Source organism: Cynocephalus volans, chromosome 3 (genome assembly GCF_027409185.1).
Source record: "Cynocephalus volans isolate mCynVol1 chromosome 3, mCynVol1.pri, whole genome shotgun sequence".
NCBI lineage: Eukaryota > Metazoa > Chordata > Mammalia > Dermoptera > Cynocephalidae > Cynocephalus > Cynocephalus volans.
The window spans coordinates 157,451,390-157,512,390 of record NC_084462.1 but is presented as its reverse complement, the minus strand read 5'-3'; the positions used below and the strand labels follow the sequence as shown (position 1 = coordinate 157,512,390).

At 47.6% G+C, this 61,001-nt stretch overlaps 2 protein-coding genes across 3 annotated transcripts; one reads left to right on the top strand and one right to left on the bottom strand.

The window, feature by feature from the left end:
* The first annotated feature begins 9,290 nt into the window (after positions 1 to 9,290).
* Positions 9,291 to 31,055, top strand: ANGEL1 (angel homolog 1). 2 transcript variants are annotated; one of them, XM_063091554.1, is made up of 10 exons: positions 9,291 to 9,383; positions 12,529 to 13,104; positions 14,003 to 14,229; positions 14,677 to 14,746; positions 15,343 to 15,776; positions 18,003 to 18,129; positions 18,432 to 18,542; positions 27,395 to 27,464; positions 27,992 to 28,155; positions 28,921 to 31,055. In XM_063091554.1, exons 1-10 carry the CDS (start codon positions 9,320 to 9,322, stop codon positions 29,079 to 29,081), a joined length of 2,004 nt encoding a protein of 667 aa, XP_062947624.1. In that variant the 5' UTR covers positions 9,291 to 9,319; the 3' UTR covers positions 29,082 to 31,055. The 2 variants fall into 2 exon arrangements, with proteins under 2 accessions (XP_062947624.1, XP_062947625.1); XM_063091555.1 differs by lacking the exon at positions 12,529 to 13,104.
* A 7,561-nt stretch (positions 31,056 to 38,616) lies between these two features.
* VASH1 (vasohibin 1) lies at positions 38,617 to 52,908 on the bottom strand. Its single transcript, XM_063091793.1, has 7 exons — positions 52,606 to 52,908; positions 47,377 to 47,465; positions 46,138 to 46,194; positions 44,471 to 44,545; positions 41,480 to 41,861; positions 39,648 to 39,760; positions 38,617 to 38,689 (listed from the first exon to the last, which is right to left on the bottom strand). The coding sequence occupies exons 1-7, from the start codon at positions 52,906 to 52,908 to the stop codon at positions 38,617 to 38,619; spliced, it is 1,092 nt and encodes a 363-aa protein (XP_062947863.1).
* Positions 52,909 to 61,001: the final 8,093 nt, after the last annotated feature.

The window sequence follows — 61,001 nt, the reverse complement described above, 5'->3', positions numbered from 1 at the left end:
ACTGATACCTCTGTCTCCAGTCCAGCACCTCAGGCCACCTCCTTTTCACGTGCATTTCTTTCTCCTGGCAAGAAACCCAGTGTCTCTCATTTTCTACAGTATATCTGTTCATCTCTAGTATATATATATATATATGTAAAGTAGGTTCAGAATTACAAAATCATATTCCTGGAAACAAATTTACCAACTAGAGTACAGTGTTTATTAGTACATAGGTCTTTTGGTTTTGTTGCTGTTGTTTGTCATAGCATCCAGTCAAAATGTTTTTTTCCCCCAAAGTTAGTTAGGTTAGCTCTTTTTTCCCATCCCCTTCCATGTGGTTATTTGATTCATTTGTAATACAGTTAGATTTATTTGTCACAGTCTGCTTTTCCTCTTTCCCTCTACATCCTGGTTGATCTTATTTTAATTTACATACAGTAAAATTCACTCTTTTTGGTGTATGGTTCTATAGGTTTGACAAATGCACAAAGTCATTTGTTCATCACCACAGTTCCATTCAAAAGACTTCCATCACCCTGAAAAGTCCCTCAGGCCACCTCTTAATGGTTAATCCCTGCCCCCACCTTAGCCCTTGACAACCGCCGTTCTGTTTTCCATCCTTATGGTTTCACCTTTTCCAATCATATAAATGAAATCAGGGAAGGTGTCATTTTGTGGGAGTCTGGGTTCTTTCACTTTGCAAGATGCATTTAAGATTCATCCGTGTTGTCCATGAATTAAGTAACCCATGCATGAAGCAATAGTTTGTTCCTTTCTATGGCAGAGTCATGTTCTATTAAAAAGGGAAAATATAAAGATGTCTTTCAGCAGGCAAATGGACACTTGTTTATCCATTTGCCTACTGAAAGACATCTTTATATTTTCCCTTTTTCTGGTGTTTATGAATAAAGTGGCTATAAACACTCATATAGGGCCGGCCCAAGGCTCACTTGGTGCTGACAACACCAAGTCAAGGGTTAAGATCCCCTTACTGGTCATCTTTTTAAAAAGATAAAAATTAGGAAAAAAAAAAAAACACTCATATAGAGGTTTTTGTGTAAAAATAAGCTTTCATCTCTCTTCAGTAAATACCTAGCAGTGGGATTGCTGGGTCATATGCTAGATGAATATTTAACCTTATAAGAAACTGCCAAGTGGTTTTTCAAAGTTTCTGTACCATTTTGTATTCCCACCACGAATGTATGAGAGCATCAGTTGCTCCACATTCTCACCAACACTTGGTATTGCCAGTTTTTGCTTTCGTTTTGCATACTAATAAGTGTGTAGTAATATTTCTCTAATAACTAATTATGTTGCACATCCTTTCATATGTTTATTTGCTATTCATATATCTTCTTTGTTGTTTGTTCAGATCTTTTGTTCTTTTTACATTGGGTTGTTCATTGTCTTCTTGCTGAGTTTTGGGAGTTCTTGATATATTCTGGATATGTCTTGTCAGAAATGTGATTTGCAAGTATTTTCTCTCAGCCCTGTGGTTTGTCTTCTCATTCTCTTAACAGTGTCTTTCACAGAGTAAAAGTTTGATTTTGGTAGAGTCAAATTGTGTCAAAATTATCAAAATATTATCAGTTTTTTTAATGGATTATGTTTTTGGTGTCATATCAAAAAACTCATTGCCTAATCCAAGGTCATGCAGATTTTCTCACATGTTTTATTCTAGAAGTCTTATAGGTTTAGCTTTGTCATTTAGGTCTATGATCCATTAGATTTTTTTTTTATTGTGGTGAAATATATATAAGATAAAATTTACCATTTTAACCCCTTTAAGTTTACAATTTAGTCCCATTTAATGTATTCACAATGTTGTGCAACCATCACCACTATCTGTTTTCAGAACTTTTTCCACGACTCATTTTGAGTTAATTTTTGCATAAGCTGTGAGGTACAGGTTGAGATTCATTTGTTTTGCATGTGGATGTTCAATTGTTCCAGCACCATTTATTGGAAAGACTGTTCTTGCTCCATTTAATCGTCTTTTCACTATTATCAAAAATCAGTTGAAGCTGTGTCCTTTTGTTTTTTTTGTGGGCTAGCATTTCAGAAACCACATAACCAGCATGCCATCACCATCTGATTAAACTGTTGTGATTTTAAGCCACTAGTTTGTGAGATGAGCCCCCATGGTGCTGGGGAAGTGGGCCTGAGACACTTAGGGGGTAGATGGTGAACTGACTCTACAGTTAATGCACAGAGCAAGGGCAAATGAGACAGTCCCAGGGAGTAGGGGAGCTGTGATTTTTGATTTGAAATGAGTCAAAGAGAATGTCACCTGAGGCAAGGAATAGATGTCAAATACTAATAGATTGATAATTCCCTTTTTTGTCACCAGTATTCCCACTATAACTCTCACTAGTGGAGATCAAGGTTGAGGGACCCTTTAATGTCCTATAAGCTACCATTTATATAGCACTTATAAGTGCCAGGCACTGTTTTATGGACTGTATATGTATGAATATTGGTGCATTTAAGTTGCCCAACAACAATTATAGATATTATTATTCCCACTTTATACAGATGAGGAAATTGAGCACAGAAAGGTTAAGTAACTGGCCCAACGTCACATAGCTACTAAGTGGAGGAGCTGGGATATAAGTGAAATCAGTCTGGCTGCAGAGCCTATGCTGCCTCTCTACATTGACCCCCTTGCTGTTCCTTGAACGTGGCAAGGTTGTTTCTCCTTCAGGGCAACTGCTGCCCATGTCTCAGAAGGGTTTGGGCTCAGCAGTATATTTCACAGGTTGGCTGCCTAACATCCAGTAGTCAAATCTGGTCCATCGCTTGTTTCTGTATATGAAGTTTTGTTGGAACACAGTCATGATCATTAATTTAGGTATTGCCTGTGGCTGTTTTCATGCTACAATGGCAGAGTTGAACAGTTGCTACAGAGACCTATGGCCTACGAAGCCAAAAATATTTCCCATCTGGTCCTTTAAGAAAATGTATTGGGGCCGCGCCCGTGGCGCACTCAGGAGAGTGCGGCACTGGGAGTGCAGCGACGCTCCCGCCGCGGGTTCGGATCCTGTATAGGAATGGCCGGTGCACTCACTGGCTGAGTGCCGGTCACGAAAAAGACAAAAAAAAAAAAAAAAATAGAAAATGTATTGATTGGCCATTAGCATAAGATGATTACTAAAGGTCCAAGTTAGCCAAGGGAGAGAATGGAGAGAAAAAGGTCAAAGAGAAGAAGTTGACAGAAACTGTATTAGGAGGCAAGATGAAGAAACACAACTGAAAGAAGAAACAGATGCTGTTTTTGTACTTTATTTTTATTTGTTTTATATATATGTTAGTTGTAATAATACCTAATTTTGTGCAAGGGATTTTTTTTTTTTAATGGTAGTTTTAAATCAAGACAGACTTCAAATACGGCGGGCAGTCTTGGAAAGAAAGGCACTTTCAGGAGAATTATTTTGTAAAGCAAAAAAAACTTTGGAAAATGGAAGAAATTCTCCATTATGTGTCCACTTTTGCAAGTTTGGATTTTGTTATGTTTGGTTTTCTTATGAAACTGAAGCTCTTCAGAAAGAAGGATTTTTCATTCATTCATTCACTTAATGTGTTGGGTGCCCTGGCACTGAGCTAGGTGATGAGGACAGAGTGGTGAACCTCATGGAACATATAGTCTACTGAGGGGTACAGGTGAGTAAACACAGTGACAGTATTACACCCAGAGTAAGCAAGGGCACCACAGAAGCAGATAGGAGGGGGCTTCTGCTCCAGACTGGGGGCAGTGGTTTGTCTATGCGTGTCTGTGTGAGTGTTGAAGATCTGGGAAATTTCCTTGAGAAAGGGATATCTAGGCCTAAGACTTGAAGGTCCATTAGGCAGCAATTAGGTGAAGGCAGAGTATAGACGTGGGGAGACATATTCGGGGCTGAGAAAAAAACATACAATGTCCCCATGGCATGTTCAGGGAGTTCCAAGTAGTTTAGCGAGGCTGGAGTGCGATTCTCCTGGGGGAGAGTGGTAGTGGGAAGGAAGTAGAGAATGAGATGGGGAGGTGAGCAGAGGCCCATCGTGAAGGGCCTTCAATGCTGTGCTTAGGAGTTTGGCTTGCATTTTGAACAAATGGTGGAGGGTTGCAGAAAGGTTTAAACAGCAGCATGACCTGATACGATCTGCACAATAGAAAGAGTGCACTGGCTGCAGTGTGGAAAGTGCACTGAGGGTAGGAGGGGGATGAACACTAGTTAGGAGTGGCGGAGGGGTTGAAGTGGACTGACTGGATAAATATAAAGAAGGCCAAACCACTTGGGCTTGGAGATAGACCAGATATGAAAGAGAAAGGGGAGAAGAAAAAGTAGGAGGCCAGATTAGCTCAGCAGATGATCGTGCCATTCATAAAGAAGAGGGCAAGGGGGCTGGGACAGTGGTTTTTTGGAGGATGTCGGGGAGGTGATGAGTGCACCTTTGGGTGTGTTGAGTCTTTGAGTTGCCTCTGGGGTATCTATTGGAGAGGTCTGTAGGCAAAGGGATTTATTGGTCTGTGGCCCAGGGACAGGATTTGGGTTAAAAATGTAGATGTGTGAGTTGTATGAATGGTGTTTGAAACCATTAGAGTGGTGAAAATTTCTCAAGGAGGGGCTGTAGAGTAAGAGGAGGAGAGAGGCCAAAGGTGAAATCCTAGGAACACCCTCAGTGAGAGGAGGGTGGTCAGAGGAACGTAAGTGAAGGACCTGAGGGCAGAATGTCCACAGAGATAGAAGGAAAACAAGAACGTCACAGAAACCAAGGGAAGAGAGTCTTATGAGAACAGTTATGCAAGATTATGGAATAGTGAAGAAATAATAGGGCCTGGAGTGTGTCCTTTCTGCAGACCCCTGCTGTCCTCAATGAGGAAGGCATCGGGAAATTTGGTGAGGGAGTCTCGGTGGAGTGATAGTGGTGGAAGCTCTATTGCAGTGGAATGAGCATGAATGAGAGGTGAGGAAGTATAGACAGCGGGTATAGACAGTTCTTTCAAGAAGGCTGGTTGTGAAGGAGAGGTGGGGAGAGAGGGATAGCTGGAGAGAGACATTGGGCTGAGCGAAGGTTTTTAATATAGGAGTGATTTGAGCATGTTTAAATGTTGACGGGAAGGAGTCAGTGAAGGAAAGGAGAGGGGCAAGTAGAAGGAGCGTGATCTCTGAGGGGTCAGGAAGGAGGGAGGGGATCCTGGGCATGGAGGGAGGGTCAGCCACTGTGCTGGGAAGAGAGGAGGAAAAGGTGGTTATGGATGCCGGTCAGTGCATTGCTGGGGCAATAGGGAGTAGAGAGTTTATACTTGGTGATTCTATTTTTTCTCTAAATTTGATGGGGAGATGATCTCCTGAGAGCAAGAAGGGAGGCAATAGGGCAGCAAGATTGAGAAGGATGGTCACAGTGGGGATGGGAGAGGAAGCTAACCAAAAAGCACGGGATTGCTAGGGAGGGTTGAGGGCTGAAGTGAGGTTGGAGACCAGCACACTAATGGCCCCAGTCCATGTGGTTGGTAATTTTATTCATCGGTGCTCAGCAGCCCAGATATAAGAACCAAGAAGAATGGTTTTACTGACCGAGGCAGGTGTATAATCAAAGAACAATGGGCAGGAGCGTTGATGACATTGACAAGAGAGCGATTTAAAACATGGGTCATAAGGATTCCATGTTGGATGGAGAAAGAAAAGATGACTGAGGGGAAGCTCAGAATAGAGAAATCAAGGGTTCGATAGAGTTAAAGAAGAGATGAAGCAGAAATAAAAGTGGAAGAGGCAGAAAGCCACGAGGTGATCCGTCAAAGAGGGTGTGTGAATTTATAATTCCAGAGGTGGAGCGGTACCCAGCTATGACACATTAAAGATGTGGCCAGGGCGGGGAATTTCTGGAGTACAGTGTGGGAATGAAGGTCATTGAGAAGGTCATGATAGTGAGCTTCCAGGATTTAGGATGGCTTATTCACATTGGTGATGGGAAGACGTGGGGTAGTGAAGAAGACTGTGAGTCCAGGGCCAAAATCTTCAAGGCAGAAGGTCAGTGGTGAGGTTGGAGTAAACACTGATGTGTGCTTGATAAATCTCTAATGAATATATGAATGCACAAATCAGTGAATGAGTAAATGAATGCATCAACTCAGGCTAATCTGGCACATTCTGGGAATATTTGCCATAAATCCTGAGATCTCGAAGGAAACACTAGGCTTAGAGAAGCCAACTTACTAGGGGTGTAGGGGCCTCAGATCACCAAAAATGTTGAAGATGAGCAATTCTTTTCAGCCTGTTCTGAGTCTGTTTGTGGTCTCTAGACCTGCATGGGTTCAATATGGTTGTCACTAGCTCCTTGTAGCAATTCAGCACTTGAAATATGGCTAGTCTGAATTGAGATGTTATATCCAAGTAAAACACACACTGAATTTCAAAGACTCAGTACAAAAAAGAAAAAAGAACATAAAATATCTCATTTAAAAAATATTGATTACATGTTAAGATGCTAAATTTTTGGATCTATGGGGTTAAATAAAACATTATTAACATTAATTTCACCCACTTTATTTATTTATTTAGACTTTTTTTTTTTTTTCCTGACCAGTAAGGGGATCACAACCCTGGGCACGGTGTTGTCTGCGCCACGCTCAGCCAGTGAGCGCACTGGCCATCCCTATATAGGATCCGAACCTGCAGCCTCGGAGCTACCAGCGCTGCACTCTCCCAAGTGAGCCATGGGGCTGGCCCTATTTTGTCTTTTTATATGAGTCTACAAGAAAATTTTAAATTAGCTATGTAGTTCACGTGATATTTCTTTTGGACAGCCTTGCTCCAGTCCTTGGTCTGTAGTCTCTGCAATGGTGAAGGAAGCGTTATGCTGCCCCCTGTATATTGCACAGGTTCTACCAACAGTTCTCTAAATAAAGGCGGCCACCCTGTTGAACTTCCATATATGCCTGTTATAAGTAAAATTTAAGCCCTCAAAGGCTTAAATTTCCTGTATACAGGAAATACCCCTTTAAAACAGCATTTTAAATCCTTCAAAGTATTGCAAAACCTCCCATTTGGCCTTTTAGGTATGTTCTGCACCCTCAAAATCACGCTAATGATGAATGCAGGTGCTCTTGATTGCCTTCATTGTTATCACAGTTGAGATGAATTGAGGGGCTCATCCCATCTCTCTCCTTAGAATATTTCCAGCATGATGAGATCAGAGACAGTGCAGAATGTACTTGTCATTTTCCTTTGACTGGGGAAGGCTGAGGCTGCACTTCACCAGGACAAGTCTCCTTGGGATCTGCAGTTATTGGCTTGCTCAGCAATGCCACATTACAGTTTGGAGGGCAGGAGCCTTATTTCGGCCAGGGATTAACAGTAGCCAGAGCTGCTTTTTGCCCAAGTTCAAAAAATGTAATAGTACACACTGAGAGCTTACCTTGCATTAGGCACGGTAAGGAAACTGAGGCCCCAAGAGGATAGGTAACCTGAATGGTTCCACAGGTGGCAGAGTTATGATCTGAACTCTGGTGGTCTAACTCCAAAGCTTGTGATTCTCATATGGCCCTATACCTTCCAACATAGCTGATTATGGATCAAGAAAGACAAAGAGGAAAGCCTCGCTTAAGTGGGGTCAGGAAAAGCCTCTGAAAGAATATGGCATCAGTTGGCCTGACACATAGTGCCCACGTGAGCATTGAGCAGTCTGGTTGAGGCTAGATCCTCTAGCAGGGGTTCCCAAACTATACATTAGAATAACTTGGTGAGTGTTTAAAGGCCTCATCCAGCCCTGTTGAATCATTGGGAGTAGGGCCTAGAAATTTATATTTTAAAAACATTTTCCAAGTAGATAAGGGAACCATTATTTCACAAAATGGTAAACATAATCTCTAGAAAAGAACCTTGATTTAGGATCTGACTTGGACTTCTGGGAACTATTGGTACAAAATGGAAGAAGGGTACAAGGAGGGTTTACTTAAGCCACCAGCAAAGGATTGGGCCCGACCTTGGGACTCCGTACGTAGATCTGACATTTATGCTCTATTTCTAAGCCTCTACTTTGTCTCAGGCATGGGGATGAGTGCTGCTGCTTGAAGGCAGACACTGACACCTCTAGAGCTAAGGTAAATACTGCGGTGGGAAGGTCATGATACTGATTCTCTCCTTCCTCCTTTTAGACTTTCAATGTTATGATGTACCCAGCTGGTCCAGGATCTGGTGACTCCCCAGAGGGCTTCCCTGAACAACCAAGGCTCCAGCCACAAATTGGAAATTGCACAGCTCAGACACTGGGTACTGAAATTGGGTGTATTATATGGTCTATCCTTCTTCGGAGTATGGTTGGGGCAGGAGATTGAGGGTGGGGGACTGGGGAAGAGACTCAAAGAGGTCTGTTTAGGTAGCACCAAATTGATGGAAGAACTGGCCTTCATTTAGTGACATATGCTTTGTTCAATTAGTCAACAAACGTTTGTTTTGTCCCTACTATGTGCCTGGCACTGTATTAGACACTAGAGGGATACTCCAGGGAGCCAGACTTGGTCCTTGGTCTTGTGGAGTTTCCTTCCTTCCTTCGCTCCCTCCCTCACCAATGGGACACCCGCTTCTTTCCAGGTAAGGGAAAAGAGGGTCCATTTGAAACAGGTGGGGAAGGAGACAAAATCTTATATGTTGAAGGGAGGACTCAGTTCATGACCCAGAATCTGAACTGGGGAAGACAGTAGAGGCAGGGAAAGGGGGGAAAGGGGAAATGAGAAAGAACTCGTTCCCTCTACTCTCTGGGCTGAGAAGGCAGGGCTAAGTGAAGCCTTAGAGAAACACCAGACCTCTACTTTACAGATGGGGAGATTGAAGGGCGGAGAGGTTATATGGTGATCCAAAGGTGGACACCTAGTTAGCGGCAATAGTGGGAATAAGGATGTGGCCTTTGAATAATACCTACGGAGCCTCCAGCGAGGCACTTAATTTTATTTATTTATTTATTTTTAATTTTAATTTATCAATTTACAATGTAATTAATTTTCGTGTCCCTTTACCAATTCCTCCTTTCCCCCCTTCCCCCCATCAACATCATATCTGTTCACTTGTCTTAACAAGCTCAAGGAGTTGTTGTGATTGCTGAGAGGCACTTAATTTTAAGCCCAGGCGCTTCGATGTCCGTCGGAGCCAGGCGGGCCCGTTGCCATGGGAACCGGCTCCTCCCGCCCCCTGAAGGCTCACAGAGATTCTAGGCTCGCAATAAAGTTGTTGTTGAAGCGCAGGCGGTGGGAGCCGCAGCGGCACCACGTGGGCCGGCCCGGGGGCGGGGCGGAGGCGGGGCCGAGCCGAGAGACACCCGGCAGGCGGCGGTGAGGAGGGGAGGCGGGCGCTCGCGGCCGGCCATGATCGCTTCGTGCCTGTCTTACCTGCTGCTGCCGGCCGCGCGCCTCTTCCGCGCCCTCTCAGGTACCGGCCCCGCGTCCTGACAGGCAGGAGCCGTACCCGGTCCCGCCTTTGCGGGGCTCCCCGAGGCCTGGGGCGGTGTGCGGTGCGCCGGGCCTCACGACCACCGTCTCCCGGGCAGTGCCAAGGTGTGGGGAGGCGGTCCTTGGCCCCCGGCCCCGCGGGGCCCGTCCCGACCCCACTGGGCCTGAGCTTGGCTGATGACCCTCGTGGGCGGCCCCCGCCTCACGCCTGTGGTCTGGTGACGTCGGGCCACGGTTAACGTGGAGGGGGACTGGGGAAGGGGCCCTCCTCCCCAGCCCTGGGAGTGCAGAGGGGCTCTGGGGCCGGCCGAGTCACTTCTCTGGGGGAGGTCGGGGAGGGTCGGCAACTCCGGGCTGAGGCGAGTGCTGGAATTCTCTGCGGGAGGAGGCGTGTCGGCCCGGGGGCGTCTGCTGCCGGCTGGAGTCCTGGAAGCACCTGTCTCCCCCTGGTTAACTTCACTCACCTTTCACAGCCGCCTCTCAGCTCTCTCCTCTCTCAGCCCTGTCTTTGGTTGACAAAGGGATGCTCAGAAGTCAGGGACACATTTGAATCTCAGCTTTGAAGCTTTCTCCACGTGCGTTTACAAAGATGTTGGTGGTTTGGGGGGCAATGCCCAGTTGAGGGAGGGTTATTCCTTTCCTTTTTCATAATCTGCCTGCACTCCCTAATTCCTCCTCTTTGAAATTCCGGAGGCTTTTTTTGCGACCATCAATTCCTCTCTAAGATCCCACAAAACTCCCAGACTTTCCTACAATTTAGGGGACAGGACCAAGAAGTACTTTCTTAGAAATAAGGGGTCCAAACGGTGCGTTTTGTGTTTTTCCTTTCTGGAAATTTACACAATGTGTATATGTAATTGATGTATATATTTCATGTAAAAAATATTTTAAATTTTTACTGGGTGACTGCCACTAGAATGCAAGTTTCTGGGGGGGGCAGGGCCATGTCTGTATTGTTCACTGTATCTGTAGTGCTAACACACTGCCTGGTATATAGTAAGTACTCAATGAATTCAGGAATGTCTTGTGTGTTCATACTTCTGAGGAATGGGAAACTCCACAGAAGTAGTTGTTTTCGGATAACTAAGTATATTCCTTTAACTATGTTGCTGTCTTTTCTGGCGCTCTTGCAGTGTCTCTGATGGCAGCTGTAGTGACATACACTAGTCCAGAGGTTTTCAGACCAGTAGAGTTCTAGGGATATCAGAAATATCCCCTTCTCACCCACACATTAAAGTGGTTGTGTGTTTGGTTTCTAGATAAGATTTTTTTTTTTAAATCCTGCTGCTGAAAAACCATCACCAATAAAAAGCTGCTAAATTTGAAAGCTAATAACCTCATGCCAAAAACCAAAGAACCTCTGCCATCTGCTACACACAGATGTTTCAAGGGGCAGATCATTAGCAAGTCCATGAGACTAAAACCCAGCAACCTAGCCCATGGGTTTAAAGCAGGGTTTCTCTGTCTCAGCACTGTTGATATTTCGGGCTAGATCATTTGTTGTGAGTTTGTCCTGTGTATTGTAGGATGTTCAGCAGCATCCCAGTCTTCTAACCACTAGAAGTCAGTAGCACTGCCACGGCTGTGACAATCACAGTGTGGATGTTGCTAAATGTCCCCTGTATTAGTCCATTTCTGTTGCTTATAATAAAATACCTGAAACTGGGTGATTTACAAAGAAAACAAAATTTATTGCTTACAGTTTCAGAGGTTGGGAAGTCCAAAGTCCAGGAAACACATCTGGGGAGGGTCTTAGTGATGGTGACGGTGACCCAGGGGTCTCACATGGCAGAAAATGGAAGAGCAGAGAGAGACTAACCTCTCATGCTCTTCTTTTGAAGCCCTCTGAACCACAACCCTGACCACCATTATTAATCCATTCATTACGGCATGGTCCTACAATCTAATCACCGCTTAAGTCCCTACCTTTAAATTATTTCCCACTCTCAACAGTTACAGTGGGAATTAAGCTTCTGATATATGAATTCTGGGGGACATGATTCCATCAGTTCACAACATCCCCTGAGGGCAAAATCAACCCAGTTAAAAACCACTGGTTTATAGGAACATAAATTCACATAGGCCATAAACATGATATTTGAGCCATCCTTCAATATTTGAATCATGTTAAAGTTTTTCTTGCCTTAAAAAAAAATTGCTTCTAGTGATTGAGGGTCAACATCGCCCATATCACTTGTCCTGTGCTGTAAATAAGTGATTTAGTGTATGGGGGTTGTTTGCTGTCACCAAAATACTTGGAGTTTGGGGGCTCTAATTTTAGAGTCTTTCCCGCCTGTTTCTTGCCTTTTGGCTTTCATTTGTGGCTTCTGTAGCAGAGAGATGACAGCCATCTCTTATGTCAATTGTTGGCACCTTCTAACTTACTGGTTCTGATGTATTGTGGAATGGGAAAGCAGACAATGAAGTTTATTGAAGATTTTGTGAGTAGAATAAATAGCTTTGAGAAGAGTCTCAAGGGACTTTGCCGAGAAGTAATTCGTATAATTTTGAGACTGTCTACTTTAGGACATTTTCTTTTGAAATGCATTCATACATTAGGGGATTTATAGAACTAGAAAAGCTCTTGGAGACTGTCTAGTTCAGACTTCTCTTGTCTGCATTTTCCAGTGAAGAGTGAGTCCATCTGACTAGGGACATTGTTCAAGGTCAGTTAGTTTTGTTAATTTCAGTCCTAGACCATAACAGACAGTTCTGATTCATAGTTAAGTGCTGGTTCCAATGTAATGTGGTTCTTAGAACCAGAGAGTTGATGTTAATAGTAGTCTTAACCTGCAGATAAAAAGGTTATGGTTTATATGTGCCTGTCTATGTCCTAGATTGAATGAAAGCCATTCTTTCATTCATGCACTGAATATTTATCAGGTCCCTACCATGTAAATTAACTACTATTTGTAAAGCACTTAGCATAGTGCCTGACACATAGTAAGTACTCTGATGGTGATGATGTTCCAGGCATTAAGGTGGGCAGACTCACTGATGGTACAGTGATGAGCAAGGTGGATATGGTTCTTGCTCATATGGGGCTTACATTCTAGCTGGGAGAAGAACCTGGGTTGGGTGATGCTGTCTTCTTATATAATATGATATTTTGGCTTTTCTCTTAGATGCTTTCTTCACATGTCGAAAAAATGCTGTCTTGGCGAAGAGCTCATCCCCCCAGGTAGAGGGCAACTTTGCCATGGCCCCTCGGGGCCCTGACCAGGAGGAGTGTGAGGGCCTGCTGCAGCAGTGGCGAGAAGAAGGGTCAAGCCAGGTGCTCTCAACTGCAAGTGAGGGTCCCCTTGCAGATAAGGGACTAGCCCAGAGCAGCCTGGCACTCCTGATGGATAATCCCAGAGAACAGGATGCTGCTTCCGAGGACAAGTGGTCCAGCAGGCAGCTGAGTGACATGCGGGCAGCAGAGAACCTGGACGAGCCTTTCCCTGAGGTGCTAGGGGAGGAGCCACTGCCAGAGGTCGAGGGCCCTGTGTGGGCAGCTGTCCCTATACAGACAGGTCCCCAGTATGCAGACTGTGCTGTCCTCCCAATGGGCGCCCTGGCCGCAGAGCAGTGGGGAGAAGACCCTGCGGTGATGGCCTGGAGCATGGCACCTGAGCCTGTGCCCTGGGGAGAGGCTCCTGTCTGGCCATTTGAGGGCCTGGGGCAGTTGCAGCCTCCCCCAATGGAAATACCATATCATGGTGAGTCTGACAACTGGCTGAATGAACCAGGGCAGCAGGTTGTCTTGGGTGGGCACAGCCATTGCCAAAGGGAAGATTCTCTGGTGAGAAGCTCTGCCACTGGATTCTATTTTTCTGAGAATCTCATATTGTCAGATCAAGAGGGGTCTTTCGTATCATCTCATCCGGCCCAATGTCTTAACAGATGAAATAACCACAGTGCAGAGGTAGGAGGACATGCCTAAGGTCCATACAGCTAGGTAGTGAAAGAACTGAAACCAGACCCTAGTTCTGATTCTCCAATGCTGTTTCTCTGAAGGGGATAGGGGTGGAGAAGTCTCAGGGCCTCCACTCTCTACCTCAACCAGAATAACTCCAGTTTTATTTGTGTTACATATTGGGAGTCCATTAAAATTTGAAGAAAGTGTTCTGTGGCTCATGTAGGTTTGTAATCCACTATGCTGCCCTGTGCCATAGGGAAGATGAAGGACACTTTGTCATCTCTAGCCACATAGACTTTTCCAGGTTTAGAGGTCAGAAAACACCCAAAGCTGAAATTAACTCTAGAAATGTCTTTAGCCTCAGGTGACTGTTAAGCACACCCATCTGAGTGATTCTTCAGAGACTCATGGATTTATCAAAAGTGAGAAATTGTCATCCTATAAATATTTACTGAGTATCTGCTAGGTGCTGGTGATGCAGTGGTGAGCAGGCCAAAATCGTCTCAGGCTTTATGGAGCTTACTGTCTAGTCTGACGAATGTCCTTAGAGTGCTGCTCAAATCCCCAGAGAGGGATGGATGAGAGGGAAAATGGAAAAAGCAACCTCAGGCATAATATTACTGAGTCAGGAGTGGAGATGGTGGGGCTTTTGGATAACATGTATTTGTCATGAAACTCTTCCTCTAATGCCTTTGCAGAAATTTTGTGGCGAGAATGGGAAGATTTCTCCAGCCAGCCAGATGCTCAGGGCCTGGAGGCAGGGGACAGCCTTCAGTTCCAGTTCACCCTGATGTCTTATAACATCCTGGCTCAGGACCTGATGCAGCAGAGCTCAGAGCTCTATCTGCATTGCCATCCGGACATCCTAAACTGGAACTATCGCTTTGCCAACCTCATGCAGGAGTTCCAGCACTGGGACCCGGATGTGAGTGAAGGGGGGAAGTGCCATCTTGCTTTGGCACGGAGCTGGGCTGTTTCCCAGTGCTCTTAGAAGATGAGTTCAACCCCATAGTTGTTCAGATGATTGGAGTCCTGCCTAGGGCTGGAGCTTGCCTGCCTGGAGCCACTGAATTTTGGGCAGATGCTGAAAAGAATCTCCCTCGGTGTGCACTTTCCAGCACCTTTATGCAGGGAGGGAGACTTAAGGGATTCAAGGAGCAGGAAAATCCAGTGCATGCATATATCTGTTCTCCTCAGCCTAAGTCTGGGCTTGTTCTTGCTGTTGGTGACTGGGAAGAGTCAGCCCTGTGGGACTTTTCAGGGTGACCCTATCTGAGATCCACAGTAGCTTCCCACCTGGCGTCAGTGCCTGCCGAAGTGGGAGTCATATTCCAGCACTCTGGAGTGATTGGTTTTCTTGTCAATTTCCCAGATCCTGTGTCTCCAGGAAGTCCAGGAAGATCATTACTGGGAGCAACTAGAGCCTTCTCTGCGAATGATGGGTAATGTGGCTCTCTGGCATGTTTCCAGCCTTTCTTCCTACCACTCTGACTACTCTCTTCTGAAGACACCTTTTCTTTTGTCTTTGTCAACCCTCAGCCTCACCTGTGAGCTAGCTCCTTCCATGTTTGGGTGAGAAAAAGTAGAGTTCTGCAGTTTTTAAAGCAATTCTGATATACAGTGCCATTTAATCCTTAAAGTAACCAGCCCAATGAAGCTAAGTGTTATTATCCCCATCTTACAGATGAAGATACTGAGGTTCTGAAAATTTGTGTTACTTGCTCAAAATCACAAAGCTACAAAGCTATTAGGTGTAGAACTAGGACTCTAACGTCTGACTCTAGATCACATGCTCTTCCTATCATGTTATATTGCTTCATACCCTTCCCTCCCTTCTTCCCCCTCCAGCCCCTCTGTCATCTGGTTATAACTATAAGGGAATCTCTGCAGAACCAGGGAAGTGGCAAGGGGAAGGGCTCCCCTTACTGAGCAGCAGAACAGTGCCTTAGGTGCACACACCTGGGCTGCTGCCACTGGTTAGAAGTGATTCAGGCTTTAAGGACTCTAACCTATGCCCTTGGTGGGGTTTTGCTTGCAGGCTTTACCTGTTTCTACAAGCGGAGGACGGGGTGTAAAACAGATGGCTGTGCTGTCTGCTACAAGCCCACTAGATTCCGTCTGCTCTGCGCCAGCCCCGTGGAGTACTTCCGGCCTGGCTTGGAGCTTCTCAATCGGGACAACGTGGGCTTAGTGTTGTTGCTGCAGCCACTAGTCCCAGAAGGCCTGGGGCAAGTCTCAGTGGCCCCTCTGTGTGTAGCAAATACCCATATCCTGTATAACCCACGCCGGGGTGATGTCAAGCTGGCCCAGATGGCCATTCTCCTGGCAGAAGTGGACAAGGTGGCCAGGTTGTCAGATGGCAACCACTGCCCCATCATCTTGTGCGGGGACCTGAACTCTGTTCCTGATTCACCTCTCTACAACTTCATCCGGGACGGAGAGCTCCAGTACCATGGGATGCCAGCCTGGAAGGTGAAATAGGAGTGGCCCCTTTGGGGGTAGGAATACAGCTAGGGAGAGATTCGGGTGTTGGTATCCAGTGCTGCTTTTGTGGCAGGGACCTCGGTTACCTCTGTTCTGGTTCCCTCCTGCTTTTTATTGTTATGTTGAATATCTGCTGCCCAACCCTGTAAGTTAGAAAGTTGTGAGTACCTTTGGTATATTGGAATCCTTTTCAGTTTTTATTATTAATTTTTAATTTACACGTAACATAAGTACATTTTTGCAAGGATGCGAACATCATAAAATAAGGCAAAAGCTGCCTTTGTTGCCTACATTCCTTACCCTCTCCTTATAGAGTCAAGTAATGACTGTTCTAAGTTTGGTGGTATTTTTCCAGATTATTTTCTATGCATTTATGGTGGCATCTATATCCTATAATGTTATAATCAAAATTACATTTGTTAAGCACTTACTATGTACCAGGACTATTTTAAGTACTTTTCATGTATTAAATAATTAATTTTCACAATTTCTATCAGTGCTTCCATTTTATATATGAGGAAACTAAGGCACAGAGAAGTTAAGTAATTTGCTCTAGGTAATTTGTGGTGGAACCAGATAGGATTTGTAACCAGATAGTCTGACCAGAGCTCTTGCCCTCAAATACTATGCTGTGATTGCTTATAATAGCCAATATGTACTCTATCATGTGTGTTTTATAAACATGATATACTACTGTGTGTGTCATTTGTAGCTTTTTTTTTTTTACTCAACAATTTGCATATAGATCTATCTCAGTCCTTTTAAATGTTGAATATTGATAGCATAGATATCTTATGCTTTATGAATTTGGGCTGATTTCTTTATATGTTCCTTAATCTTTTTGTTCCTCTGTTTTGCTCCTGCTGATCCAACTTATGGCTTAACTTTTGGCAAGTCACAATGGAGAAAAGACACAAAATGATTGATTTATTGTCAAGCCCTTTGGGCTTTTATTTTAATCAGGTTAGTGGAGTGCCAATGATGTCCTAGTTGCCGTGTGCGCAGAGAAAGGCATCATCGTACAGTAAAGGAGCTATACTCAAGGAGCTCAGAGAGTGGGAAAAAGAACTTATTGAGTGCCTACCATGTGACAGACACTATTAGACATAGTGCATAACAGAACTTGGCTTAGAAACCAGACAGTCCTGAGTTCAAATCCCTGCTCTGACACCTTGGGCAAGTTATTTAACTTTCGTAAGCCCCAATAGCCTCATCTGTACATTGGGGATATAATGGGATCTGCTTCAGAGGGGTTTTGGGGGATTTGGGGGTGGACTATATAAAATAATGCGTGAAAAGTGTTTTCCTGTACCTGGTTCAAAGGAAGCAGTCCATAATTGGTAGTGAGTATTATTAAGATTCTTAATTGTACATGTATTATTGTCCTATTTTTCAGTATATTTCAGGATATTGAACCCAAGAGAGTTAACTAATTTGCCCAGAGTCACACACCTATTAAATGCCATTAAATTCCAGGTCTGTCTGTCTTCAGATGATATATTGAAAATTGATGCCCTCTAAGGGCAGAAGGATTGTGTCCATCATTCCTCTATTCCCAACACTTAGCCAGTGTCTTGCACACAGTTGGCATTCAAATATTTGTTGTTGTTAAATGAAATAAAGAGAATTTTGCTACACATGTTGGAGATATGCAGATGACTGATGTTGCCGAATGTTTCCCCTACTACGTTCTGTCCATTCCCAGGCTGCTCATTGGCTTTGACCGAGGATGGTGACATAGATACGGTAAAGTGCTTTGGTGCATTTCCCATTTGGTTTGACCCTGTGGTTTCCCAATAATAGGCTCAAGATATTAGACCTTGATCCAGAAGATCCAAAAATCAGGATAAACCTTTTCCCATCGTAAGCGAAAGCCCCTGAGAGCTGATATTCCCTGTGGAGAATTGTGTAGATTTTTCTGAAGTGAAATTTAGGGGACCACATGTTCATACAGTTCTGTTCTCCCTGACTCACATACCTCACTCTGACCTCTCATTCCTGTCTCATGGACATTTCACTGTTTGTAGTGAAAAAGTAATGGTTTTAATTAGGTCCTTATTTTTAACCTTCCCTTGAGACTTACATGGCTTGCTATACCATGTATGTAGTGTGTGATGTGTGTGTTTGCATTTGTCCACATGTCCCAAAACGTGGGCTGTTATTTCCTTTTTCCTGTCTTGGTTTCCGCATTCCCACTCTGCTCTTTCCTTGTAGGTATCTGGACAGGAAGACTTCTCCCATCAGCTTTATCAGAGGAAGCTGCAAGCCCCACTGTGGCCCAGCACCCTGGGCATCACTGATTGCTGTCAATATGTCACCTCCTGTCACCCCAAGAGATCAGGTGAGCATATGTCACATTTTTGGTTGGCTGTGTCTTCATGCCCATTTTGGGAGAAAGATGGTGCCTCAATCACAAGAAAAAGTATAATCCCCTCAATTCTTAGCGAGTCCCTCTGTTTTTCTCACTGACTTCCCTGTGGTCACCCAGTGAGATGGACAACTTTAAACCATAGCCATTGAAAAATCTCGTCTTCAGAGCCAGACTTCTTCAGTGTTCCTTTGCTGGAAGCTTCTTGGTACTAAGGAGGTCTCAGCACGTGGCTTCTTTTCCTTTCTTTCACTGTTGCCTTTCCTGGTTTACAGAAAGACGTAAGTATGGCCGAAACTTCCTGTTACGTTTCCGCTTCTGCAACATTGCTTGTCAGCGACCTGTAGGATTGGTTCTCATGGAAGGAGTGACAGACACTAAGCCAGGTAATGAGAACTAAACCTATTTTCTTGATCTTCTTTCTTCCTCACCCCTGATATCTGTCAGTTATATGTTTTCCTATTCTTTTCTAAATATGATTCTTAGAGATCAGCTTCTGGCAATAAATATACTTAGAAGGAAGATCAGTGTAGTTCAGTGGTCATATGCATGCATGAATGTGCAATGTGGTAAGAGCACTGGCCCAGGAATCAAGAGACTTGGGTTCTAACTAGCTCTGAGACCTCAAATAAGCCACTAACCTTTTAAGACTCAAGTTGCTAATAACTAGCATGTGTACAGCATATATAAGGGAGAAGATACATATGATGGGGCTTCAAAAATCATAAGGTGACAGAGATCCTGGTTGTAATAAAAACTTGCTCCTACTGAGAACTTCCATATTGAATGTATACTTGACATTCTCCCCTTCTTGTCTCTGAAACCACTCCAAAGCAACAAGGATAATAGACGAAAGAAATGCGAACTCCATCTTTGACAAAACTAGGAGATCTGAAGTTCTGAAACCATGAGCCACAAGACAGATGGAGTGGCTGCAAGAAGCACTGGACATCGTTTAGGAGTACCCAAGGAAATATGGAGAGACTTATCTTTGGGCTGTATGGGTCTCAGAAAGAATCAGCAGAGTATATTTCTCCAAGGTGAGGAGTGTACCTTGAGGCACAAAACCAAAATCTCTTTTTTTTCAAACAAGAGTAGAATGCACAGGTGGTGATGGGAGAACCTCTGGATCTGCTTTGATCCTAAGAGGCAATGGAAGAAAGATTAATCAGGGAATCAAGCCATATTTGCATTAATCAGCCTGTTCAAGGGGTAAAGGAGAGGTAAAGTATTTATAGAGGTGCATATCTCTTTTGGCTGGGGAGAATTAAAGGTTGAAAAGACTTATACATAACCCTGTGTCATAAGGAAAATTCCTGTTACTTGGAATATGCACCTAGTCCTTCCCTTATATAAACTTTGTACAAATAGCTGGTGCAGAAAAATCTCAACTGAGCTGGGCTTGCCCAAAAGGAACAGCATGGGATCTGTACTAAAATAACGCAAGGAAAAAAGGAAGAAGGAATGGAAAAGCAAAAGGGAGATAAAGAATACTTAACCTCAAAGATAAACATTGTTGCCATGAAGCATGTGGAAATTGTGATTGTTTCCCTCTGAATAAAAAAAAAAAAAAATGAAGCAATTGCCTTTATAAAAGAAAACCACAAAAATAAAATAACTGCCTGTATGAAATAAGTTCAGGTACATGGCAAGACATCAGAAGATGAAATATAAGCTACAGAGTTCAAAAGAAGTAGAATAGGAAATAAAAACATTATAAGAAATGAAGACAAAATTGGATGCAGCACGAGAGAGAATAGATTGCTGAAAATAAGGCAAGCGACAGAGGCCAGGAAACCAAACCAAGACAAAACAAAAAACCAAGCAAAATGAAAGGAAATAAAAAGATAAAAAGGATTAGAGAGAAGTTACAGTAGTGAGAGATAAAGGAGATCCAGCATACACATACTAGGAGTTCACAAAGAAGAAAACCAATTTAATGGCACAAAGGAAATATTTAAAGATATGATTCAAGGAAGATTTTCCCAAAAGGAAAAGATCTGAATCTTCCGATCAAGAGGACATATCATGTCTCAGTAAAAAATGTGTAGGAGATCCAACACAAAGACATCTTAGTGAAGTTACTTGAAGACAAAGATAAAGAAAATCCTTTGGGCAGTTGAGCTAAACGATTGAGCTACTTTTAAGTTTAACAGTAATCAGGTTGGCATAAGACTTCTTAACATTGACATGCAACTCTAGAAGACAGTGGATCAAGACTTCAAGGAAAGAATTTTATACCCAACCAGCAGCCCTTCTTGAAGAAACTACTAGAAGGCAACCAAGCAATGGATAGGGAAACTATACATAGTAAAAGGACTGGTGGTGAGCACTGAATTTTTTTTAGTTGTAGGAATTTAATTTGAATTGGCATTTTACATAAAGCAGCAAACATTTCAGTGGCTCATTTTTTTTTTTTTTAATTGCAAAGCTGAAGTATTATTACAGCTGTGGCAATAGCAATAATAGTAACAGTGGCCACCATGTATTGAGTGAGTAGCATGTGCCAGGAACTGGGGATAAGTGCTGGTATCTGTTGGGCTCAGGCAGGGCAGCGGTGGCTCAATGTTTTAAGATTACAAAATCCTCAAGTTAAACAGTAACAGGATGCCACATAGGTAATTTCATATTAAGAATAGATTGTTTTTAAAAATCAGTGCTGTAAAATAACATTTCAATTTGATAACAAAATTAAACCAAAAATCTTTAAAATATATACCGGCAATCATTTTGTTAGTAGAAAAGAATTGTTCCATTGGGAGGACATCCAGTTCACTAACAACGCAAAACAACAATATTTTCAAAATTGAGATCAAATTTGGGTGAACATCCATCTATTACATACTGTGAATGTGTCCTTCCATTTGTTCAGTGCCAGTACCCAGGGCTGAACATGCTCCTGAAGAATCTCTTTTAAAGATTCCAAATCTAAAAAACTATGACTATTTAGAGGCTATTAGTCGAAAGAATTAAGTGTGTACAAGGAGATCATAGTGAGTGCATTCCTTTTTCTAGAGGATCTGTTCAGGTATGCTAACAAATAATATTTCCAGGTCAATGCCAGAGTCATCCAACCCAACTGTGCATATCAAACATGCCAACTTGACACTAGCTTTAATGCGGGGCCTCTAGATCCAAAGGGAGATGCAGTGCTAGGTAGTGATTGTCTCATTTTCCCATAAGCTGACATTGCTCTTGGTGGAGAATTCCACATCATCCAAGTTGTGTAATAAAAAACATTGTGATTCTCATTCTTTCCAACTCCGTTTGTGACAGAATAGTTTGTAAGTAGAGCATTGAAATATCAAGTCCCTCGCTTGTTAATATTTTCAGTCATTAATGATTTATTTTTTGTCATATGATTTTTAAGGACACTACACTGTTTTAGTCTGTTTAGGCTGCTATGACAAAATACCATAAGCTGGGTAGCTTTTAGATAACAGAAATTTATTTCTCATTCTGGAGGTTAGGATATCCAAGATCAAGGCTCCGGATATTTGGTGTCTGGAAGACACCACTTCCCAGTTCATAGACAGTTTCTTCTCACTGTGTCCTCACATGGTGGAAAGGGCAAGGGGTCTCTCTTGGGCCTCTTTCACAGGGCACTAATCCCAGTTCACACTCAGGACCTAATCACTTCCCAAAGATACCACCTCCTAATACCATCACCTTGGGGGTTAGGATTTCAACATATGAACTGGGAGGGTGGGGCGGGGAGTGGTGGCATAAACATTCAGACCATAGCAATAGACACTAAAAGGAGTTATTGTGTTTGCTTTCTCATGGGCACTTGCATGTTTACACTGAATCTTGGGGCTTCAGGTCTTTTAACAAATAAGAGCAAACCATATGCCCAATTTAGTGCATTACAGGAAGAAACAACTGCTAGTGGGTGAGGTTTATAAACCACTAGTTAAGAAACTTATCAGAAGGTCACACAGCAAAGGCCGTGTGGTCAGTTTTAAAGCAGGAAAGTTCTGAATGCACCCTCTCCACTGGCCCATGTGTGTGACACAACTCTGGATCCTCTTCCCAAGTACTTGCAGAAGAACTTCCTTGTTTGGCTACTACCAATGCTGAATGGGCCCAGGAAGATGTTGTAGTTCATGTAGAGGTAGCTGTGTCCCAGGTGACCTGGAGAACAGGTGGAGCCCTTGAGTCCTGTGTAACTGCCAGAGCAGTGCTGTTTGTACACAGTGCTACATTGGCAGAACCTAGTGTTGAGGGAAACCATTTTTAAGATCTGCTGGCCACTGTGATTTTTCTGGCATATTCTAATGGTAAAGGATGTAACTCAAAATAAAAATATTAGTGTTATGGATGTTTATGCTCCAAATAACATCACATCAACAATAACAAAGTACAACCATAAGCTGTAACAAGGAGTAATAGTCAGAAAATAACTAACGGTAGAAAGTCTTAATTCGTCTTTCTCAGTCCACAACAGATCAAGTGGATAAAAGATAACTAAAAAAGATCTAAGTAACATGTTGTGTGGTAAATCTGATGATATATTCAAACTCTGAACATTGAAAGCAAAGAATTTTTTAAAGAATTTTTAAGAATACACAGGACATTCTTAAGAATTGACCATGTGTTATACCATGAAGCACATGCAATAAAAATAGAAATTAAAACTTCTATTTTAATTTCTGGACACTTAAACTTTTGGGTAAAAGAGGGAATTTAAGCTGAAACTGTAGAATATCTAGAAAATAACAATAGTGAAAATGCCATATATTTGTGGGATATAGCAAAAACAGTGTAAAGTGAAAAATTCATAGGATTATAGAATATTTAGAATTATGGAATTATATTAATATATATGAAAGGATGAAAATAAGCAAATTAAGCATCCAGTTCGAGAGATTAGAAAAAAGAAATAAACTGAAAGAAAGCAAGAGGAAAGAAGATTAAAATGGAAAAAATTTAGAAAACAGAAAAATAGTAGAACTAGTAAACTCCAAGAGCTGCTGGTTGTTTGGATGCAAAACAGCTGCCAATTAAATAAGCCCATTAGCTAACCTATTTAAGGGGAAAAAAAAGGATCAGAACAAGTATCCAGATGCAAAAGAAAAAAAGAATCATGGAGAGTTTCTTTGCTCAACTAAGTGCAAAAGGAATTGAAAACTTAGATGGCACATAAATGTAATTTACTAAAAATTATTCCAGGGGAGATTGTGTAAATAAATTAACTACTATAGGGGAAAAATAATAGAAAATGATCTCAGAGATGCAAGCCCTCAAAAACAGCAGGCTCAGATTAATAGGGGAAGGTCATCCAACCTTTAAAGAACCTTTGATTCCTTTACTATAGTAGTCCCTCCTTACCCGTAGGAGACCCGTTCTAAGACACCCAGTGGATGCCTGAGGCCTCAGAGAGTACTGAACCCTATATATGCTATGTTTTTTCCTGTACATACATACTTAAGATAAAGCTTAATTTATAAATTAAGCACAGTAATTAACAATAACTAATAGTAAAATAGAGCAATTATAACAATATACTGTAATTAAAGTTATATGAATGTGGAGTCTTTCTCTCTCAATACTGTAATATTTTCTGACTGGTTGACAGAGTAATTGAAATGATGGAAAGTGAAACCGCAGATGGAGGGGGACTACTGTATTTAAATTGTTATAGAGCACACTCAAGAAGAAAGGGGCCAGGTTATTTTTATGAAACTATTGACACCAACACTTGATGATAATTACACAGAAAAAGAAAACTATAGACTCTAATATTCTCCACCTATGAATATTTATGTAAAAAATTTTAAATAGAATATCAGGAAGCAGAATCTAGCAGCACATTGAAAGAGCAATATACCATGACCAAATAGAGTTTATTAAAAATATGAGGATAGTTGAACATTGGGAAATCTATTAGTATAACTTGTTATACACGTATATATGAAATCTGTTAAATATGTGAAATCCATGCTATCTTCTCTATAGATGTTGAAGAGACATTTGTTAAAATTTAACATCTATTTCAGATTCTTTCAAAATGAACCCTCTTAAATTAAGGGAAAAGTGGATAATTCCTTACACTGTTGAAACGTATTTATCTCAGCTTCAGAAATCAGCATCTTGCTTAAAGAGAGAACCTCTAGCAGCATTCCTGTTAAAGTTAGGTACAAGACAAGGATGACCACTATCATTATTTAACTGTGTTTGGAGATACTAGCCAACAAAATTAGCAATAGATAACAAATATAAGAAAGAAAATAGAAGTGTGAAAATAGAAAGGAGGTAGTAAATTATTACTTACTAATGATATCACATAACTGGTGATCCAAGAGTATCAACTAAAAGCAGCATTTAAGCATTAAGATAATTCTTGAAAGTAGCCAGGTACAAAATGAATATGCAGAAATCAGTAGTATTAATATGTAAAAATATTGATATATTAAAACATAATGAAAAAAAGACCCTATTTGTAATAGTATCAAAAAGAAAAATGTAGAAATAAGTTTAACAGGAAAACGGTAAGGTATATAAGGAAACATTACCTTTCATCTAAATTATCAGATTTATTGGCAAGAAGTTAAGACGTTGTCCATAATGTTCCTTTATCCTTTTCTTAAAAAACATCTTTTTTTTTTTTTTTAAAAAGATGACTGGTAAGGGGATGTTAACCCTTGACTTGGTGTTGTCAGCACCACGCTCTCCCAAGTGAGCCATGGACTGGCCCTTAAAAAACATCTTTATGTGAGATGAAATTCACATATAAAATCCACTCATTTAAAGTGTGCAATTAAGTGGTCTTAGTATATCCAGAGTTGTGCAATCATCACCACAGTTTAATTTTAGAACATTTTTATTACCCACAAAAGAAATTCCATGCCTATTAGTAGTTACTTTCTATTCAACCCTCTTCATGTTAAAAATCTACATGTTAAAAACCCATAGATATATGGGTTTCTGGACTGTCCACTCTATTCCATTCGTCTCTATGTCCTTATGCTAGTACCACAGTCTTGATTAATATAATTTTGTATGTTTTTAAAATAGGGAAGTGTAAGTCCTTTGACTTTGTTATTGTTTTTCAAAGCTATGTTGACTATTCTGGGTTCCTTGTATTTCCATATGTATTTTAGGATCAGCATGTCAATTTCTGCCCAAAAAAAGGCAGTTGGGATTTTGATAGAGATCTACAAATCTGTAGATGAATTTGGAAAGTACTGCCATTTTAACAGTATTGTCTTATCAGTGAATACAGGATACCTTTCCATTTATTTAAATCTTTAATTTCTTTCCATGTTTTGTAGTTTTTCATGTGCAGGTCTTATATTACTTTTGTTAAATTTATTCCTAATTATTTTATTCTTTTTGATGCTATTGTAAATGAATTGTTTTCTTAATTTCATTTTTGGATTGTTCATTGCTAATATATAGAAATATGATTTTTTGTATATTAATCTTGTATCTTGTGATCTTGATGAACTCATTAATTCTAATGGTTTTTTAATGGATTTTGTAGGATTTTCTATATATAGAAATACAAATAGAAACAACTTACAAATAGAAACAGTATTGCAGGTTGAGTATCACTTATCCAAAATACTCGGGACCAGAAGAATTTTGGATTTTGGATTTTTTTTTAAATTTCGGAGTATTTGCAGAATACATACTAGTTGAGCACCTCTAATTCAAAAATCTGAACTGCAAAATGTTCCAACGAGCATATCTTTTGAGCGTCATGTCAGTGCTCAAAAAGTTTTGGATTTTGGATCATTTCGGATTTGGGATATTCAAATCAGGAATGCTCAACACCTGTATTTCTGTTCCAGTCTGGATACCTTTTATTTCTTCTTCTTCCATTATTATCCTGACTAGAATTTTTGGTGCAATGTTGAATAGAAGTGATGAGAACAGACACCTTTGTCTTGTTCCTGATCTTAGGGGTAAAGCTTTTTAGTCTTTGACCATTAAGTTTGATGTTAGCTGTGGGGTTTTTGTAGATTCCCTTTATCAGGTTGAGGAAGTTGTCATCTATTCCTAGTTTGTTGATTGTTTTTTTAATCATAAAAGGGTGTTGGATTTTGTCAAATGTTTTTCCTGTGTCTATTGAGATAATCATGTGATTTTTTTCTTTAAATATTCTATTAATATGATGTGTTACATAATTGGTTTTCAGATATTAAAGCAACCTTACATTCGAACTTAGTCACAGTATGTAATATTTTAATATTTTGCTGCATATGGTTTGCTTGCATTTTATTGAGGAATTTTGCATTTATGTTCATAAAGGATATTGGTCTATAGTTTTCTTTGTGATGTTTTTATCTAGTTTTGGTGTCATGGTAGTACTGTCCTCATAGAGTGAGTTAGAAAATGTTTCCTCTTTATTTTTTGGAAGTGTTTGTGAAGGATTCATACAAACTTCTCTTTAAATGTTTGGTAGAACTCACTAGTGAAGCCAACTGAGCCTGTGCTTTTCTTTGTGGAAGTTTAAAAATTATCAGTTCAATCACTTTACTTATTATAGGCCTGTTCAGATTTTGTTTCTTCTTGAGTCAGTTTACATAGTTTGTATCTCTTTAGGAATTTCATCTATGTTATCTAATTTGTTGGCACAATTATTTATAATACTGTATTTGCTTAATTTTTTTTTTCTGATTTTAGTAATTTTAGTATTTTTTTTTCCTTCGTCAGTTCAGCTAATGGTTTGTCAATGTTGTTGATCTCTGTTATTTTACTAATATCAGTAGGATTTGCAGTAATGTCCCCTCTTTCTTTCCTGATATTGGTAATTTATATATTTTCTCTTTATATTATGTGTGTATGGTATACATATATTTGTGTAGGTATATGTATGTGTCCATAGATACATACACACACACAATGGATGGTATGTTATAGAAAATCTCTAGAGGAATATACCAGGAATTTGGTAACACCGGTTGCCTCTGGAGAGGGGAATTGAGTGGCAGAGGGTGAGTGAGGTTGATATACTATGTGACTGTATGACCTGTTCTAAAAAAGAAAAAAGGGATGCTGAGCCAAGGAAGACAATGTCTGTATTAAATGCCTTCATATCTGCCTTCCTGAGATTCTTTACTCTGGTTCATTGTTTTCTTCCTCTCTTCACCATTTCTCTTCCCTTTCCCCTTTTGGATCATTCTGGAGCAGTCCATCCAAAGATCTGGGAGGGATTTCAGGGTGAAAGGTTATGTTCCTGCTTCATTATCTATGGATGTAAAACCTTTTTTCCTTCTCTGGTCCCCTACAGAGCGACCTGCTGGTTGGGCTGAGTCTGTCCTTGAGGAAAACACATCTGAGTTTGAGCCTGTCTTCCCCGGGTAACCTTCCCTACAGTTCTCTTTAGCTTTCAGTCCAGCCCCTGCCTAGGTGTGAGAGAGAGATTCCCATTGGCTATCCTGAGGCTGATTTGAGGGGTCACTTTTCGCCAAGCTCTCTCTTTCCTTAGTACCTGCTAAGCTTATAGATTGGTAATATAGGTATGCAAAAGTCAGAAGTGACCCACCCACCTGTGTTCTTGCAGATGAAAAGCCCATGCACTCTTCTCAAGGGTAAAGCCTCACAGAAGAGCTTGCTGGCGCATGGACAGGGGTACATTGGGTATACTTTACCAGGTAGCAAGCAGAGAGTGGGGGATGAGGAATGCCAGGGGGTCTCAGTATGTCTGTTTCAAGGTTAATTTTAGCTAAGAGTGCCAGCCTCTTATTAGCATGGGAAGGAATTTGCTGAGATTGAGTCATTTGGGATAATTCCTTAAAAAAAAAACTTCATAAAAGCCACAGAAAAAGTGACCTTGGGAAAATCTAATAATTTTTGTTGGGTGACATCTGCCCCTCCATCCCTGTAGGACTATAGGCACCATCCAGCACTGCCTCCACCTGACCTCGGTACACACCCATTTCCTGTCCCAACATGGCCGTCCAGAAGTCACCACGATGCCTTTGGGTCTTGGAATGACAGTGGATTATATCTTCTTCTCAGCTGAGTCCTGTGAGAATGGCAACAGAAGTGGTAAGCCTGGTGGATACCGGGTTCCTAGAATCCACCCTAGGGTCCTTGGGAACAGCTGATGGTAGGTCAGGCATTTGGTGGCATGGCTTGGGCTGCTGGGGCCTGACCAACAAAGGAACAAATTTCATACTCACCTGGCACTGGTCATCTTCATTATTCTCCCCCATAGGCCATTGCCTGCCTTTTCTCTTTTTATCCTTAAATCATTAGAGAGAGGTGGGTTGAACAATCACTATCCATCCCTATTTTAGAGATAAAAAGAGAGCACCAGGAGGTGATCAGATTTGTTCAGTGGCAGCCAGTTAGTGAGGGACTTGGTAGGTTAGAGACCCTATTTCCTATCTCCTCACCCCATACCAGTAGTCACAGTCTAGCAGTCTACCAGCCCCATGCCTATTTTGTTTAAAGAATGTTTTTTAAAATGTTTGAATTGATTGTCCATATTTAAAAATCTGATTTTATACAGAAAATCTGGATTTCTAGCTTCTCTCAGAAAATCCAGATCCTGTAAAGCTGGGCCTGTGTATACATTCTCCAGTTTGTCACAATCCCCCTGAACCCACCTGTCTTTATTCATTGATATCATGGAAAATCTCTGAGAAAATGAGGCCTCCTCAGCCAGAGGCGCAGAAGGAGATGAGGGAGGGTGGGGCAGCCCAGGGGATGCAGCATACATAAGGTGTAGTCCCAGAGGGCCCCACCCTGTCCACCTGGTGCAGCGTGACTGTAGCTGCTTTACCCACTGGCTTCTGCTTTATGCCTCAGATCACAAGCTTTATCGAGATGGAACTCTCAAGCTCCTGGGCCGTCTTTCCCTCCTCTCTGAAGAGATTCTCTGGGCTGCCAATGGCTTACCCAACCCCTTCTGCTCCTCAGACCACCTCTGCCTGCTTGCCAGCTTTGGGATGGAAGTCACCGCCGCATGATGGGGCTTCCAGGGGAAGAGAGCTTCTCTTCCAGAAGAGCTCACTGGATCAGAGACTGTGGAAATATCCCATGCTTCTGGAAACTTAGATCCAAGAAATTTACCTCCCCTCCACTCCCCTCCACCTCCTTGCTCCCTTTTCCCACGGTTAGCTTTTCTCCAGGCCTGTACACGTTCTCTGCCTGTGGTCCCTGCCCCGCCCCAACCTCTTCCTAATCCTGTGCCACATACTCAGTGGCCCTGGGAGAGGCAGAAGCGGGGGGTTCCCCCTTCCTTCATGTATCCAGTGCTCCCCCTTGATTTTTAATTACCAGGGTTGTGGGAGCTATTGATCTCATTGGTTATTTGCTTTCAGGCCGTTTCTTGGTGTTACCTTCTGACCCGACCTTCTCTCCACCTTCATGACCTCTGAGCCCAGCCCTCTTGCCAGGCATGCACATGTGAGATGTGCATATCCTGCGTGTGTCCTCTTGGATGGGACTGCTGTGCACAGCCATGCCTGCCTCTGACCAGTACTTTCCACATTGGGGCTGCAGGCCCAGGGAAGATTGAGAGCATGACTGAGCAGCTGAGTGCTACCAGGCAGCAGCAGGCATGGGCCCTTCTCTCCTCTTGTCCTCTGTGTTTCATTAAGCATTCATCCTGCCAACGAGGGCACACTCGTCATCTGGGCTCTGGGAACGAATGGGCCCCACAGCCTGGAGCAACAGATTTGAGGATGTGCTACCTGCCCCAGTGGGCTCAGTGCCTCTAACCCAGAGCTCCTCACAGATCTGGCATGGTTTCTCCAGGGCTCATCCCTTTCCCCAGGCTTTCCTGAGAGAGGCACAACTTTGAACCCCTGTGTGGGGTTCAGTGGGCCAGGATAGTGGTGTGAGGTTTAAAACTCTTTAAGGGTGAGAAGGAAGAACCTTCAGGAAACTTATCTCACTGGACTCCGCAGCGTCCAGAACTGGAGCAAGAGTAGGGGTCCCAGTAGGGGGAAGAGCAGGTAGGCTCTGCAGCAGTCTCAGCCAAGACCCAAGATTTCAAGGGCTTGTGCTCTTTCCTCTGCACACCTAAGAAGCAGTTTTCTGTTCCTTTCCTCCCACCATGTTTTACTTTTTGCTGCCTCCCTCCTCCTCCATTCCCTTCCATTTTCTCTCCAGAAAATCCTGGTATTTAGCTCAGGCCAAACCACCTCAGCAGAAAGGTGGTCTTGGGCAAAATTGGTACAGGAACTTGGGGTAGCAGTGTTTGAGGATTTGCTCTGCCTGGCAAGGCCTTGGTTGCTGGTTGCCTCTGCTTTCCCTCCCCTGTCACGGGTACCCTGGCCCATTCAAGGGACTACCTAGCCCACACCATGTCACCTGCATGTCTTAATTTTTCATTGCTAGGGTGTGGCCAGGGGCATTCCTGGGCCAGCTACTCCCCACATCTCCCTTAACTCAGAGTAGCAGCTGGCCTTTGTAGATTTGACTTGCTGTTGCCCAACTCAGCCTTCAGAATGGGACTGAAGACACTGGTCAAGAGGCTTGAGTTAGGCACAGTGAGACAGAGGTTAATGTTCTTTCCTTTTTTTGAAAGCCAAAGACCCAGCTTGAATTCTGCTGCTGTGTTCATGGTTATAAGCTTTCCTTGCCTAGCATCTGGGGAATTTCTTTTTCTACATGTGTATTTTTAAACTTTATTCCTGCGTACTGGGCCTGTGCCTGTCTGAGCCCCAACCTATCTGGCCACACCCCATCATTCACTTTCTCTCCCATGTGCACCACTTAAGATGGTCTCAAGACAGACCCCGTTGGTTCCTAGGACTAGGGCCCATCGCTGTTCTCTTCTGCTAGGAAATAGAGGTTAAAAACAGCTAAAGATGGCAGAGGGCAGGAGCTTGATAAATGATCTTTTCCTTATTTTATTATTTGTTTCTGTTTTGGCAATGAAATGGAGGTTTTAAATGGTCATTTAAACTCTTTTTCCAAATAAAGGTTTACCTATTTTCCCCCCTGCTATTGGTCATCTTATTAAGATCCTGAAGAGCATGGGGTCTTGAGAAAGGTCCTGGAGAATGAGGTGGGCAGAAAGGAAGAGACTGACGAGCTTCTGATCCTGGGGTGGAGTCTCAAGATCTAAGTCTAGACCAGAGAGATTTGTTGTAATCTCCCTCTACCAACTGAGGCAAATTCCCACTGCTCTGAGGCATGGGAGGGATGAGGAAAGCCCCCTGCCCTGATTTTTGTTGGGGTGCAGCTCTCTTTTCCATCCTCACCAAGCGAGAGGAGAGTAGCTCTTTCGGCTGCTTTTCACTCTAATTCCATCTGCTTCCCTCATGCCTCCCACTAGTCCATAGTGTGCTGCAGGAGGGTCTGTGTGGAAAGTGGGATAAGATGTGTGTTTTCCTGGTCAAAGCTGTGGCAGCTGCGTGTGGCAGATGCTTCTTGCCAAGTGTCTATTTCTGATCATCTCTTGCATTCTGGAGCCAGGGCTGATCTGTGGCCATCTGTCACTGGGAAAATGTCTCTTCCTTCCCAGGCCTAACTCTGCTGGTACTTCTGTCCTCCTCCAGCCTCCCTACAGTCAAGCCCATGTGCCCATGGGGAACCCTCAAACGAGGTGTAGCTTTCTGCCTTACATAAACAGATTTCCAGACCCCACAGTAGACCTCTCAATCAGTCTCTGGGAATCTGAATTATTTAAAGCAACCTGGATGCTTTTGGTACACTACCTGGGTTGAGATCCACTGACTCAGTAGAAAGAAAACTTAGCCACGGATTAGGAACACCACTCATCATCTTGGCCCGGTTAGTGAGTGTAGGTAAGTTATTTAAACCCTCTGTTTCACTTTCCATCACTTGGTGAAATGGAAATTAAAGTAACAATCACTTCTACTTGTAAAGAATTTTCAGATCTGAGGTCTCTTTGTTTGGGCTTTTTGGCAAGAAGAGGATGCTAAATATTCCAGGGAATTATTGATAGGAGTTCGGCGTGGCTAGTTCTCCCCAGCCAGGCTGGACCGTTGGGCCCATGGGCTGGGAAGTATTTGAAAGCTCTAAGCTTTGAGGTGTGGCCCAAGAGAGCCCTTTCCTGGCATGGAGGGTTCCCCTAGTTGCCCCAGTCAGTTAACACATGCATGGCACTTCAACAGTTTACACAGTGCTTCTACTTATGCTATCAAAGACAGTAGCACTGCGAGTTGCCAGCTCAGGCATCGTTCAGTTATTACCTTTATATCCGAGGAAACAAAAATCCCAGAGATACATATTGAGGATCTCCTTTGCCTTATTTCTTGCCACCCCAAACTCCTCAGAACACAGCCTTTCTTGGGGTAGGCAAGAGAAATTATCTTGTAAGGCAGACACACATGGTGGGTGATGTGGGGCTGGGAAGGGGAGCTCAGAGGCAGGTTTAAGCTGGAGACCAAGAAGGTACAATCAGGCAGGCTGCTGCTTTTTAATTTTGTTTTTCTCTGCAGTTCCTGCCCTGTGTAGTTAGAAACTAGAGGATTGTGTTTTGATTGGCTATATAATGCAGTGTGGCTTCTCTTCTCCCAGGAGTAGAAGGTGCCACCTGTAAGTTTCCACCAGGGGGAGCTGCCCTGCAACCCTGGGCTGCCAACACCCTGGTGCACCCCTCCTCTCCTTTTCTCCCTCCCAAGCAAATGTGCAAGACAAAACTTCTAGGCAGTGGCCAGCTAGGTGAGAGCCTCAGAGGGTGCAGAACTGTTGGATCAGGAGAATGTGAATTCCTGAAGGGAAACTGCCCTTCTGCCCTGTCCCCAGTCAGTTCTTGTGATTCCAAGGCCTGCATGAGGCTCCAGACTGCTAAGAGCAGTCTTTAACGCTTAAATTCTTGAAGGTTTTGTGTTTCCCACAACCAAGTCCTTTCTGGCTAGAATGAGGGAGTCCACATATCTGTGTGCACATTGTCATGTGAGCTGGGCTCAGACTTGATCCTCCAGCTGGCCTGAGGTGGCCCATCTCTACCACCTGCCAGGCCTCAACAGCTGGTCCCCTCACCCTCCACTGGCAAACACTAAGGATAACCAGGCAGCCTGCATCTGGGCCAGTCTGCATGGTCCTTGGTGTGACGACTGTTTCCTATTGCCATTGCCTTCCACAATAGCAGTCAAAATGCCAGATCCTAACAGATGGGTGGCAGAGCTTCAAGCTTTTCATCTTTAGGGCTCTGAGAAGTGCCACCTGCATCCAAAGGTCCAACCCGATTTATCACATGTCTAAATTAGGCAGGCATGTGCTGTGATCCTGAGAGAAAGGGGCAGCAGGAAATGAGGCAGCCCCTGCCCTCACTTCATACAGGTTGGGTTCTGATCTTCCCAGGAGTTTGCAATGACTTTTACTTCTGCGTTCTAAGAGTGGCCAAGCAGCGTCCATGATGAACCTGTTTGACTCATGACACAGCCCTGGTTTTTACAGGAGCAGCCCAGGGGCCTGCTTGCCTACCAAGCCCTTTACTTGGTATCATTTTGGCCGGACGTAAATGTGTAGATCACCAGACTGCCTTTATGAAAGGATGTGCAATCCAAGGTAATTACAAATTCTGGTTAACCTTTACTGACAGGCTCTTTTTGGATTAAAATGAGCCCATAAGCAAGAAAACTGCCTCTACTTCATGGTGTACAGTCCAAGACATTCATGTATTCCATCAAGTTGCCTCTCGTCTTCCCAGCTACATGCCTCCCCCAACCTCGTTACCACCACACTGCTGACAATGATGAAGTCTTGCTGTGCTAAACTGCACTTCTAGCTAGGACTTGTGGAGATTAGCTGGGATAAGGAGAAATAACCTACCTCCTTGCTTACAAGTCTTGGTTTCACTCTTAAGCTTAATGAAAGGAGACCAGAGATGTGGGGAGGAAGGGTTAAGGCAGGAAAATGCTATGGGTTCTAAAAAATACTTTCTTTGCAAGTCTGGATTTAACTAGGCTTGTTTCAAAGTATGGCAAGAGGTCCAGAGCCAGAAGGACAATGGAGAGGAAGAGAGCGGGTGGCGGAGGGACCCGGAGATATTTTCCAAAGCTGTGGCTTTAACCACCATGGATTCTGGATTGGCGATTGTGAAGAGAAGGGACTTCAAATCCCTGTTGCTATGGTTTCCTGAAATAGGCTCATCCCCTACAACACTCCCCCTTTTTCCTTTGTTCTTGATGGACTGCTGTGGACTAGGACAGGAAGAAGAGGGCTCCAGAACACATCCTGGGAGCAGACTTGGGCCTCCAGGGGCTTGCTGTATGAGGGAGAAGGGGCTCATTTATGGCCGGCAGGGAAGATCTCCCAGATTAGGGTAAACGAGACACTGAATGGCTTCAGCAGGCTGAGAATAAAAGTCTGGACTCCAGAAGTTTCATTGTGACTGCAGGGGCTGGGAGGTTTCCTGTTCCCTGGTTTTATGCTCCCCTTCTGCTCAGGTTCTTCCTGGAGCCAATAGGGCTAATACTGGTAGAGCTTGGCCCCAGCTCCCAAAGGAAAGGAGACAAAGCTTACATGTGGTTTCTGCCCAGCCCATACAACCAGAGCTGGGGAGACTTTATTCCTTTCAGGGGAAAAGTGACAACAGGAATGAGGAGTGTAAAAGTGAAAGTGTGGGGTGATACTGATATGAGAACAGGAAGAACAAAGTCAGTACATCACGCAGCCAAACACAGAGCTGAAGGGAGGGGGCGGCCCATCATCACCAGGCCCCACGGGCCAAGCACGCCCAGGTTTCTTCTCTCTTGCCAGACTTGAAGAAAGAGGGGAACTTGGGACTCCGGAGCACCAAGAGTGGGGGAGTGGGTCAACACTGATGAACACAGCTAGCACCACAGCAGCCCTACCTGGCCTGGGAAGCTGGTGGAGGCGATGGGACCTGGCAGGGGCAGAGGGGGATAGGAGACTCTCCCCCTCCCCCCACACTCCTCCAGAAGACTGTTTCCTGCTCTTCACACCATCCACACGCTGGCGCTGCATGCACATCCCTGCGCTCTGAGGCCAGGGCACAGTGCGGAAGGTGGGCCTGCGGATGTTGTTGCGGCTAAGCCAGAAAACACTCCAGGCAGGAAAACCAGGCACACACATGCACACATGCCTCTGGGATTCTACCTGCCGGAATTAGGCCAACTCCCAGGGCCAGGAAGTCAACTCTGAGCTGGAAGAGGTGGGTCATGACGTGACAGAAAGGCCTGGAATTAGACGTGATCAGCTTCTTGGCTCTTTCTGCTCTTTGCAACCCCAGCCCTAGGCTTTACCATTGCATCCCAAGGCCAGTGGGCTGCTGCTTTCCCCACTTGGCCATGCCTAAGTAAGGACAGGGGTTGCTGGCATGATGGGTGAGGGGAGTGTGAGAATGTGGCAAGGCCATGGAGGGAGAGGCCTGGCAGTTAGGTGGATAGGAAGGTGCTCTAAACCCAGCTTCCCAGTGTCCTGTCCCGCACGGAGCACAAGGAGCCAAGCTTTGGGGAGACCCTGCAGTCACCCCCTGCTCCAGCACACCTTACCAAGCGCTTTCTCTGACCTCACTTTGACCCCTCCTCAGCCAGCAGCCCCATCCCTGGGGGCGGAGGAGCTGGAAGGCAGTCCTGAGTCAGGGAGCTGAGTCCCATCAGCCAGGCTCCTGTCCCTCACTGGAAGTGAGATGGGGTGATACCATGGATGGTGACTAAGGCCCCAAAGCCCCTGCCTCTCTGCCTGCCCTGAAGCCTCGCAGCCAGGCCTGCCCCACAGAGCAGAGCCTGTGTAAACACACCCAGGAGGGGAGGAGGGGTTGCTACATATGAGAAACAGTTTAAAATAAATTAAAAAGCACCGCTATGTCCAGTGGTGGACGCCACAGACCCGAGGTCTCAGCTCAGGAAGGGTGAGTGCCAGGGGACTCTCAGCTGGGGACCAGCGTCCTTCCTCGCAGACAGCAGGGAATAGGAGCTTCGTTCTGCTCCCTCCTCCCCAGGGCTCTGGTCCTAGGGAAGGAGCCTGTGGGTCACAGCGTCCTTCTAGGGCACCAGAACCAGGAGCAGCTCCCAACATATCTCCCTGATTCCAGCTCCCAGCTCCCTCACATCTCTTCCCCTCAAAGTCTGTCATTCCCCAGAAGTTCCCCAGAGGCTTCTGGGGCCACAAGGGACCTTGTTTCAGCCTCATGCTTTCCATGCTGAGCTATCATGAAAACATGGAGACCACCACCCTCACTCCCTGAAAGCTGAGATGGGACGGTGGGCCATGCCCCTCTGATTGGCACACAGGGATGAAGTCAGTACCTCCCCGGGGCCACTGACCCCATGAGGAACCCAGAGAGGCAAGAGACTGACCAGCTGGCCTCCCAGGGTGCCTTTGGCTGGGCCCGGCTGGGCCTGGCTCTGGGCCAAGAGCTGCTGGTTTGAGTAGCTGCCAGCCTCTGGTGCCTTCCCTGACGGGCACCCTCATCAGCAAAAGCAACTCCCTCTCCCTTCCTCTTTACTTCCCAGGCATCACCCAGCTCCCTGGCAGGCTGAGAGCTGCACTATTTCTATTCCATTCCACCCCGTCTGGTGACCCAACAACTACAGAGGGTCTCTGGCTGGTCTCTGGTCTGCAGGGAGAGAGACGAGGATGACCAGCAGGCAGTGCCCACGCTGGGAAGAGCTTCAGCAGCATTTGTCCTCCTCCCCAGCCACAAGGATCCACCCCAGCTCAGCCCCGCTCGGGGAAACTTAGAACTTCCATATTTCCCACTTCAAAGCATCTCAGTAGACTTCCCAGCACAAGCTCTCTCTACTCCAGAGATTGCAAACTGGCATTCTCTTTCATCTGTACCGGGGTTTTAAATTTTTTGAACTGACTGCCAACATTTAAAAATCAGTTTTCACATAACAATTCAGAGTTCTGGCCTCTGAAAAGTCATTCTGGCAACACAAGGCTTGCTTCCTCTATTAGAACAGCTAAGCAGCAGTGGCCCCTTTAGTAGGGAATGCCCTCCTTAGTTTGCCATAGTCCCCGCCCAGCCCTGTAGCCTTCTTTTAATCACCTGCTGTAAGCATTTGAGTTTACAGCCCTACTTCTGAGCCTCCTTTATCCAGGCCCCCAGCTCCTCTGCAGCCTTCTGACAGCTGCCTTTGGCAGATTGTAGCCTCAATATAAAAGTAATCTTAATTGTCGCCTCATCCAACTACCCTTCCATGACCTGAATCCCCTCTACAGCTTTCTGACAAGAAGCCAACTAGTCTTTGCAACATCCCTGTTGTTTGGAACTCACTACTCTCCAAGTCAGCCTGATCCAAAACTCTCCCCCACAACCCTTTCTCACATACATCCCCCAGTTCTCTGGCTCTGTCCCTCCTCAGTGGCTACACTGCACCAATGCCCCGCACCTCCTTGTTTCTTGACCTCCAGAATCTTCCCCCAGCCCTGCCAACTTCTCTCCACACCCCCTCATTTCCCCACCAGACATCTCATGCCTGACAGGCTGTGGCTGGCCCCAGCTGCTTAGGTTCTCCCTTGCCAGCGCCCTGATGAATTGCCACAAGTGACAGGCCTGACCATCACTGCAACACCAAGCTTAAAGAGACTGCTAAAGGAGGAGAGATGGGCCTGGGCACAGGCATCCTGGTCTGCTTGATTTCCCCAGCAAGGACTGAGGTATTAGAAAGGGAGGAATAGCAGAGCCCACTCCTGGCACTGCTAGGAAATGACCCAGGCCTGAGTGTCCCACCACATCACTCCATGCCCATCATGGTTCCCAGACCAGCTCCAAGGTCTGCTCCGTCCCCACAGTTGTGCTGACCCCAGTGCAACTCTGGGCCCTCTGCACAGCCTACCCCCTCCGCAGGGACCCTCTTGGCTACAGCAACAGGCAGGACTGGCACTGAGCAAGTAGACTCGGTTAAGGGCTTGGGAACCCTTCACCCAGTGGTCCTTTCCTGGGCTCTCTTGTAGCCCATTCCCAGCCTGGGGCTCTGCCAGCAGGTAGGCTCAGCTCACATAGCCTGAGGGCTCTCCTGGGCCACAGGCTCTCTCTCTTGGGGCAGATGTGGCCTATGCTAAGCTCCTGCTTTATGGGCTACAAAGACCTTTCTCAGGATGACTCCTCCCCTGCTTCCCTTTCCCTGGGTCAAGATTCTGCCAAGGCAGACAACTGGAAAAATACCTTCACCCCCCACCCCACCCTCCTGCCACAGGCCTGGTGGGGCTGGGAAATTTCCCATAGATAGTTTGCACCCGAGAGATGCTGGGGCAGGGGCACCAGCAGAACCAGCAAACCCTCCTCATCCAGCCTCGTGGCACTTAGACCTCCCAAGCACTGGCCTTCTAGCCATCAGCAGATCATTTGTTTTAAGTTTTCTCCAAATACTTTAAACTGCAGTTGTAGACTTAAAAACTCCAAATAAAGTACTAACCGCCTCTTGGCCCCAAGTTAGGGGGCTTGGCTCAGTGGGACGGGGAGCAGCTTGGGAAGCTGAGCTGCAAAACACTCTTCCTGTAGCCCCTTGCCCGCCCCGTCACCAGTCCCTCCTTGCCCATGAGCAAGGCTGGTTCCAGCAGGTGGGTCCAGGCCCCCAGAGGCAGGGGAGGCCTAGGGTGTTGGCTCCCGCCTCACACCCGGATCTGGTACCCATTGAGGTCTGGCATGGCTTTGGGCTCGGAAGGCTTCTTCTCACCCGAGGGCCTGCAGGGAGGAACAGAGCAGAGCAAGGGGAGAGTAAGCTGGAGCGGGAGGGAGCAAGCAGTAGCTGCCCCGGCGGGCTCCCCCTCCAACCTTCCAGGGGCCCTCCAGCAAGTAGCAGAGCACATGAGGAAGGGAGTGTCTGGAAGCCCTGGCCTGCCTGTCCTCTCCTGAGTGTGGTCCCTGGCTCTCTCCTGCAGGCTCTTGCTCTTCGTTGCAGGTTGGCTGACTGGGCCACAGCTGAGAGTAACAGCTTCAAGTACAAACCTCTCCAAGGGAAATCTGTACTCTACAAAAGCCTCCTAGATCAAAGGCAGTGAGGATGAATATTTTGGTGCCAGAGGCCTGCTTGGTATCCTTAATTCATACCAGAGAGGTGGCTCCACAATGACAATTATATTTAAAGCAAGGGCCAGACTGATATGTAGGAGATGAAATCATAGGACAAGGCCTGGTATTTTAATGGTATGTTTTTGCCATCTAGATACAGATGAAAACCACAGACCATCTGGGGGAAAGTTATGTTCAAAACCATCTATCTACCCAGGCTACATATAGCCACCACTTAATGTTCAGCCCCCTCCCCCACTTCCCCGCCACGGACATTCCTGGGAGAACACACTTGCCTCTCAGGCCCCACCTCTTCTCTCGGCTTCCCACATCACTCTTTCTGCCACAAGCTGGACCTTCTGTATGGACCTGCTGGCCTAGCACCAGGGTTCCATACAGAGGAACCAGTGGGCCTGCTGATTGCTGTTTTGTCCGGAAATGGGACTGTATTGCTGTGGGACATGTCAACACATAAACCCACTGGTCCAAACCACCTCCCTTGGGTGGGAACAAAAAAAGAGGGAAGGGGAGAGAGAGGAGAAGAGAGGGGTGAAAAAAGAGAGGGACCCAGAAGATGAGAGTAGAGGAAAAAACCTTCTTTGGGCCCACCCAGGGTTATCCCATCTCTCACCGTCTTTCGCTGCGGCTGTTCCTGCGGTGGGGGCTGGACTGGCCCCGCTGCGGAGAGGAAACATCCTTCTTCCGGTCCTTGGTGGGAGAGGGAGGGCCTGTCCCTTTGCCAATCTAAGTGGGGAGAAAGAAACAAGAGCATCGTTCCAGGCTGCCCCAGAGCCCAACCAACCTGCCCTGCCAGGAACTTCAGGTCGCCAGAAGCTGCCTGAGCAGGGCCCGGGAAGCCTCAAACTTTCCAAAGGGTCTTTCCAAACCTACTTCCCATGCACTAAAACTGCCAAGGCAGGAGTACCTCAGCAGGGCTGCCCAATCCCCACTGGGTCTGAAGGTAGCACAGAAATGGGGGGAAGTCACCGAGTTGTCATAATATTGTAAAAAGCTCTCAAAGAAAAGGCCCCTTAACCCACACCAGGTAAACATGCGAGTTCAGGAAGTGGCCTGCCCATGTCTTAGCTTTGAGCTGGGATCCAACCAACCCCAAGAGTGAAAGAGTGACACTGGTTATCTTGAGCCAATCCGAAGTCAGACTGGGAGCTCTGTCTCTGATTCAAAGAAAAATGAGAAAAATATATGAATTGTCCTTTATGCAGCACGGTCAGCTTGACTTGAGTTTTCAAAACATGGAATGTACCGTGGGGTGCCGGAGAGGGGCAAATAACCTGGGGAGTCCTTAGCCCTGAGTAGGTTGGGAATCACAGGTAACTACTGGCTCCAACTGTAGATCCAATCTGCTGCCTTGAAGACAATAATACTCCAAGCAGCAAGAGCCAGGGTGCTGGGTGGGTGACCCATGATTAGACAAGGAGGATCAGCTCCGGAGCAGAAGAGTAGCCACTCTCTAATGCAGGATTGACTGCAGCCTGCTCCTGTCCTGGGGGAAGGCACCATCATCTGCAAGGTCTTGGCCTAGGGCAGCTCTAGCTATTGCCAACCCCTACCAGGACACCCGCAAGACACCTGCGACAAGCCTGGATTCCCCATCAGGAGGCTGTGCTCCAGTCCCACGTGCCTCTCACTGTCTATAAGCAAGTCTCAGGGCTTCCTACCCTGAAAATGGAGCCACCACCTACTGTTCGCTGGCCTCCTGGGGCTGTCAGGAGAAGCAGCGGACAGGCAAGTGCCCAGGTTGGAGGCTGAAGCGGGGCTGTCAGGCTGCCCGGAGGGGCATAGGCACCATGCAGCAATGACTGAGTGATGCGGAGGGGATGAACACCCCCCAGTCTAGGGAGACCCAGGCAGAGGCCAAAATTCTGCCTGCTGGAAGGCTCTGGGGCCAGTTCCTAAACAGATCAGCCCAACTGTTCTGGGTACAACACCCTCACCCCAACTCCCAAAGACTCCTGTTCATCTAAGAGGGAGAAAAAACCACCATCCTTATTGTCTTACCCAGGGCTCACTCTTCTGACGTTCTCCTAGTCCTTTATTGGCTGCAGGGGCAGGGGTGGCTCAAGAGTCGGGATACACACACTGGGGGATGGGGGGCTGCTCAACCCCCCACCCCACCTTCCCTCCAGATAGGCCACGATTTCCCAGCAAGGGATGTTTCCTACTAAAGTCCCCCCACCTGGAGTACCGCACCCCTGCCCTTCTTCACGTGTCCAAGACCTACCACTGCCCAAACCCAGCTCACCCGCTTCCTCCTTCGGGAGCCTTCCCCGGCCTGCCCACCTGAGGGGCCTACAACAACCCCACCACCGAGCAGAAGCTTCACACCCGTCCTCTCCCTTAATCCCCACGCCATCTCTGCTGGGGCTGGGGGCACAGAGTGAGGGCGTGGAGGAGTGACACCCCCCCAGGAAGCAGCGCCCCTCCCCTCTCCCCACCCCTGACCTTGAGCCGCATGTCGCGCGCGTGCCGCTCCAGCTCCTTGCGGAAGTCGTCACGGCCCAGCCTCTCGACGTCCAGGACGGAGTGCTTCCACTCGATCTGCTCCACGCTGTGCGGGTCATGCGACACGCACTGGCCCAGCTTCACCTTCTTGAGCTCGTGCCAGCAGCGGCCGTAGGCGGCCTCGTAGTCCAGCACGAGGTCGCTGAGCGTGCGGAAGGCGGGCGGCTTGTACATCAGGTCCTCGCGCCGGCTCATGCCCAGCGCCCCGTAGCGGCCGCCCAAGTTCACCCCCAGCACGATGTGGCGGAAGTAGTTCCCTGAGAAGTAGGTCTTGAAGCTGATGGGGAAGCGCTCCAGGGTGGGCATGCTGTTGGTGAGGTAACTGGCCGGTCCCAGAGTTAAGGAAAGAGCCCGAGAGGCGCAGGGGCCGGTGGCACACGGGACCGGGGCTGGGACGGCCCCCACCCCTGGGAGATGCTGTGCCCAGGGGCCCCAGACGTGGCCCCCGAGTGCAGACACCACGCGTGCTCGTCCCCGTCCTCCTGTCATCTAGCATCCAGCCCGGTACACAGCAGGTGCTCAGCACAGTGACCCTTTATAGGAACGGGGCTCTCGGTGATCAGCGGTCGCTGCTGTGAGGTCGAGCAGGGCTCACAAAACACTAAGACCTGACGCCGCTCCTGCGGCCGAGGGAGGGATGACAGGCGCCTGCCCTCCTCCTGTCTCCCGCCGCCCCTGCCAGTCACGGGGCTGGGCACTTCCCCTCAGCTACGTTCTTGGACATGTTCTCTCATTCACACAGTTCCTCACAGATGCAGGCCGTTCTGCTCGGTCTCTCCTCTCACCACCGCCCCCCAAACACAAATACTAACCATTGCCCTTCAACTAAACCCGGCCCATGCCAGGCCCTGGGAGGCCAGCACAGTGCCCACCCCAGCCCACCCCATACCACCGGCCCGGCTCCCCCGAGCACGCTGCCGCCTGGCCGGCTCCTTTGCAGGCCTTCAGCGTGGCAGTCATGGCTGCTCCATGGCTTGTTCCTCTGCGGCACTCACCACCACAGGCGCAGTCTGTACTTGCTCGCTTGTCTCCCCAGCTAGAATGCAAACTTCCTGAGAAGGACCTTGTCCGTCATGTTCTCCACTGTTTCCCCAGGGCCCAGCACAGAGCCAGGCACATAACAGTTACTCAGTAAAACTCATCTTGAATAAATGGGTACAAGGAGATGAATGGATAAAAGCATGGAGCAGATACCACCTACAGAGGCTGAACTAAGCGTCTTACATGCACACACCCACTCAGTTGTCCTAACAACTCTGTGACAGCACTGCCATTATCCCCTTTTGCAAAGGATGACTCTGCGGCTCAGAGATGTTAAGGAACCTGCTCAAGGATCACACAGTGAGTAAGCCGTAGAGCCAGGATTCAAGTCCAGGTCGGCCTGACCCAAAGCCTGTATTCTCAGATACTACCGTATTCCTCTCAGTGCAAACTCATTCCAACAACACTTACTGAGCCTGATTCCTTGAGGGTGACCAAGGAATCAGGGATACAGAGATGGGTAATGCAGCCCTGCCCTGCAGAGGTTCAGAGTGCAGTGGGGACGAGACACAGGCACAAACTCAGTACAGTGCCCACCATATGTGCAGTGACTGTGGGAGCTGTGAGGACACAGGAGAGGGATCCCTCACCCAGATGGGGGCTGCTCCTGCTTTCCTCCTGCCCACAAGCCACCAGTCAATCCCTGAAAGGCCTCAGGTGTGTGTTCAGGGAAGAGGGGAGCTGTCTCCCTTCTACGATGTCAGCAGGAGCCTCCACTTTGATGTGTGGCCCCTGAAGGAGAGTAAATGTGGGGTCATGAGGAGGTGTGGCACTGGCCTAATGCTCATCCTAACAAAGGACCCTACAAGCAGGGCAATGCAGCTCGGGCTCGTGTAAATGGGCCTGTCCTGTCAGCAAGTGACTGCCCCAGTGGTGGAGTCAGCTCTCAGGACCTCTGGGGAGGAGGGCACTCGCAGCCTCTCTGTGTGAACTTAAGGCACGTATGTCTATGTGAGGGGTGGGGGAGCGACCCCTCGGATCACGGTCCTCCTCCTCTTGGGTCCCGTCCCAGGGAACAGACTCTTGTCCCATGAGGCAGCCTCGCCTTGCCCTCCTGACCCTCACCATCTGGGCTCCTCTGCAGCACTGAGCCATGCGGGCCACCCATCCCTGGGGTGATAAACAAATGCTTAAACTGGCAGGGAACATGGGGGGTGGGAAGAGATGAAACAAGACTGGCCTTCAATTGGCAAAGCTGAGGAATAGGTGCACTGGGAATTCATAAGATTGTCCTGTCTACGTCTGAACAAGTTTATAAAATAAGATGACTTTTTAAAAAAAAAAGCAGGGTTCTGGTGCTGACCACTCAGGATAGAGAACCGGCCACGAGCACCTGCCTCCCCTCCCCCTGCTTGCACGGGGGCACTGGGTAGGGCAGCCTCTCCTGGGGCCTGTCTGGCCACCTCCTGCTACCCTAGTGACCCGACTATAGGCTCCACTTCTGCCCTTTGGTGGGATGACTGAGAAACCCCATTTGTGTTTTTTCAAGGCAGCTCTGCTTCAAATATCCCACCCATCATCTCCATAAATCAGCATGTCCTGGAAACGCCAACACTTGGGCATCCCAACAGCTTCTCCCAGAAGGCCTGGCTCTTGCAAATGACACAACAGCCTTTGTGAGGCAATGTGCCCGGATTCAGGGTTCAGAGAATAGGGTCACTGTGTCCACATGACTCAGTAAAGAGCCACCCAGCAAGCCCAGGAAGGCAGCAACTGGGTTGTGGGCCTCCCCAGGCTCCTTGACCTTTGGGGGGCTCCTCCACCTCCAGGCGATGACTGCATAGAAGAGGGCTGGGAGAGCCCTGGACCTCACAGAGCCCTCCCCTTCCACAGCAGGAACCTGAGGCCCATAGGGGCCCCTCCCAGGCCTCCCAAGGGGAGGAAGGATACATTCCCAGGATCACGGCTTCCAGGCATTTGATTGGCAGAGCCTCTTTGGTCATTTCCTTGGCCAGGTCCATCAGCCTGTAGGAAAGAGAGACGAGGCTGAGGACAGCACCTCCAGTCCGTTCTGGTGGAAGTCAGGAGGGGGCAGGGCTCCTCCCCCCGCTCCTCCCCTTCCCCTGCAAGCTGCCCTGGGCTCAGGAACAGCACTTCCCCGCCCCCACACCCCCACTTGGAGCCTGCATGGCTGGGGAAAGAGGCAGCCGCTGGTGATAAGGAAGGAGGCCCACTCTCCCTCCCCTCCCTTCTCTCACTTCCTACTCCCTCACCAAGCTCCTGCTCCAGTAACCTCTGGGGGAGGGCAGCAGGAACCCGGGGAGGGCAGCAGGAACCCGGGGAGGGCAGCAGGAACCCAGGCAGGACCTGGACAGCCAGTGGTGGTGGGGGGAGGTGGGGACCTTGGTCTTGATCTCTTCTAGAGCACAGCATTGGTCTCTTTCTGACACTCCTGACCCAACCATGGCTTCTTTGAAGAGGTTGCAAATTGACTGCAATTGCTCCTCCATAGTGGGGTCTGGATGTGGGATCTCAGGCCAAGAGCCACCTGGTGAATCCCCAATGTGCTCCTGAACTTGGAATTAAGGTCATTTTAAGACAGCCTATCCCTGAGTCCTGGTTCCTCCCTCCTCCCCAGTGTTGCCCCAGGGTCTGGGGTTTCAGCTTGAGCACGGGCTTTGTCCAGGAGGGTGTCTTTGTCCAGGAGGGGTGTCTAGACTCCTCCACCCCAAATGAGGCTTGAGCGGCCCCCAGCACACAGCAGCCACAGGACAAGAGCAAAGCACCAAGGTTAGGGAGGCTGTATTACACCCAGGGACTTGGAAAGGAAGTAATTAGGTAATTTTGCTAATAAACCATTTGAAGTATTTTTCACAAAAAAGCAAACATAGATTATGTGTGTAGCAAGATGTAAAATTCACATTAATTTTTAAAAGCTTGTGGGCATCTTTGGGCTGACACCCACCATCACCCCCGCCCCCACCCCACCCCCATTAATTACTCTCCTCTGCCCTCTGGGCTTCACTGGCAGAAACTTTCTAAAGCAAACGAATCCAGCCAGGGGTGTACACACTGAGTGGTGGGATGGGAAGTGAAAGACAACATTCTTTCTGGTGGAGTCCTTCCTGTTGCTTAGACACTGGACCTTCTACAAATGACCAGCAGAGTTCAGTAAGGCAAATAGGGTGACCACACAGGTGCCCTGCAACGGGGAGTGCAGAGGCGGGGAACAGAAAGATGGGTGAAGGGCTCTCTTCCGCCAGGCCCACCTTTCATTAAAAAATTTTTTAAAAAAAGTCTGAGGCTCATCTACAGACAATCTACCTGGGACCACCCTCTGTCTCCACCAGGGCAGGCTGGGGGTCTGGGGGACTGCCCGCTACCATTCTGGCTCAGCATGAGTGTCAGAGTTTTCTTTTCATAAAGGTAGCCCTGGCTGTTCATCTCAGCCAGGTTTCACTCCTTACGACATTCTTAGGATCCCAGGGTGGTACCTGTCCCTGACGGCTGGCTTCCATTGGGAGAGTCCCTGCCTGCTCTAAGCTTCCACTCAAAGACAAACTACAGAGGATCCAACCCAGCCCTCAGACAGAGGAATGGGGCCTTCCCATACTTACCCTGTCAGAGGTCTGCTCTTCTTAATTTCAAAGAACTGTGTCCCTGTGTGATTGTACCTGTGGGCACCAGTTAAGGGCTTCCTGGCTTGGTCTGAAACAGGTTGTCCCTCTCCTCCCATCGATCCCCCAGGCCCCAGGGGCCCAGCACTCCCAGTGGTGCAGGCTGGGGAAGGACCCCACCAAGTGCGTCCCAGGTGGCACCTGGGAGGATGCTCAAGTCTCCTGCAGGGGAGAGGCTTCTCCTCCACATGCCCTTCTCTGTCCTCCCTCGCCCTCCTTGGCTTTCACCCTCGTTCTCCCTGGCCTCCCTTCCTAGGACGGGAGACATGGGGCAGGCAGCCAGTTCGGCCAGGGCTGGGGAAGAAGCTGCAGCTGGGTGGGGACAGCTCTCTGCAGCCCTTCACTTTCCAGCCAGCTGAGAAGCAACATGAACCGCGAGGAGAAGGCTGGGGGGAGGGGGTTCAACTCAGCCTCTAATTGCAGGGTGCTCCTGAGCCAACCACCTGCCCTCACTGGCCCACATTTTCCCCATTGCAAGGGGAGGGGCTGGACTCGATTTTCAGTTATCAGCCAGGCCTTTCCCTACTCAGGACCCTTGTCTAGTTCTCCCACCTCTGACCTCATCTGCAGCCAGGAGGGTTGGGGGAAAGGACCAGGGTGCAAGGGCTGCAGAGGCTGCAGGGGGCCAGAGCAGGGACACAGGCAAATCTGGACTCATGGGAGCCCAGCTCTTTCCATGCTGGGCAGCTGACCTGCCAGGGAAGAAAAGATGAAGAAGAACTGGGAGCAAATTCCAAGATGAGGAACTTATCTCCTTGAGCATAAAATACTGTTCATCCTCCCTTCTCCCCCAATCCTCCTTTAAAACCAGTTTTTCACCAGCCCCAAGAGAGCTTCCTCTCTCTTCCTCTGCAGGTTTGGATGGATGATAGAGGTGATCCAGACTTGGTCAACCCACCAGTGAGTCGCTCAGGAGGCATTTCTCCCTCTTTACCCCATCACACAGTAGCAGGAGGAAGCAGGTAGCAGAGAGGCTGGTGTGGGTCCAGCACACAGCAAACCCCCAGAGGGGACACGGTTCCAGGGAGCACAGAGATGCCATATGAATGGCACCCCTGGAGTTGTGGGATGAGGAAGCTCTGCTGACTATCCAGCCTTGTCTGGAAACAAGCCCTGCTTGGCCCTTGGGCACATAACACCAGCCAGAAGGTGGCCGTGACCCTGGACCAGAGAGGATACTGCAGCTCCCTGATGTAGCGCTGCACGGCTTCCAGGCGCTCAGGGACAGGCGTAGACGGCTGGAATGTAGGCACACTTGGTATGGGAATCTGGGGACAGAGAAAGAGCTTGGGTCACAAGAGAAGGTTCACCCCAGAGCTTCCAGCACACCAGACACCCAGGATTTGCCCCCAGAGGAGCCATACCCTGAGAAGGGACAACCTGCATTCCAGCTGCTCCTACCAGGGCCCCATCCCAGCCGTTCCTTCCCTCCTGGCACTTGATGAGTTTCCAAATTTGGAGTTTATGTTGATGTTCCAATTTTATGCTTCTTTAATACTTTTAGAAAAACATAGATTGATTCATCCACTGTTTTTAATTTTAAATATTCATTAACTTCAAGGCTTAACAAAAATGGCAATGTTGGGGTTAAGTTCATTTGGGTTTGGGGTTCAGTCTGGTTCAAGTGCTAGATCAAAACTGGTTTACCCAGTGTTCATCCTCTCCTGGAAGGGATGAACGTGTCCTCAGCAGGGGGTGTCACCCACCCCAGTATCATGGCCACATTTATAAGGCCTTTCAGAGCACCAACCTGAACTGTCCAGGAGTAAGTCAGCAGGAGCAGGCCAGAGGGACATATTTTGGAACAGCTGTTGCTGTGACTCTACATGCTGGGGCCTAGCCGTTTAGGAGGAGTTTCATAGAAACAATGGGGCCCTGGGTTCTCCTTCAACACCTCCCTTTCCCCCCAGCTCCTTGCCTAAGCAGGATAGGTAACTGGACAACCAGACAATCCTCCTCACCAGAATGGCAGGTGCTTCCTGATGCCTGGGAACCAAGAGGCTGTGGGCTGACCATAGTCAGGTCAGGACAGCAGACCCAAGGCTGTCCCTTGGCCACCAGGCATTCTCCAGGAAAGAGGCCACAGCACAGATGTGGGCCCCTCTCCTGCCAGGGGAGCCCAAATCCTGACATTTGGGCTGCAACAAGTTAGTGAGGCCCAGGAGGCTGAGGAATGTGTCAGCTAGGGTCCTCTGGGGTTTCAGAACAGACTTCCAGGGAAAGGCCCACCCCTCTGGGCACAGCCAGTTGTGAGGTGACCTCAGGCTCTTCACATAGACAGGCCCCACCCTCTGCCCTCCTAGGCCTCCACCTGGCCCTCCAAGGCCACAGAGAGCCCACCCACCTGGCTGGGGCTGCTGAGTCCCAGTCTGTATCTCAAGGGTATGTGTGAAGGGAAGGGGGTAGGGCAGGGTGGGGAGGGAAGGACCCAGTTCTCTTCCTCCTTTCCCTGGGAGGCTCTCCCAGTGGTGGAGACACTGAGCCCAGAGGGCACCGCCTTTTAATTCATGTGGCTGCAGTGGCTGGGGCTCTGACAGGGATGGAAGTGACATATCAGTTATTTCTGTACATTCGTGTCTGGGGTGCTGCTGAGGGCAGGGGGACATCTAACAGACACCTACTCTCTTCACAGGGTGAAGATGCAAGAGGAAAAGGCCCCTGGTCCGGCGACAGCTTTGCATGAACTTCCTCTCTCCCCCTCCCTCACTGGTCCTCGCCTTCCCATCTGGGCTGTCCCTAGCAACCACACTGGCTCCATCTGGAGAAAGCTATTTCCTCTTTCACATCATTCCTCCTCCCCAAACTGGTGCCACCACTGACAGTCACCAACAGGATAAAAGCCCAGGGGAGAGGGGCTCCCCCTCTTCCTGCCTGACCACTCTACACCAAATGGGCTCCAGAACTCTCTGAGGGCCTGGCCTGGCCTCCCGGTATCAAGGATATGGGGGTGGGGAGGTGGGAGAGGAATTAGAGGAATTACTTAGCAACTTCCTATGCAGTTCCAGCCAGTCACCTGACCTCAGGTGGAGTCCCTGCAGGCAAGTGGAGCAGGCAGAACATCCCCAGTTGTTAAGTGGCCCGAGGAGCTTTAGGTAAGGACTGTATGTGCATCCTCTCATGAGCTGCTCCAAACAGGAAGGGAGCTGAGCCCAAGAACCATTCACCTAAACGTACCCAGAGCTGGCCAGGCACACAAAAGCATCAGCGCCTGCCATCCAGACAAAGGACCCAGGATCTGGCTGCTCTGTGAGAGGGGAAAGAGTCAAAAAAAAGACCTGGGATTCATAAGCAGGGCCTTAGAGGCCACCATCAACAAGGCTAGGCTGGAAGGAGCTGTCAGGACAGCTTCTTGACTCGTGCTACCCCCTGCAGACAGCGCCTACACCTGTTTTCTGAGTGCTTAGCACAAGCACAGACACATTCACTCACACACAAACAAGAAAGATGCTGTACGTCCACATGACCAGGCCCACGTTAGAACTGGTTGCCTGGGTTTGTCCCCAACCCCTAGTTGGAACTGGAGCCAGGAATACTTCCACATTGTTGAGGGGAGGGCTTAAGTGGGGTACAGTGGGGATGGGTGATATCAGCACCCCAGATCTCCTCAGGGAGAGCTGCTCCTCTACTACCAAGGCTACCCTTGCTCCAGGAACTCCTACAGTCCTGAGTTCTACTAAGACATTCTCACTGGTGCGGTCCATTTCTGTGTAGCACAGTGAGGCTGGGGGAGAGGGGTAGAGCCCAGCAGGCAGGAAGCACTATGGCCTAGAGATTAATAGAGTGACTCTAGAAATCCCAGCTCTGCCATTTATGGTCTGGTGATGTTAGTGAAGCTCTTTAACTTCTCTGTGCCTCAGATGCCTCATTTGTAAATAGAACTAACCTCATAGCATAAATAAATGGTGCAGGCTAGGGCCTTAGAACAGGGTCTGGCACATAGCAAAGGCTCAGTTCCTGCTCACTGCCATTGTTATTACTGTATGCGGAAGGTATCAGGCAGCACATGCTGAACCCAGCACTGTCACCCTTTTGGAGATGTCCAAATCCCATTCTGTAGGAGTGCAGTGGTCAGAGTCAAAGCTAGACCTTCAGCAGCTGCGTCTGGGGTACGTGGCCACTAAGCTTTTGAAGGTGGTGGCAGCTTAAAACACCAGGAAGAGCTTCTTATCAAGGATCATAAATTGTTGCTAAATTTGGGACCCTTTAGAAACTGCTGCCCTTTACCATATTGGCATCGTCCTTGTAAAGGCTGTTTCTACAAAGTGCTTATGGGGTGGTTTGCTGCAGACTCACTAAGGAGCTCCATTTACTGGATACCTATCAGACTCTCAACTAATGAAGCATCACATGCTATACATCCATTCCTCTCAACACCCCTCTGCAGTGGGCACTGCTGTTATCCCCATTTCACAGCTGAGGAAACTGACGCTCAAGGCAGTTCCATACCTTCCCCACGTAAGTAGCTATGGGAAATGACGGATTTGCGCCTGGTGGATTTGACTCCAACACTACTCTGCAGGGGTTCTGGACTCAACCACCTGCAAGTGGCTAATGGGGAAGGTGAGTGGTGGGGGCTGTGGCACACCGGGGGAGGGGAAACCACTCCTCAGCCCCAGCTGACAGCTGCCTGTGGGATTGTAGATCCTGTGTTCCCAGATCTTCTCATTTTCTGAAAAGATGCCAAAAATCTGGATCTTTGTCCAAGAAATCTCCCAATTTTTAATTTTGGCTCAGGTGGTCTTTTAAAACATTGTGCAATCCCAACGAAACACTTCTTGGGCCCACCATGGTGTGACCTCTGCAGAGAATGCCTTTGTGCCAGCCTCAATGGCCTGGCCACTTGGGAGGGGGCGAGCCAGTGGCTGGCCATCAACCAGCGCTGCTTTCCCCAAGGCCTCCTGATTCCTCCACTCCTTCCAGACTCTGAGGGCTCCCTTCTACTTAGGGCCAAGCAGAAGAGGAACTCATGTAGACGCATGTGGTTTCTCTATCTGAGACACTTTTCCCGTGGTTTGAGGAGGGGAAGTTTCAAATTTTCCCAGACTTCTCACAAAATTCTTTCCACCCTACCATACTGCTGTCAGTCACAACCCTTCCTTCTCCCCCATAATAATTTAATTTCTTCATTGATGTCTTTCCTATACATGAGAATTGGAAATGACAAGATAACATTACAGACCAGTTGCTAATGAGCTCACTGATTTTTTGTTTTTTAGTTCCCAGGAGTGGTGACAGTTCTGCAGGGAACCAGTCACACTCTACTATGGCCTGACACACTCAATCCCACTTTAAGATGAGAAAACTGCGGCTCAAATAGGCCACAGGAGCTTGCCTAAGCTCAGGCTACCAATGTCCATCTCTTTGATGCATCTTTCTCTTCTAGGAATTCATCCCAAGGAAATAATCAGAGATGAATCTCAAATTTATGTTTCAGAATGCTTACCACAGTGTTCATTTTAAGAATAAAATATTGTTAACAATATCCAACCATAGGGGATTAGCTAAATAAATTATCAGGCAGTGCAGAGGACAATTACGCAGCCATTCAAAATCAAACTACATTGTGTTTCCCCTGGAAACGTTAGGCAGTTGCTCAACCTTCAACCTCTAATTCTATTTTCCCAGAAGACATTTTCTGATGCCTCTACCAATAAACCTGGTAAAAAACAAAAGAGGCCACTTGTCCCCAGGTCTAATCCACACTAACTGCCATTCCTTCCCACCTGAGCAGGCAGGACTAAGCACTGGGCTCTCACCTCTGTCCAAAGGGCTCTGCTTTGGGGATTTCAGGCCTCTGCGTTTGGAAGAGTGCTTTCTTAGTCTTAACCATAATGTTTTTTGTTTGTTTATTTTTAAATATTGGCTGTGTATTTCCACATAGCACTGTACAGCACAGAGAGTCTCAAATACCCTTTCATTCAGCAAACACACATAAGTGCCTGTTCTGTAAAAGGCACATAGAAGGCCTTGGAAAAACAAAGATGAATGAGACAAGCCTCTGCCTTCGTGGGTAACAACCGAAGGATGGCCACACGGAAATTATCTAACTTTACCCCTCTCCATAGGATCTCTTTTAATTTCCCTGAATCTAGTGCCAAACAGAGCAGAAGAGCTGGAACCTGAGATCTGGGGTTGAGTCCCAGCTCTGCCACTTACTAGCTGTGGGACTTTGAGTTCCTACTTGAGCTTTCAGCTTTCTCATCTATTGGGAGAATGCAGTGTAACCCTCCCTCATAGAATGACCTTAACAGCAGTAGAGAGAAAGTTCTTCTGGACACGTATGACCTGTCTGTTCTTCGATCTTATGATGCCAGTGGTCCTCTACCCCATCGGAGGAGAGTGTGGCTTTGCTGAGCCCCACGGTCACTAACACCCTAGACATCCTGCTGCCCACCCCCCATGCCTCACCTTGGGCAGGTCCGTGGCCCCACGGATCCTCTGCGCCACCTTCTCTCCATCGGGGTGGATCTTGGCCACGTGCTTCCACATCCTTTCCCAGGTGGCCTCGTCCACAGGTAGCCCACCCCGGTTGACAAAGAAGGGGACGCCTCCATCTCGCAGGTCCTCCTCCCCTTCCTCCTCTGGCTCGTCATCTCTCTGGGCTGAGGCTCCTTCGCTGTTCTCCAAACGTCTGACCCCAGAGGGGGCAGCAGCAGCAGTTGAGGCAGCACCGCTGCTGCCACCCGCGACCACCTTCTTCCCCCCTGGCATTCCTGAATCCTTGACCAGGTTGGGAGGAAGTACCAGGAGGCGGGAAAATAGGTGGCTCACAGGAGGCCTCCCACACACCAGCTGCGGCGATAACACATAGCCAAAGTGTGCAAGGCGCCTTTAAGAAACCAGGGCGTGGCCCCTGTACAATAAAATAGTACTCAAAAAGAAAAAAAATCAGTGCAACAACGTGAAGTGGAGGTCGAGGGGGCGGGTCGTCCAGGGTCAGCCGTAGATGCCTTACTCTGTTTGAAAAACGAGATAAAGAGAACACACCCCAACTTGGCAGCCTTCACGAAGCACCCCTATTTGACAGCGAGAACAATGACGGGTAGCAGTCTGGGCTCGCGGAGAGGAGAAAGTCGGAGGGAAACTGAGGCCAGACAGCTCAGACCTGCGGTCGCATAAAGGAAGGGTCAAGGCACGGGTGTCCATGCCGACGGGGCGCCCCGGCTTGCAGTTTTAGGGAGCACAAATTCTTCCACAAAAGCCTCGCACGCTCACATCTGCGCGCGCGCCCCGGGGACAGCGGGAACCGAGGCGACTCCGGGCTCGGAGCTCCTAGCCGGGACCCCCTGGCGGCTCGGGGGCCGATTTCTCCGACGCGACGTGACAAGTCTGGGCGCCGCGACTCGCAGCTGGCGGGGCGCGGGGAGGGGGCGCGTCGAGGCGCACATTCCACGCCCGCGGCCGACTCCCCGCACAAAGTGGGCTTTGTCCGGGTCCCCTGTCCCCTCGCCCCGGGAAGCGCAGTGAGCCGCCAGAAGGGGAAAGGACGCGCCGAGAGGCGAACGCGGGGAGCTCCAAGGCCCTGCCGGTCCCCAGCCGGGCGCGTCTCAGCGGGCGGGCGGCGGGCACCTGGCGCCGCGCTGCGCCAGCCGAGCCATCGTGGGGCGCGCGTCCCCCGCCGGGGCCCGGGACTCAGCGGTACCGGCTCGGAAACAGCGCAGGGGCCACGCTGAGGTCACCGAGCGGCGGGCTCCGGCCGCAGGGTTGCTGCCCCGGACCGGCTGCAGCATGGGCGGCGGCGCGGCCGGGGCGGGCCAAGGATGCTCCGTGGCTGTTCGCTCGGGCTCCCGCTGCCCCGGCCGAGGGGTGGAGGCAGGACCGCGGGGCGGGGGCGGCAAGCCCTGAGGCTCGCGCAGCCACGGCCGGCGGATGCAGCTGGAGGCGAGTGACAAAGCCCGGCGGAGCGCGGGCTGCGCTGGCCCCCGGGAAGCAGCCCGCAAATGCAAAGCCCGAGACCTGATCGCGGCTGCGCGGCTCGGCGAAGCCGGGGCGGCCACTGCCGCCTCCGCCACCCCAGGGCCCCGCTGCTGCCGCCGGGTCCGCTGCCCGCCTGCCGCCCACCGGGTTCGACTCCGGCCTGCGCCGCGCATGCGCCCCGTCCCCCCCTTAAAGGGCCAGCGCATTCCCGCCTGGTCCTCTGCCCGCAGCTATCCCTCTGCCCCCGGTTATGTCAAGGGTGCGACTGGGCATTCGCTTCCTTCTCACCTCAGGGCGCACCGAGGCCGGCGGAGCTACGAAGGAAGTTTACAATGTGCCAAGCAAAGCGCAAACTCCACGGAGATCCCCGGCGCGGAAGGAATTCCTGCGGTCGGGCATTGCAAAGGGGCTACCCAGCAGGGGCCCTCGGCGTGGAGAATCGAGAGCATTGGCCTGGAAGACCGGGGTTCTAGACCGGTTCAGCATTTATTTTGCTATGGGAGGTTCGAAAGATCACTTCCCTCTCTAGGCCTCAGTTTCCCCATCTATCAGCCGAGGTGGTCATACCGGCTGAGCCCAGAGTCGCTCTGAATGCAAGCGCGTGCTTTCCTTAACATAGGGGGCGGGGGGAGTTAAGGGGATCAATACCTCTAGAAAGTAAAAGGTTAAACGTCACCCTATCCCACCAGATCACCTGCACCGGTAGGAGTGGGGTGCACGGGATTCTCCCCTAGTCCGCCTCCCTGGACCCAGCTTTGGACGCCCCGACATTGCGGACCGGGCGGGAGGAATGCTGCTCCCCAGGGTTGTGGGACCGCGACATGGGAGTGGGAGGAAATGGCTGGGAGAGTCAGTAGGCCCAGAAGAAGGTGAAAGTACAGCTAAGTGTTGTGCGTGGCCCCTGGACTTTGGAAACTCAACGGACCCTCCCCTTCTCCTATTCCACAGAGTGGTAACATGAGGAAAAGGCGCAGAAGCGAGAACTTTACTACAAGTCGCGTGTGTGCTTTAAGATTTCCCCTCTCCCCTGCCAGTAGTTAGTATGGCTTGTGGGAAAAAATGCAGATTCCTGGGCCCCGCCATCAGATTCTAATTCCTTGGGTCTGTGGCCACCGTATTTCTTGACACCAGGGCTGGGACACAGAAGGCCTTAAGGAATCCGCAGATTCTCAGTGGTTCCCCGTCTGTTCCTTACTGTTGTCCTGGTACCTGAACTTTCTGGGTCCCCTGGACTACAAGAGCAACTCTTGCTGCCTCCAAGGTCTGAAACCATGGATGATCAGTGATGGGGAGGGTGGCAGGACTCCAGGAAAGTTAGTCAAGCGTGCATCCTCTTAAGTGCACCGAGGCAAGAAGACTGCAAGCATGTAAAAGTCAGTAGGGAGCAACAACTGCCACCTTCTCATTGTATAAATGGGGAAACCAAGTGTCAACATAATGTCCCCAAGCTCACACATGTAATAATTTGAAGTGAAGTTTTAGTTTTGCAGACACTCAGTTTTCACTCTGTATTTTACCTCTTGTATTAGCCAAGTGGTTGTGGTGGTTTTAAAATATGCTCTCAAGTTCTTTACACTCATTTCAGAAGATGGAATCTAATTCCCCTCCCCTTGAATGTGCTCTGAATTTAGTGACTTGTTTCTAATGAATAAAATATAGTGGAAGTGATACTGTGTGACTCTTAAGATTAGGTCATAAAAAGGAGACAACTTCCTCTTTCTTGGAAGAAACCAGCCGCCACGTTGGGAGGAATCCCGAGCCACATGGAGAGGCCCTGTGAGGGTGTTCCGGCTGACACCTCCTGCTAGGCTCTCAGCCAACAGCCGGAATCACTAGAGAGGTGGTGAACTGAGACTTCAGATCATCCCAGCTGACCAGCCTTTGAGTCTTACAGTTGAGGTTCCAGATATGGAGCAAAGACAAGCCAGTGTCGCTGCGCCCTGTCTGAATTTCTCTCCTACAGAAATTGAGAGATGATAAACAATCATTGTTGTTTTAAGATGGTAAGTTTTGGGGTAATCTGTTATGCAGCATTAGATAACTAATACTATGGGTTTCCTGCAATGACAAATAATAAAATAGATTTAGGACATTCATTCAAACAGTCAGGTACTCACTAGCACCTTCTATGTGTCTGGCTGTGAATGAGGCATGGGGGATACAGTAGTGAAGGAGAGGGACATGGTCTTTGCTCTAGTAGGGCCTACAGTTTACCAGCAGACAGTTAAACACAATTCCCATAAAGTGCTCTGCCAGAGGGTTAAGTCCAGGAAGCAGACGGAATGTATACCCAGAGCTTCCCAGTCAGGTGGGCAGCTGGGGAAAGAAAAAATGAATTGGATACAAGGCCAGCATGGTCCAGGCTAGAGAAATTTCTGGTCTGTGTGCATAGAAGTGGAAGTGGATATGTGTCAGGCAAGGGGGCATGAAAATAGACTAGAAAATGGTGAAACTGGAAAAGGATGTGTCTAACTCAATCTCATTTTAGCCAAAAGCCCAGAAAGGACGAGTGTCTTACCTGGCATTGCACGGCTTGTGAACTAGGCCCAGATCTTGGGTCCTTCATCAAACCCTCCCATGACTCCCTGACACCTATACCTGGGGAACAACACCTCTAACAGACATTTGGGTAACTCCTTAATTGCTTCAAAGCTTTTATGACCATCATCTCTTCTGCTGTCTTCACGAAAACTCTGGAAGAAGTTAGGATGAGTATGATTCCCATTTTACAGATGAAGAAATGAAGTGCAAGTGAAGCTCAGCAAATTACGTACCTAGTACAGGAGTTGGTGCATCAGAGCTGCTGGGTACGAGTGACTTGGATGATGACAGAGATGGCGATAATAATGCCTAGCTCACATCATACGTCACTGTTGTTATCGGCACACTTTGGACTAATGGTGTGGAAACTAACACACAGTGCCTTAGAGCATCGATGCTCATGTTAATCTGCTCGGGCTCATTTTCTATCCTTGCAACACTGAAGTTAGAGTCAAATTTCCAGAGGAGAGTTTGGTTGATTTAGCTTGGGTCCTGGGTGCCCCCATGCTGGAGGAGAGCAGGGCAACTTCATCAGCCATGCTCAAGACTGTAGGCAGTGGAGGTGGGGGGCTGCCCAAAGTTGAACGGGGTACTTTAAGTAAAAGAGGGGCGTGGAGACACACAGGTATAACTGTTTATGAAAGGTAGACACCCTATGTCTGCATTGTCCAATATGGTACCAGGAGTCATGGGGGACTATTTACATTTAAATCTAATTAACATTAAATAAAATTGAAAGTCAATTCCTCAGTCACACTAGTCACATTTCAAGTACTCAGTAGGCACACATGGCTCAAGGCTACTGTAAGGGACAGAACACATTGTAGACCATTTCCATCATTGCACCAATTTCTGTTGGACAGTGCTGCTCTGTGATTCTGACTTGGGATTCAGCTCTTATTCTTTTCTTCTTTTACCCCATAAATTATGAGCCTGGAAACAGCACAAAAGGTGAGTCAGAATCTTCATTCATTTATTTAACAAACATATACTAAATGTCTACTCTGAATCATACATGGTTGCAGGCACCAGGGATACCTGGGGTGGGGTGGGGGGGAATCCTGAAGATCTTTTGGTCCAGTGAATTTCACCTTAGAATTATTAAGGGAGCTCTTAAAATTATTGATACCAGGGCCTTACTCAGCAGAGATTCTGATGAAATTGGTCTGGAGTGGGGCTTGGGCACTGGTAGCTTAGGGAAGCTCTCCAGGTAATGCTAATGAGCAGCTGGGCTTGCGAACCCCTGATATCTGGTCTGACCAGTGGAGTGATTTGCTTCAGATAGCCAGAAGACTGGAATCACATGGGTCTGAAGTTCACTCCTGGGTTCTCATGGCAAAATCAGAGAATTCTTCATAGATCTAGCACTTGTCTGAATTGAATGCAAAATTCTTAGAGGAGAAGTCTGCTCTTCCTTAACCCAAACAGAATCCAATTCACTTTTAATAAAGTGCCAAAAGAACTAGTTTGGGGTCCATTTGAAGTCACTTCTTTGTGTGCTCTAGTGTTTCATGCCCGGAATTGCATTATTCAGCCAAGTGAGTGAAATCTCTAGAAAAATAGCTACTCTTTAGTGAGTACCTAGTGTGGAACTCTACTTCACAAGCAGAGTTTCATTTAATCCCTAGGACCATCTTGCAAGGTAGGTATTGCTGACACCAGCTTAGCAAACAGAGATTCAAAAAGTTTAAAAATTACAACTTGCTCAAGCTGGTACAGCTAGGATTCCAACTCCAGAGTCCATGTTCTTTTCTCTACACCAGCCTGAGGCAATCCCAGAGCTGAGAGTGCAGGGCAGCTGGTAGACAGCAATGTTCTGTTCTGGATGCACACGGGAAAGAAAGCTCTGTGCAGGTGAGGTGCAGTATATGTGTTGTGTGTCAGTGGAAGCCCCAGAGCTGCTATGATCTGGACAATTGTCACCTGTGCTCAGTGAGAGTACTTGGAGACTGGAAGGAAGGGGGATTTGGAGATAAGACAGGTGAGGGGATTTGGAGTTGAGTTCTTTTAGTTGATGGTTGTGCCTCGCTTCCTTTCACTAAGGGATTTGAAGGAAGCAACTAAGAGCAATGTTGTACCTGGAGCAGTTAGCTCCTAGACACCTAGCAATTACGGTGCATGCTTGGTGTAAGCATTATCTATTCTTGGCTTGAATTCCTGTGGGCTGGCAGAATGTCTGCATCGCCATGAATCTTTGCAATCTGAGTCCCTGCCTGATACTTCCTGGGCAGCCCCACCTGGCCCGCGGGGGGGGGGGGGGTCGGGGGTGGGAAGGGGCAGGACTCATTGTGTCTATTCCAAAGGCTCTAAAAGAGAGATCTCATTCCTGCCATCCTCTGGGGCCACTTCATACAGTAATAGGAGATCCAGGCCCTGGACGGCAGCAAGGGCTGGACTTGGAATGGACCAACACTTGTCTGTGTGGCATTTAGCAGGTCAATGTGGGAGCAATTGTGATCATAGAAAGAGCACAGAATAGCACAGCTGGAAGAACCGTTAGAGATCTTCTTGTCCAGCTCTCATTTCACAGATGAGAAACTGAGGCTCAGATAGGTGACAGGACTTGCTTGGGATTACATAGCCAGTTAGTGGGGGTATCACACTTGAGTTCAGGTGTCCCTTGTTTCTGGCCCAGCCTGCCTTCTCCAATGTGTTCTCTAGCAGGGGAGAAGCTGTACTAGATGAGTCCCTGAAAGCACTGCAATGGCAGGGTTAGAGATGGTCTTTCCACGTTTGTTTCAGAGTGTGGCTGAGCTGTGTGTGCCAGTGGGTAGCTGCAGATGGGGGTGTGTATTTAGAGAAAGCTCTCTTCAACCTGGAGGACTGGGTGATGTCCCCTCCATTTACCAGGTAAGTAATACTCATCCAGACTTGTATCCCTCCTATTGTCAGAAACATAGTGTTTCCTTCAACTTTTCTTTTCATGCACGTAGCAGGTGTTGGGCTAGCTGTGGGTGATTGAGTCAGTCAGCCAGGAATGTCCAAACTGTCTTCAAGGCTCTGGCTGTCCCAGAAAGAATCAAAGACCAATCTCAGGCTCCCTGCTCACCAGAAGGGACACAGACTTGGTGACAGGGAGACGGAGAGGGTGTTCTGAGATGCTGGTGCATCTTAAAATCTAGATAAAAGCCATTTATACGTTGCAGGGCTATAGATCTATGAGGCAGGCTGCATTTATTTCTTGATGCTTGGCTTCCAGGGAAGACTTCAATTCAGTTCAACAACAGTTTTTGAGTGTCTACTATGTGCATGGCATAGCCTAAGGTGCTTCAAAAGATGCAGATATGCAAGACATTACCATGGCCCTCTGCAGTTGTATGTAGTAAGACACGTCCCAATGACTTATTGAGCACTTACCATGTGCCAGGAACTCTACATAAGTATTTTGTGTAATCTGCACCATCACGCTCCAAATAGGGATTCTGATTTCTATTTTTCAGATGAGGAGATGGTCTCAGAGAAGCTGAATGACTGTTTCTGGGTCATAGCCAGTGAGTGGCTGAGCATATTAAGAGCCTGTGCCCTTTCTGCTGTAGCAGGAAGCCACCAGTTACATACAATATCTGGCAGACTGAGGCCAGTGCTCCAACACAGGCATGAACAAGGTGTTTGAGGAGCATAGAGAGAGAGATTCATTCTACTCCAGACAACATGTTAGGCTCTAGGCACTGTTGATATTTCGGGCTGTACAATTCTTTGTTGCAGGGGGCTCTCCTGTGCACTGCAGGACAGTTAGCAGCACCCAGGGTCTATACCCAGTAGAAGCCAGTGGCAACTTCCCCAATTGTGACACTCACTCCCAGTTGGGAACCACTGGTTTTGTAAGAAATGGCCTTCAGCCTGCGCCTATGAGGCTTTAGTAGACGAGACAACGATTTTAGCAATCAAAGAAAGGAAAAAATTCATTTACTTGGTGGGTTTTTTTGTTTGACAAAGAGTGTCCACTTAGATTTCCCAATTTGGTCTTCCCACTGGCCCTGTGGCTTGCATGTGTCAGCATGCAAAGCAAAGGACAGCTGTATAAAGTTGCCACTGGACTGCAAGTGCAGGCTGGGGGCTTCTCAGCCATGGCAAGTTTCCTCTGTACACGGCTCCTTCCTGGCCTCTGTCAGTTCAGCTTGCAGTTCATGCCTACTTTTGTCCTCTTCTGGGGGCTTTGTAGGTAGCTATTTTATTATCAGCAATCACCACCATCAAGTACAGACACTTACCCATTGCTTATTTGGGAAGTGGCTCTGTGTTAAGGGCTTTATAATCGTCAACTCATTTAATCCTCACAGCACCCCTAGAGGAAGGTGTTTTTATCATCCCCATTCTACTGGGGGGATGGGGGTTAGGAGAGGGAA

Bases quoted from the DNA above. Each gene is read 5' to 3' on its own strand.
- ANGEL1 (XM_063091554.1), top strand. From the start codon at position 9,320: ATGATCGCTTCGTGCCTGTCTTACCTGCTGCTGCCGGCCGCGCGCCTC. The intron at 9,384-12,528 runs GTACCGGCCCCG...CTTTTCTCTTAG, and splicing joins CCTCTTCCGCGCCCTCTCAG to ATGCTTTCTTCACATGTCGA. The intron at 14,747-15,342 runs GTAATGTGGCTC...TTTTGCTTGCAG, and splicing joins GCCTTCTCTGCGAATGATGG to GCTTTACCTGTTTCTACAAG.
- VASH1 (XM_063091793.1), bottom strand. From the start codon at position 52,908: ATGCCAGGGGGGAAGAAGGTGGTCGCGGGTGGCAGCAGCGGTGCTGCC. The intron at 41,862-44,470 runs GTATCCTTCCTC...GGGACCGGCCAG, and splicing joins GAAGCCGTGATCCTGGGAAT to TTACCTCACCAACAGCATGC. The intron at 38,690-39,647 runs GTGAGAGATGGG...TCCTCCCTGCAG, and splicing joins AACAGCCGCAGCGAAAGACG to GCCCTCGGGTGAGAAGAAGC.